Source organism: Lathyrus oleraceus, chromosome 5 (assembly GCF_024323335.1).
Source record: "Lathyrus oleraceus cultivar Zhongwan6 chromosome 5, CAAS_Psat_ZW6_1.0, whole genome shotgun sequence".
Taxonomy (NCBI): domain Eukaryota; kingdom Viridiplantae; phylum Streptophyta; class Magnoliopsida; order Fabales; family Fabaceae; genus Lathyrus; species Lathyrus oleraceus.
This window is the reverse complement of record NC_066583.1, coordinates 275,624,900-275,696,988: the sequence shown is the minus strand read 5'-3', so window position 1 is coordinate 275,696,988 and position 72,089 is coordinate 275,624,900. Positions and strand designations below refer to the sequence as shown.

The 72,089-nt window shown below is 39.0% G+C and overlaps 1 protein-coding gene across 1 annotated transcript; it reads right to left on the bottom strand.

The window, feature by feature from the left end:
* Positions 1-17,226: 17,226 nt before the first annotated feature.
* On the bottom strand, positions 17,227-69,408 carry LOC127080187 (uncharacterized). The gene is made up of 2 exons (XM_051020517.1): positions 67,081-69,408; positions 17,227-17,415 (listed from the first exon to the last, which is right to left on the bottom strand). Exons 1-2 carry the CDS (start codon positions 69,406-69,408, stop codon positions 17,227-17,229), a joined length of 2,517 nt encoding a protein of 838 aa, XP_050876474.1.
* Positions 69,409-72,089: the final 2,681 nt, after the last annotated feature.

Genomic DNA, 72,089 nt, shown 5'->3' with positions numbered 1-72,089 from the left:
ATCTATCAAGAAGAGATTTTAATTATAACCTATGGAAGACTTTGGCGAGGCCGAGTACAAAATGTTTGTAAGAGAGAGTTGGAAGATGTCCAACTTTGGTGTAGTTGTGTAAATATTGTTCATAGATAAAGTTTAGAGTTATCCAATCATCGCTTAGCTAAGGGAAATCGATCAAGCAAGAAATCAGAGGGATCAAGTGGATTGCCACATACAAATACTTAGAGCAGATTATTATGGATAGGAAGTTTATTGGATCAAGGTATTTAGTGATCTTGTTTTTGTTAGTAGTTTCATTGTCTGCATCAATAGAGTGATTTATCATGTGATATTTTGTTGTAATCAAAAGGCTTGTACCAAACTTATCAAAATAGTGGAAGATCATGATTATTTATCGATGGTTAATTAACACTATTGAAGAATGGAGTCTGCCAAGCGAGGATGATCGCCGAACCACTATATATATCTGTATCTTTTCTCTCTTCCGTGACCTCATTAATTTTCTAGCATTTATTAATATTGATATTGCATTAATGCATTATTGCATCATTTATATCTCCTTTAGGTTAAACCGTGCTTATAGAGATTTAATGTGTATGCTTAGGTATGCGATGCATCAACCTTATTGGATCATGATAAATCCAATTATGTTTTAAATGAGTATCTACATAAATTGTTTTTAAATCGCTTTGTTTAAAACGACTTTGGTTATCTTGTAATTGTCTTGCATTATAAGTAAACAAGTTCTTAGTGATATCTTGTAATAATTTAGTTGGTTTAATTTATTTAGATACTTCCTGTTTATGCTAGAGTTTCGTATACATCAACTAGTCTCTTAATTAAAGGTTACATGTAAGATCGCCTAGTGAATCCTAGGTCATAGTTAGAATGAAAGCATAGAGATGTAATCTCGACAAAGATAAAGCAAATTGTTGTAGTAAAAAGTAAAAAGAAAGTTCTAAATGATGTATGGATGAATAACTGGACAAGACAAGTAAACTAATTTAAAGACTTTTGCATTAAAGTAAAAATTGGTGTTTCGTGGTTCATACATTTTCTCAATGAAGACTCTTTTCTCTATGCACTGGTACTTTGAGTGTAAGTGGGATTTTGTAATGAAATGAACACCCCGAATTCTACAAATGAGATTCTTATATATACTTATAAGAAATAACTACTTTCAACATTCACATCTTCAGCTTTCACCATGTAAAAGCTTGCATGTCTTTGTCCTTGCATTTTCTCAAAATGTCCTTCAGAATGTAACTTCAAAGTAGTTATCCATATTTGAACGTGCTATCTGCGCGCCCAAATAACCGTTTCTTCGATAGACTTGATGTGTCGCAACCTGAAAAATGGAATGCGAAAAAAAAACAACCGGCGAAGAAGGACAGGAGAGTCGCCACCGTGCGTTATTTATCCCAAAGGAGGGAAAGGAAACGCTCGAAGTAAACTTGGAAAAAAGAAAGGACAAGACAGGGTCTCGCAACCAAATCTTGGGTTCGGGAGTCGATTATGCGAAGGGAAGGTATTAGCACCCCTACGCATCCGTAGTACTCTACGGGATCCACTTTTGTAGTTCTTGTCTAAAGGGTGTGGGTTTATCTAATGTGTTATTTACTATAAAAAAAGGGGTCAAAAGAAAATGACTCACACGGATGTCGCATCCACTGCATACGTATCTCATATGAATATGAGAATCAGAGTCTTCGTAGCTCGGCTACCTAGGGGTTAAGGGTAATTGTGCTCGCTAAGACATCGCGTCTTATGCCTACGTATCTCATCTGGAATGAGAATCAGAGCAAGCCGTAGTTCGGCTAACTACGGGGTTATGGATTGGGTTTTGGACGAACGACGTTACTACGCAATCTACCGGATGCTCGACCTTTGGAGACTTACTCGCCTGTAGTAGAAGGAGTTAACGTGTTGCTTTGGGTTTTAGGGTTTGGGGGATGCTCAAGGGCAAAAGGGCAGTCCTCGACGAAGGAACCGCGCTACCTGTGGGGATACGAACACATACAAAACAAACATGCATAAAGTAAATGAGCCAACAAGGCAATCAGAATAAATCTCCCAAATGGTATCCCACGAGCAAAGTGGAATATCCAGCGAGCTATCCCTACAAAAGTCATGTGAGCCTTCACAAAAACTCAACAAAAGGGTTAGTGAAACACGATAAGGATTAAGCATTTAAGGCATTATTTATACATTCATATACATTTAAAACCCGTGGGCAAAAACCTAATGAAATTCATCCATCATACCTCATACATTCAGATGATCCAAATTAAGAGCATAAAGGTAATGGGAATAAGGGCAAACATGATTGGAGAACTTGATTGAAATTGAGTTGCACCCGTGAGGTTTACAAAACAATCTTTAGGGTTTATGTGAGGCAAAGGTGATTCTGTGCATTTGAGTTCCCTTCAGGGTTTGGAGGCTGCTCTGAGTTCTCTGTCAGGTTTCTCTCCCTAGGTTTTGTCCAGGGTTTTGTTCCAAGGAAACCTTCAGAGTATTTTGCTTCTCTTCCTTTTTTGGTCTGTTTTGTTTCAATGAAACTCTAGTATTTATAGCCTAATATTGATAGCTTAATGGGCTTTTGAGAGAGGTCCAAGTCTGAGATTTTTTCCTTTTAGTTTATTTTATTTATTTAATTATTTATTTAATAAAATTTTTTTTTTCGTTTTTTTTCTTATTATTTTTTTATATATATATTTTTTTAATTTTTTTTTATTATTCGTTCTTTTTTTTTTCTTTTCGTTTTTCGGTTTTTTTTTTAACATAAAGTTTCTTGGGTCTGATTCTGATTGACATGATGAAATGCAATATGAAATGTTAAATGACCTAAAAATGAATGCATGAATGAGGAGGGCAAATTACAGCTGCCCCTATTCAGTCATCAGCTAACCCGAGCAGGATGAAAGCGAACAGCTTATCAGACAAACAGGGTGAGCTGTGATTGAATACCAAAGACAAACCGAAAAATTGCGCTCCGAGAACACCACAAAAATGCTGAAATACACATCGCTGTTTATTTCTCTTCCGATCCTCTGGCTGAATCTGAATCAGTCTTCTGACTTAATCTGGAGTTTCGATCCTCTGGCTGAATCTATACTCAATTTAGTCCTCTGGTTGGATGTTAATTTTGATCCTCGGGCTGGATACGGTTTCAATCTTCTGGCTAGATCTTCTTCGATCTTCAGGCTAGATCTTCTGGCTAGATCTCCTTTGTTTCGATTCTCTGGCTGAATCTATTTTCTTTGATTCTCTGGATGAATCTACTTCGATCTTCTGGCTAGATCTGAATTGTTTCAATTCTCTAGCTGAATCTATTTCCGGTCTTCGGGCTAGACCTGACTTCGATCTTCTGGCTAGATCTCCTTTGTTTCGATTCTCTGGCTGAATCTATTTTCTTTGATTCTCTGGCTGAATCTACTTCGATCTTCTGGCTAGATTTGAATTGTTTCGATTCTCTGGCTGAATCTATTTCCGGTCTTCGGGCTAGACATGACTTCGATCTTCTGGCTAGATCTTCTTCGATCTTCTGGCTAGATCTGAATTGTTTCGATTCTCTGGCTGAATCTATTTCGATCTTCTGGATAGATCTGAATTGTTTCGATTCTCTGGCTGAATCTATTTTCTTTGATTCTCTGGCTGAATCTATCTATTTTTTGGTCTTCGGGCTAGACCTGACTTTGATCTTCTGGCTATATCTGGATTGTTTTGATGATAAATTCCCATCATCAGGATCTCGCATCTGGGGCATGCGCTGGTTGACCCTCTTTAGAAATCTACAGTCTTCATGTTAGATATGCAGCTTCGAGAATATCCCACTTTTGGGCTTCGTACATATTCTTCAGGTTAGAACATGTTATAACGACTCTTCGATTAGACTTTATTTTTTTAATGCGATCCGCGGGCTGGATCCTCTTGTAGGTTGATTTTCTGTTGAGCTGTCAATCTATTCCTCCAGCTGGCTTGCTAGGGAAATAACGCTCGTAGTCGACTCTCTGGCTGAATCTTCGAAATGACCCTCAGGCTGGATCTCTGGAAAACGATTCTCAGGCTGAATCTTCGAAATGACCCTCATGCTAGGTCACACACACACTTGATCCTCTGGTCGAATCTCATGACTTTGGTTGTAAAGTAATTTTTCAGTTTGCTTTGAAGAACCTATTTATCAGCTTATGTGTATGCTTGATATGATATGCATGCAAATGCAAATGTTATGCATGGTGCAAAAGAAAAAAGAAATCTGCTTGGGGAAGCAACTCTGGCAGGGAGCGGATCGCTGTATCAATCCTTGAATGCTCTGTGGGGAACGATCCGTCTGCGGGGACCGGGGAGCCACCAAAAATAAATCGGCATTTTTTTGAAAAGTTGACCTTGCTGGGGAAGTATCAACTATGGAAACTTTGCTTGGCGAGGCTCTGCAAGGAGAGTCTGTGAGGAAAGTACTTCCTAGGGAAATGTCGTAGGAATCGACCTTTGCTGGGGATACAAACTTGCTAATCGTCCTCAGGCTGGGGATTAAAACAAATCTGTTAAAAAAAAATCTGCTGGGGACGAGATGAACACTGGGAACACCACCCTCTTGTCTGTTGGGTATGCGACTACTCCGCTGTCGCTAGGAAGATACAGTCTGACACTGTCGACTCCGCTGGGGATATACAGTCTGGATACTGTCAACTCTACTGGGGATAGGCTCTGCTGAGGATAGACTTTGTCAACCGCTTGGGGATGGGGATTCACGGTTTGGCATCCGGTTCCTGTGACCTGTAACCAAAAAATACACGTATGCCCCGGGGAATTACTCGGTTTGAATTCACCGTCCAGGATTAAGCACATTCAAAGCAATTTTGATTGTTTTCCCACGCAAGTCATTTGCAAAAGCCACCATTACATTCAGATGCAATATGTTTCCTCAAGAATTCAGACATCTTTTGCAAACAAACTGATAAATGAAAAGTAAAGAGGCTTTTTAACTGAATTATTCGACTTTTGTTGGTTGAAAAATTTGTGCCAGGAATATGCGAGTACATCAGGAAGCTGATCCCTGGAAAGAGGCGATCGCTATAAATTGAACAAGAGAAACTATCCTAATGGCAATGTGGAAACGGGGTCCCACCGAGTTTCGACTCTGCTATGGCTCGTATGTCCTCAAGACGCTCTGTTCATCTTGCTTTCTGAAGTGGATGATTAGTCGATCTTTTACCTTCGAAGATTGCTGGATTGAATGAAACGGTGATATAACACGGATGAACTCAGATCGCAGTTATTCGCTTATTCCCTAACTTTTGCGTGGACCGCCCTTTTGGGTTTTCAATCCACCGGGATACCCTTTTTTTCCTGAGCCGCCCTTTCGGGTTTTCGACTCACCGGGTGTACATTTTTTTTGATTTTTATATCCCTAATTTTTGCCCGAACCTCTTCATTCTTTTTTTTTGGTTCGTCGGGATGCCCATTTTTTGTCTGGACTATTCTTTTTACTGTCCAGCGGGTCTATTTTATGCGAAGTATTTTTTAACTGCATCTGAGTTGACAGGGGACAGGAAGTCTTCGCCATCCATGGTTGTTAGCATCAGAGCTCCGCCAGAGAAAACTCTTTTAACCACGTATGGACCCTCGTTGTTCGGTGTCCATTTGCCCCTGTGATCTGTGTTGGGAGGAAGAATTCTTTTGAGTACCAAATCACCGACTCGATACTCCCGAGGGCACACTTTCTGATCAAACGCTCTCTTCGTCCGTCTCTGATATATCTGGCCATGGCATATAGCTGCTAGTCTCTTTTCCTCAACTAGGCTTAACTGATTGTATCGAGAACGGACCCATTCTGCTTCGTCCGGCTTCATTGTTGGTGCAGGGAAAAGTTATTCTGGCACAAAATGGCATATGAACCCCCTCCGGTATGATCAACACTGCACCAACTCTACAACCATTGACGTTGACCGCCCCATCAAACATCATAATCCATTTGGATTCAGGGTCAGGCCCCTCCTCCGGGAGTGGTTCCTCGCAATCTTTCGATTTGAGAAACATGATGTCCTCATCAGGAAAGTCGAACCTCATAGGTTGGTAATCATCAATCGGTTGCGCGGCAAGATAGTCTGGCAAGACATTTCCTTTGATGGCTTTTTGTGAAGTGTATTGGATGTCATACTCTGTCAGTATCATTTGCCACCTAGAAACCTTTCCGGTAAGCGCTGGCTTTTCAAAAATATACTTGACTTGATCCATCTTTGATATCAATAGAGTCGTGTGAGTCAACATATTCTGTCTTAGTCGGCGAGCAGCCCATGCCAAAGCGCGGAAAGTTTTCTCGAGCAGTGAGTATCTTTGTTCATAGTCGGTAAACTTTTTGCTAAGGTAGTATATTGCATGCTCTTTTCGACCTGACTCGTCATGCTGACCGAGCACACAACCCATTGACCTTTCTGACATAGTCAAGTACATGATCAACGGTCTTTTCCTCTCGGCCTGTAGACTGGCCCCGATCTTGATCTCTTTCTTGTCGTCTTCGGTACCAATGTTGATGGTATCAACCACCTCCTGATAAGGTGTGATAGCTCGGTCCTCCTGTTTCAACAACCTGGCTAACTCCTCAGGCAATTCACAATCTTCCTCAACCCCTTCTTCGGCTTGATAGATAGGATTGTCGAAGTCATACTTGGCCATAGCAGTGAGATCCGGGTGATCAGTTTTACGAGGTGTTTTTTGGAAAGAAAAACGAAAAAGAAACATGAAAAAGAAACATTGCCGTTTTTGTAAAAGTAAAAATAATTGAAAGAAAGAGAACACAAAATTGTTTGCAAAAGCTGTCCTTTATTGATGATGAAAATAATTGCGAAATGTAACTAAATGGATGGCCCTACAGATGAGTCATTACACCTTGGTAAAAGTGTAAGACTTTGTTATGCATGTGATAAAAGGAAAACAATAAAAATTACTCCTTCAGTAGAGTAAACCAGACGACTTTTTCAGACGACCAATTGTCGAGCTTTTCTCCTGGGACACACGGGCGAATCCAGCTATCTAAGTCACAGTCGCTGTCAGCCTTGTCTTCATTTGCAGCATTGACGGTGTGGGGAGAAACCAAACCCCCGCTGGAGAAAGTACCGGCTTCATTCTTCTGAGACCCCGGAGTATAACCACTTCAACATCTTGCTTGTATAAAGAGATAGAAGTCCCGACCTTCTCAGACTCAGGTGAAAAGACAGCTTCGGGCACGACCTCACTGATGTTTATGGCTTCGAAGCCCTGACACAGCATCTCATGCATCTCGCCATCCATCTCCACATACTTAAATGTAGACAGGTGGCTAACAAAAATATCCTCTTCACCACAGACGGTGACGATCTGACCTTCTAGTCCATATTTGAGCTTCTGGTGGAGAGTTGAAGTAACAACACCGGCAACATCAATCCAGGGTCGACCTAGTAGACAACTATAAGCAGGTTGGATATCCATCACATAAAAGGTACTCTTGAATACCTGCGGTCCAATCTTAACTGGCAACTCAACTTCACCACAAACAGCTCGCTTAGAGCCATCAAAAGCCCTTACAACTAAATTACTCGGCCTCAGGGTGGCGTCATTGCAATCCAACTTCGTTAAGGCTTTCTTTGGGAGAACATTCGGAGAAGAACCTGTATCAACCAAAACATGGGAAAGCACCGTCCCTTTGGATTCCATTGTGATATGCAAGGCTTTGTTGTGATTCCTGCCCTCAGATGTTAGGTCATAATCGGTGAAACCTAGCGCATGGCTAGTGTGTACATTCGAAACTACCGACTCCAGCTGGTCAACAGTTATCTCTGGGGGAACATAAGCCATATTCAGTACTTTCAACAAGGCTGCTCTGTGTGCCTCAGAGCACATCAATAGTGAGAGAATGGAGATCTTTGAGGGTGTCTGATTTAGCTGGTCGACTACCTTGTAGTCACTTTTCTTGATAATCCTCATAAACTCATCCACTTCCTTCTCGAATGCGGTCTTAGGAGGAGCTTCCTCGGTAGTAACCTCTTCGGTGGATACCTGTTTTCCTTTAGCCTTGGCAGCTGCCTCAGCTTCAGCATTCGTGCACAATGTTGATGGTGTAAATAGGCATCCACTGCGAGTGAAGCCACCAATTCCTCCAACATTGTCTACAGCGGAGCTACCAATGTCAATGTCTTCTTCGTTAACTTTCTGCCCCTGGCATTAGATATCAGCCCCATAGTGCCACGGGATAGCACTGTCTTTCTCATACGGAACAAGTCCTGGTACTGTGATGGTGACCGGACCAATCAAAGTCGGTTGAGGGTTGTCAGAGTAAATTGGTGCTGGACTTTCTGGGAAATATATTGTCATCGGAGCGGGTCTCTCGGGAACATATATTTCTTCAGGAGTGAAATAAAATATTATTGTCGACACATCATTCTTCACTGGACGGGTCTGGTCGAACTAAAGACAACCTTCATCTATCAGTTGCCGAATACCCTTTCTCAAACTGTCACATCCGTTCTCGGCAGCTTGACAATTTTCGCACTCTTCCCCACAGCCCGGGAAAATCCGTCCTTTCAAGAGTCGGTCTTTGACCATCGATAGCGAAGTCTTCACTTTAGTCACATCAGAAACCAAATTCAAAGTTTCCCCACTATCAACAGCATTAATCCTCTGCCCGCCGTGAGCTGGCATCGGGTTTTGGATAACATTAGGCACCAGAGAAAAATTGATGGCCTGGGAATCTCTCAAATCTTGTACCTTTAGCTGGAGAGCCTTGCAATTATCTATAGTATGGCCAGGTGCGTTGGAGTGAAAAACACATCTGGCGTTGACATCATAACCTCTAGGCAGATTGTTGGGATCGACCGGTGGGGCCAGAGTTCTCAACGTAACCAGATTCATGTCAATCAGCTTGGGAAGTAATACAGAATAAGGCATTGGGATTGGCTCAATGACCCGGCCCGCCTGCCTTGGACGTTGTTGATAGGGTCTCCGCTGACCCGGATTACCTCCTCGTTGTTGATTGTTGTACCTGGGTTGCTGTTGCGGATGATACTGCAGTTGAGGAACAGGTGTTGGAATAGTGACTGCGGCCACTTGATCTTGATAATAATTAGGGCGTCCTCTGCCCTTGCCTCTGCCGGAATATGCAACGCTTGTCTCACCTTCTCTTCTTCGCTGACCGTTACCAACAAACGGTTTCTTGGGAACTGATGAGTTGGAAGCACTGTTGTCTTGAATTCGGCCCATCTTCAACAGACTCTCGATCCTTTCTCCAGCAATCACTATCTCTGCAAAGCTGATTGACGGGCAAGCAGCCTATCTCTCGATATAATTGCCTTGAAGAGTGTTCACGAAGATGTCCGCCATCTCCCTTTCAGACATAGGGGGTTGGACGGACGCAACAATTTGTCTCCAACGCTGAGCATATTCTCTAAAGGTCTCCTTGGCATTCTGAGACATTCCTTGCAACAAGGTCCGATTTGGAGCCATGTCCAAGTTGTATTGATATTGCTTGATAAAAGCCTATGCCAAGTCTTTCCAGCTCTTGATGGTAGTGCGAGACAAATGAGAATACCATTCACGAGAAGCTCCAGTTAGACTGTCTTCAAAATAGTACATCCACAGCTTTTCATCTTCCGTGTGAGCTCCCAACCTTCCCAAATAAGATTGTGAGGGATCCTTACTCCCTGAACCAGACCAAGATTGGTGACATCAAAACCTAAGGAATTTTGAGACTCAAAAGATTTAAGCTTCTCAACAAGCTCATCCATACGGCGAGTGGTCTCGAGGGCCTCGTCGTGCAAAGAAAATTGATCATACTGACAATCTTCAGTAACGGGGAGCCCGTTAACCCGAATCCCTTGATTCACATTGTACCTTCCGCCAATACCATTCCCAACATTTCCCGTGTTGCCAACATTACCCGGGTTTCCATCAACATTTGCGTTACCCGCGTTTCCAGTGTTCACAGGGTTATCAGCATTCCTAGGGTTACCAGGGTTCCCAGGGTTACTAGGGTTCCCCTCAGCACTTGGTATTTCCACCTCTGGATCGGGCCTCGGTTGCTCAACCAATTCCTTCAGCTTCGCCTGGCCTTCTGCCATACTAGTCATCAATGTCATGAACTGATCCATCCTTTCACGCATATAAGCCAGTTCTTTCTGTATCTGGTCCATTGCTAGTCGTGGACGGTTTTCCTTTGTCGGGTACCTGTGAACTCGCTTAGGACCAATAACTGCCTGCAACAGGGAACAAACATTAATCACTGCGGTGACACCTGCAAAACAAACAAGGGTTAGTATGTATGGTATGCGATGCACTGCTTATTCGATTTTAAGGCCCCCCTTAAAAAGGGAATACCCTGCAAATGAATAAGCATGAGATGTTGGATGCAAATATGCAGATGATGTTATGCAATGCAAAGGCATGTCAATCAGGATTGCTAGATCCGCTTGAACATCTGTCAGGTTGCACTGCCTGGAGAGAAATTAAGAGGATCAAGTAAAGCACACCAAACAAAGGTCATGGGATGGATCATGTTATCCTTAATATCAACCATCCATTTTTGGTGGATTATGGTTTACACCTTATCAACACCCAAGTTTCATTGATATTAAGGATACCTGAACGGATCGACCATGAATCAAGGGTTTGTTGTAAGTCACGAGCATGGAGTTTAGGTTAAGAACCACCCAAAGGGAGTGTACTAAGGTTTAAACCTGCCAAACATGTTCTACAAAAGGTTCCCATAGTCATAATCCCATCTTTCGGATATTATCGGAGGAACGACTACTCGTATTCCAAAAATATTCTTAAGAGAGACTCTTATGAGTGTAGTATCGCGTAACAATCGTATCAAATCTTACACTTGAACGACTTTCGCACTACATTCTACAAATAGGCCAAGATGGGTTTGGTAAACTAAGGTCCTTGGCTTCTAAGGTCTATATTGGAAAAAGTAATGTCTAACCACAACTTACTTGTGTGACATTATTGATCTCAACATGACCTCCACCAAGTGAATGGGCTTGCAAGTCAACTTGCTAAGGAATAACTCCACACTGAGTCAACAAGACTATGCCATTCTCCTATCTTAATTGCACTCGAGTCCGGGTATAGAACTCATCTCACAAACAGAACCAACAGATACGGCAGTCATATGTACACAATGCAATAAAGCAGGTAAATGCTGAAAGATAAATAACTGTACAAAAGAATAAACACCCAATAAACAAACAACCTACAAAAGCTAGGAGGGACACGCTTAGGGAAACCAGGTCCCCAGCAGAGTCCCCAGCTGTCGCAACCTGAAAAATGGAATGCGAAAAAAAAACAACCGGCAAAGAAAGACAGGAGAGTTGCCATCATGCGTTATTTATCCCAACGGAGGGAAAGGAAACGCTCGAAGTAAACCTGGAAAAAAGAAAGGACAAGACAGGGTCTCGCAACCAAATCTTGGGTTCGGAAGTCGATTATGCGAAGGGAAGGTATTAGCACCCCTACGCATCCGTAGTACTCTACGGGATCCACTTTTGTAGTTCTTTTCTAAAGGGTGTGGGTGTATCTAATGTGTTATTTACTAAAAAAAAAGGGGTCAAAAGAAAATGACTCGCACGGATATTGCATCCACTGCATACGTATCTCATATGAATATGAGAATCAGAGTCTTCGTAGCTCGGCTACCTAGGGGTTAAGGGTAATTGTGCTCGCTAAGACATCGCGTCTTATTCCTACGTATCTCATCTGGAATGAGAATCAGAGCAAGCCGTAGTTCGGCTAACTACGGGGTTATGGATTGGGTTTTGGACGAACGACGTTACTACACAATCTACCAGATGCTCGACCTTTGGAGACTTACTCGCCTGTAGTTGAAGGAGTTAACATGTTGCTTTGGGTTTTAGGGTTTGGGGGATGCTCAAGGGCAAAAGGGCAGTCCTCGACGAAGGAACCGCGCTACCTGTGGGGATACGAACACATACAAAACAAACATGCATAAAGTAAATGAGCCAACAAGGAAATCAGAATAAATCTCCCAAATGGTATCCCACGAGCAAAGTGGAATATCCAGCGAGCTATCCCTGCAAAAGTCACGTGAGCCTTCACAAAAACTCAACAAAAGGGTTAGTGAAACACGATAAGGATTAAGCATTCAAGGCATTATTTATACATTCATATACATTTAAAACCCGTGGGCAAAAACCTAATGAAATTCATCCATCATACCTCATACATTCAGATGATCCAAATTAAGAGCATAAAGGTAATGGGAATAAGGGCAAACCTGATTGGAGAGCTTGATTGAAATTGAGTTGCACCCGTGAGGTTTACAAAACAATCTTTAGGGTTTATGTGAGGCAGAGGTGATTCTGTGCAGTTGAGTTCCCTTTAGGGTTTGGAGGCTGCTCTGAGTTCTCTGTCAGGTTTCTCTCCCTAGGTTTTGTCCAGGATTTTGTTCCAAGGAAACCTCAGAGTATTTTGCTTCTCTTCCTTTTTCGGTCTGTTTTGTTTCAATGAAACTCTAGTATTTATAGCCTAATATTGGTAGCTTAGTGGGCTTTTGAGAGAGGTCCAAGTTTGAGATTTTTTCCTTTTATTTTATTTAATTAATTAATTTATTTAATTATTTAATTATTTATTTAATTAATTTATTTATTTATTCTTTTTTTTAAAAATAAAGTTTCTTGGATCTGATTCTGATTGACATGATGAAATGCAATATGAAATGTTAAATGACCTAAAAATGAATGCCTGAATGAGGAGGGCAAAATTTGGGGTGTTACATGATGGTGTCGAGAACTTCGCTGTCAAAATGTTTCCACAACATTCCCAAAAAAATACTAAGCCCCACCTTCTCTTCTACCGAGACTCTAAACTGCATAGACATCATCAAAAGTCGACATGCCTCTATCTCTGACCTATTTGCTCAGGGATTTTCCCTTGTCGGAAATCCCAGCTTACAAATTTCCCCTGAAAAAGGCCTCTTTTAACGGACTAGGAGATATGAGTTTTTAAACCTTTTTTTACACTGTTCATCTAGTGAGTTGACGTCATAATCATCATGACCTTTCGATCAACCGTCACCTAGAAAAGATGCATTTTCCACTATCCCATGACTTTCATCATCACGGCTCCGAGTTCGTATGGTGGCATGGCTACATGCTCCAAATCATTTAGATCCTTCCTCTGAGGAAGTGACATGTGCCACTTACTTCGTGCCATTTGTCAAGTGTAAATACTGAATAATCTTTTCTTTCTTCCCTATAAGTATCACTTCCTTTACTTTTCCTTCTCCTTTCCTTTATTGTCTTAAGAACTTCCACTTCAAAGCTTCTTCTTCCCAAAAAACATTCCAAAAATCTCAAGCTCACAACAATGGCATCTAAGTCCAATAACACTAATGCTACCAAGGATTCTCTCCCAATGGCCAACATGCCCCCTGTGCTATTGTAATTGGGAACCAAGAATATGTTCATGGACCTCCCAAGTAATAGGAAAAATTGCGCATTTATAAATCTCAGGTGATAGTTCTATACTCTATTTCTAAGAAAACTCATGAACTTATGGGTCCTATGTACGACCTTTATGCAGATCTTACCAATATCAAGGATTTCTTCCCTTCTTACCATAGGATGAAACCCTTAGTTAGCATTGTAGGATCTCTTAACTCAGAATATGTGACAACTTCTTTATGTCCTTTTCATTCAGCCCCCCCCCCCCCCCTAAGAAAAATGAGGATTAAATTCTCTGGATGAACAAGCTCGAGGGAAAAAAGAGTGAATTCTGGAAGGAAAAAGGTATTTTCGACCTTATCCAATTGTCGAAGATTGGTCCCGCTTACTACGAAAATATGTTGGCTTCTTCCCTGTACTTTTGGGAAAGCATAACTAATACCTTTTAACTCCCAAGTGGGATGCTGACACCCACTCTTTTTGACGAGGCGACCATCACTAGCCTTCGACCAACTGGTGAAACCTTCGACCCAAAAGAGAGTGAAGAAGATACCATAAACTTTGGTAGTAGTCGCGCCAGTTTTAGTTGATACATTGAGGCTTACCATGTCGCTGACGAAGAAGAAGTTTTAGACGAATAACACATCGCTTTTCTTGCATATTGGCTATCAAGGTGTATTTTCTGCTGTATCTCACTGAAGGTAGCAAAAATATACATTACCTTAGCCAACCAAATACATGAAGATAAATACGTTTGCCTTAGTTAATTGATCCTAGGATCCGTTTATGAATCTGTAAGGTTAGTAACTGAAGCCTTGAGGAATATCCAGCCAAAAGATAGTTGTTATTTGAGTCTTCTTAAAATAGTTCTTTGATTTATCTTTAGATATAGTGTCTTCGGAGTCTACAGATGTAAATTCTTCATAGTCTTTGGATTTTACAGTCTTCATAGTTTTCAAATCATGTGTGTGATTCTCTTGGACATTCTTGTGTTCAGCGTCAGATATGATTCACTCATTTCTTGATCAGTTGTTATGGACTTTGTTTGATGTCAAATATTGTTTTATTAAATTTAGTTTACCTTAGAGTCTTGCACACTTAGAAAATTTATTAGGGTACCAAATTATTTCATTCTTTGTCATCATCAACACTTAGAGATAAATTGCAGAACCAAAATATTGTTCTAACAATCTCCCCCTTTTTAATGATGACAAAAACTTCAGACTATTGATGAAACAATGATACTTCACAAGATGGAGAGGAAAATGAATTAGAGTTAGATACAATATGACTCCCCCTGATATTGGAAAGCTCCCCTTAAATCTAATACTTAGAGAGTTTAGAGTTACTTACGAGAGCCTCTTATGTTGCTTAACTTGTTTCTCAGATATTAATTTAGGTACATCCTGTAAGAAAACTTAGACTGTGCAATTTATTTAAAGAATTAGAATGTAAGCAGTGCGTTATGAGAGTTAGATATTTATTTCATCAGAAGGATGTTTATTTATTCCCCCCCCCCCTTTTTGTCAGACTCAAAAAGAACATAGTAAGAGAAAAGCATGTAGAGCGAAACAAAGTTTCATTATATAAATTGAGAGAAATACAAAGAAGAAAGCCTTAGAGGCAAAAACACTTAGAGCACACAAAAAAACAAAATAGAAAGCCTAGGGTGCCTAAGGGTTTGGAGGAGGAGGCATCCTTGGAAGTAGCTGGGTAAGAAGGTTCTGGATGCTGTAGTTAACTGAGTCTTAATTGTTGAGTCTGGCTCTCACAAGTTGTTGTTCCTTCTGAAGTTCTTCCAGAGTCTGGAGCACTAATGGAGCAATATCGGATGTCGATGACTCACCTCGAGTCAAAGAAACTTCAGTAGACTTTGCAGCTTCCTCTGTAGCTATGCGTGTTGCTTCTTCAGCATCAACTTTAGCTTTAACTTCAGCTTCTGCAGCAGCAGCTTCAGCGGCAGCTTTTTCCTCAACTTCCTTTCCGACCTTCTCTTCAGCTTCCTGTCTAGCCTTTTCCTCAACTTCCTTCCTGGCTTTCTCTTTAGCTTCCTGGACCATACATTCCTCTAGTATTTTCTCGGCTCCTCTAATGTAGTCATTTCTGACTTGTTTAGAGAGTCCTTTCATCTTAAAGACCTCAGATGTTATCCACTTGAGAAATCCATTCCAGTGAGTTCTTACTTCAGAAGGATTGTCACTTAGTCTGGATTCTTTAGATAGCTGTCTGAGCCTCACAACTGAGCTTTCTGAGAAAATAGTAAATACCTCTTCCAGGTTTGGAAAGGTTGGTTCAGGTTTAGAGTTTGGATTAATGGGTTCAGAGGGAATTTGAGTGGTTTTAGAGGGTTCAATGGGAGGTTCAGAAGATGGTATAGTTAGCGAGGGTGCTGAAGGAGGTGCAGAAAGAGATGGTGTAGGTTCAAAGGTTTCTAGGACAAATAAAGTCTGTTCAGAGTTTGTTGTGTCTTGGAGTTGTGCCAATGTGGGAGAGGAAGGGTCAAGGATTTCTGGCTGATCAGAGTCAGAGGAAAGGTCATAGTATGGAGGAGATGAGGGAGTGGATGAGGGAGGTGAAATGGGTTCATTGAAAAGTAGGGCCTCAGATACGGGAAATGTTGTGGTTGTGAGGTCGAATATTTATAGAGTGGGTGAGGATGTGTTAGTTTTAGAGTTGTGGAGTTCTGAGAGAGTTGTAAAGGAGATAGTTGGTTCATAGGGAGAATATGTAAGAGGTGGTTGAGGTAGGGAAGAAGATATTTTCGTAGACCCAGAAGGTAAATGAGCTTCAGAAAGAGACGACTTACTTGGAGCAGAGAAACCCAGAGGCGCAGGTAGCTTTTGATATGATGAAGATGCTCTAATCTTCAGAGTCTTCTTCTTTGACTTCCTCTCAAAGGGATCTCTCATCCGTCTCATGAAGTTTGGTGGATGTTCTGGTAGCCAGTCCACAGAGAACTCTAAAATGTCAATACTTTGAGACGCCAGATCTTTAAGGTGATGAGAAATAACCTCTGGGGGATCTATCTGAGAGAAAAGATACATCGCATAAGGTATCTTCCTCTGATCATTCAGAGCTTCCCAGGAGGTATTCAATGTTGTTTTGACTAAGACTCTGTCAATGACCCCCATGCTCTTCAGATTTCTGGCATTCAGAGGCTTGCCAATATCCACAGTTACATCTTCCATCACGTTGATGGAGATAAGGTGGTCCACCATCCCAATTTCTATCAGAACGTCAGAGATCAGCCTCCTCAGAGGGATGTAGTTTTTGGACTTTATGTTATTTCTTGTATCTCTGACTGAGTCCATCAGATATTTGAAGAGTAAGGAGGGCAAATTCAGCTTCAATCCTTTGTGAGGCAGTACAAGATGCACTTCTGATATGTATTTATGTAGTCAGGTGAGTTTGATGATGGCCAACGATGGATAGTTCCCAGAATAATCTTCAACCAGACCCTCAGATTCTGGTGAAGTTCCTTGTTCTTGGAGGTTTTCCCTTCTAGGTTCTGATTGAATATTGTGGGGATTATTTCCTGGGACATGTATTTTTCCCTAGGGTTGATGTTGTAGATCCTTCTGCCCCTTGTCTTTTCCATGTCCAGAAGCTTGGCTATGGACTTCTCGGTGATGACCATTTTTACCCCCAGGGCGTAGGAGACAATGCAGTGGTCGGCGCAGTCTGTAAGTATCCAGAATTCCTTTACAATTAAGGTGTAAACCAGACCATATAGTCTCTTGGAGTAATTTCCCCAGCCTTGTTTCTCTAATTCTTCAGTGAGATCAACGCTATTTCACTTTAAGTTGTCGAAATCCACTAGCAATTCACATAAAACTTCCATCTTCTCAAATGGTGTGGCAAGATTTATGTGAGGGGGGCGATCAAGGACGTGAGGTTCTTTGTAGGCACTTATTGAAGTCGTAGCAGTTTGAGTAGCAGCTTGCTGTGGAGCTTTAGCATGTTGTTCAGTAGCATCCGTTTGCTGAGAATATTCATAAACCTGTTGTTGTTGAGAATCCATTTGGAGTTGGAGAAGATGAAGATTGTTGATGAGTGTAGCGGTGTATTCATCACTTTTTAGATTTATTGACTAAATCAAAAGCAAAGCATACAAAGATAGAGTCGCCACCACACTTCTATTTATCCAAAGGAATGGCTAGAAAGCGAACAAAAACCTAAGAAGTTTTACACAGAGAAAACTAATAAAAGGTCAGAGATCTGGGTAAGGGGGTAATTATGTTGTGGGAAGGTGTTAGGCACCCACAACATCCTAGGTACTCCTAGGGAACCTCTTTTCACAACTTGTTGTATCAGATGATTGTTTATGAAATATTTTTGTGCAAACATTGATTGAAGGGATGAGAAAAGAATATACAATTTTTATTATTTTTGTGTTTGAATGGATGAAACCCATTGCCTACGTACCTTTCATGAAAGATAAGGATCAAAACGCCGTAGTTCGGCTAAAAGATTTCCAAAAAGTAAGTAGATTGATTTTAAACAAGAGCCTTAAGGTCTTTCATTATCCACGGGAGAAAACTCAACCTATACAACCACAAGTCCACCACGTGAGAACAGCTTCAACTTGCTAGTGAGGGATTATGCCCTATAATAAGCAAGGAAGTCTTACAATTCAATCACTAAGGACAAAAGGTGAGAATCACATCAACCACTAGGATAATTGAGATCTATGGCTAATGTATGAAAACTTATCAAGAAGTGGACAAGGGCCACAAAAAGCAATTGAGTGAGTGAAATTAACCAATTAGAGTATTCACAAAAATGGTCAAAGTTGACATTAGATTCAATTCAGAAGAAGTATTGTGAAAATGATGTTTGAAAATCAGAGGCTTAAGGCCTAGGTTTCTAGTTTGAAAACAGATGAAAGTGTTTGCACAAAGTTTTCTGGTTTTGGGTTAAGGATGAAAACAAGGTCCAAAGTTAAGCACAAAAGGGGTGAGGGTTAAGGTTAAGGGACAAAGTCAAGGATAGGAGTTGCTTTCTCAAGATCATAGAAACGATCCAAGGAAGTTCCTTTGGAATTTAGGCAACACAAAGCAGATAACAGATAAACAATGTATCAGAAATAACCAAAATAAATGGAAACCAGATGCCAATCAATGGACTTATACCAGACTCACAAAACAAAAATGGATACCAGATGCCAATCTATGGACTTACACTAGCCTCACAAAACAAAGATGGATACCAGATGCCAATCTATGGATTTACACTAGCCTCACAAAACAAAGATGGATACCAGATGCCAATCTATGGACTTACACTAGCCTCACAAAGCAAAGAAAACATGGAAACCAAATGCCAATCAATGGACTTACACTAGCCTCCAAGGAAATGGAATGCCAATTAATGGTCTTAGTTCCAACTCCTACCAGATCACAGGAAACAAATGCCAATAGCTGGACTTACAATTGACTCCTCAATGGACAAAACAAAATGTCACAAAGTATGAATAATGATCATGAAATGATATACAATTAATGCTCAAAGATGAAAACAATGCTCAGAGGCACGCACAAACAATTATGCACAGATGGACAAATAAGCACACACTATACACAAGCAATGGGCTCAAGCAAGGTTGGGCTTTAGTCAAGGGGTCATATCGACCTTGACAAACAAGCCATATACTGGAATGGGTAGTCAGGCTCTTAACCTCTAACATTGAGAGTTAGGGTGAGCAGATGAAATGGAGATGAGGGTTATGCCTCATAGCTCTCAACCCGGGTCGGGGTGAGCTTGAATCAATAGAAGGTGTGGGAGTCCAGAATGAGGAACTCTACTCCACAATGATTGACTATACAAGATCTTGGGATGTTTATTCAAATGCATCAACACGTAGTGCGAGCAATATGAAAGACTCAACTGAATAGCAGGGGATGGATTACACATCCCTTTTATCTGCCAATTTCCTCTTAAGAGGACTTAACCTGCTTGGCACAAATATAACAATCAAATACATGGCCTCTTAAGGAGGGCTGCAGACAGGTGCCTGCCAAAGATAGCAGGTCTTCCAGACTACATGGAGAATAGAGAGTTTACCTAAGTGGTATGCCAACCACAAGCAAAGCAAAGCAACTCAAATAATGAGTTAAAGCGGCTAAAGTACCTGTAAGAAAAGCTAAACCAGTCAATATTTACATTCAGACAAATCAAACAATCAACAACAGTCAGACAACCAATCATCAGACAACAATGGTGCAAGGCATAAGATGCAAGCAAACTAAATTGATTCACCATCCAAAAGACCTACAAAATAGCAAGGTTAGTCAACCAAAATAACTTGTATCTCAAGTGATGAGATCATACCAACCAATGTGGCTAATTGCTTGAAACCTGAAATTCAAAGCCCAAAATGTGAGTCCAAACCCCTAAGGCAAAGCCTAGGGTCAAAAGTGGCGAAAAAAGTCAAAACAGAAGCTAAAACCCAACATGAATCACATTTAAACAATCATGAACATGTCCTAAAAAGGACCAAATCAAAATCATCAAGCAAAGTCATGTAATAAGTAAGAGAAGTCAAAGGCAAATTCAAAGCATACATTTGGACATTAAGAATCAAAATTCCATATCAAAACAGAAATGAGTCAAACAATTCTGGAAATTTTTATGAGCATATAACGTGTCCAATACAATCATCATACCAAAATTTAGAATCAACAGAGGTCATTTGATATGGAAATAAAATTGGACAAGCAAGACATCCAATTGTGTGACACACATTGTCACACCATACAAACATGTGCATAAAACAGAAATGAAACATGGTAAAAATGCACAATCAAGCCTCAAAGGTCAAGCAACATGTTAGGAGATAGCACATAAAATTTCAAGTCAATTGGATCATTATTAAGCATTTCACAATAGAAAGAATGGAGCAATGTCACAAATGCACACATGTTCAATCAAACAGCCACAATTCAAATTCCAGCAATGGTAAAATCATAAAATCAACACCATAAAATTCTAGACATTTCAAGGATCATGTAGCAAAAAATCTGGAATTAATTGGATGATTTTTCAATTTGATATGAATTTTTGAAGTTGGTAAAAATAATTGAAATGAAAATGATCATGTACATGAAATTATGGAGGGAAAAGTAAAATGTTGGAATTAATTTGAAAAAGTGCTGTAAGGCAGAATCGAACCACGTAGCCATCAAAATGCGCTTAAAATGAAAATAAAACTACAGAATGCAATAGCCAGGAATCGATGCGTGTCCAAGGCAAAACGCAGGCGTATCACTTATGTGCTGGCGCGTCCAGTCAGCGAGTCAAGCATACGCGTGGACAAGTCAACGAAGCCTGGGCTAATCAATTGGCCAACAGGCACGCACACATGGCAAAAACCCTAGACACCTCAGCCAGAACCAGACGGCGGCGCTATGGAGGAAACAACCGTCTTCCTCGCGAAGACGGCGGCGTGAACAGTGAACTCAACACGAAATTTTTCCAGAAACATGAAAAAATTACATCAAATCAAAGCTTATGCAACGTACACTACAGATCGAGCAATATCTAAGCCAAACAAGCCATGGATTAAGAGAATCGATGTAAAACATTTTGACATGTCAAACTTTAATTCACTATATCTCAGCCATTCCTCATCCATTTCACACGAATTTTATATCAGATTGATCAGCAAGAGAAGATCTACTTAAACATGTCAATGGATTGAAGAATTATGAGGTTCGAAAACTTAACCTCTTGAAGAGCAGTTCCTGAAAATGCACGATTCAAGGCTTCAAATGATCCAATTCAACTTCTGAGATGATAACTTGAAGCTTTGTGCAATAATTGAGGCTTGGCACGCCCTAGATCCAACTCAATTCATCACTTCCATCTTCATGTTCTTGAGATTCAAGTGCTTGATTATGGCTCAAATTCTTCAAACAAAAGCTGGATCCACACTCAATCAAGCTCACTGATCATGATTCTTCAATAAAATCAAGGTGCTATGTGGAAGAAATTGAAATTTCAATTGAGAGAAAAATTTGGTATGAAGTTGATTTTAGATCTAGAAAATGGTGAATCCCCCCAATTCTGTTAGGATTTAGTTTATATACCATGTGCTAATCATCTCCTAATCAAAATTAAACATGGTTTAGTTGAGATTAAGCAAGATAAGGTGTATGGCAAAAAATTGAAAATTGGAGGTGCATGGCAAATGCATGCGTGAACAGTACCCAATGTAAGCTCAAATGCACTTAAAATCATTTTATCAACACAATGGCAATGGAAATTAGTTCATGTAATGCACCATTTTTAAATTTTCAAATTTCCCTCCAAAATGGGCATGAAATAGCAAATGATCATGTGATAACATTTTATGCAATGTGATGAATGATTTGGAAAGTTCATGTCATGAGAAGAATTATGCAAAAAGGAGCACTCATTTTGGAGTTATGAATCAAAAGTTATGGCCTTTTGAAGTTCCATGCACACTTGGCAATGATTGGATCATATCTCCTCAACCATTCATCAGATGCTCATGATCTTGGACTTTTTGGAAATGGGAGAGAGAGATCTTCAACTTTCATGTTGGACAAAAATTCGTTTGAAGCTTCTTTGATGTTGGAAAGTTGAGTTGAAGTTGGTCCAAAACTTTCCATTTTTGGAAACTTGAAATTATAGGTCACTTTCCATTTTGGGAAACTTTTGACTTAACCTCAAATTCTTCAATGTTGATGTTTGACATGATGAATAAGTATTGTTGGAACATGAATGGGATGAAGAAACTCAATTTCCCAATTCAAAAATTACAGTTGACTTTTCAGTTGACTGGCATAGGCCTTTAGATGACCTGAAAATGTTCTGATGAACTTGGGCCTCAACCACTTGGGGAATTGGTTCCAAAATGAACCTATAGCTCACATAAGCTCAAAATAATGATCACATGATCCATATCTCAAGGAAAACCTCATCTCTTGCACAAAGGATTCACTTGAATGCCTTGACCTGTTGACTGCTTAAGTTGCAAGTAACAAAGGTTAATGACATATTTTTGTACATTTTTGGTTAGTGATTAAGAGAAAAGCAATGATATACAAATGCAAGCAATGCTTGGTGATCAAGAACCACTCTCAAGAAAGATCCCACCCACAGGGAAAGAAGCAAGGTGTCCAATGATCCTTGAGGCAATGCAATGTTATGATATGATGCCATGAGGGATCTTAGGGACAAAATTGGGGTCTTACAATGAGGATGAAGGTTGAAGAAGTTGCAGAGAACAAAGAGCGCAAGAGAGTTTGTGTAGGTTATGAGTGAACAGTGTGAAAGTGTGAAATGTGGAAAATATATATACACAACCAATTAACATGCAAAACGACAACGTATTGATATTTAGGGGACAACAATGATAATCATTTCAGAAATATGAGTTGACAAGCGTGGGGAGTGTTAAATGCAGCTAATGATGGTTGTCTAATCACAAGATTATGCACACTGCTAGAAGGGATTCAACACTTTGGCTCTTGAGTTCTGAGCTAGACAACTGTCTAGAAGATCCAAGATCACACGTTTGAGATACCACTAGTTGTTGTATCTGAAATCAGGAATTCTAAGATATTTTGGACTCAGAGGGATTCTATCCCAGACAACATCTAACTTGTAGAAGTATCAGAACCAGAACCAGATGACCAACAAATGATTAAGTCAGAGCCTATTTTAACAAATCAGAAGAGAAGCATGAGTTCAGATTCATTCTGGGCAATGTTTAAATGTTTTAGAATGAAGGAAAATATATCTTCAGCTAAGGGTTTTGTGAAGATATCATCCCATTGATGGTCTGTATCTATGAATTTTAAACTTATTACCCCTTTCTAAACATAGTTTCTGATAAAATGATGTTTAATTTCTATGTGCTTCGCTCTGAAATGCAAAATACGATTCTTACTTAAACATATGGCAATAATATTGTCATAAAAGATAGGGATGTTACTATCATATATTTGAAAATCCTCAAGATGGTTCTTCATCTAAAGCATCTGAGTGCTGCATAGTGAAGCTGAAATGTATTCTGCTTCTGCAGTTGAGAGTGCAATGGTCGATTGCCTTTCGCTAGCCCATGAAATGAGGTTTCCTCCTAGAAACTGATAGTTCCCAGATGTGCTTTTGCGTCAAATCTATCTCCAGCGTAATTTGCATCACAATACCCAGACAACCTATACTCTGATGTTTTCTTGTACATCAGGCCCAGGTTAGGTGTTCCTTTCAGATACCTTAGGACTTTCTTAACAACAGTTAAGTGGATTCCCTTGGATATGACTGAAATTTGGCACAGAGACACTCGCTAAATAATATATCTGGACGCCTGGCAGTCAGATAGAGAAGAGAACCTATCATACCACGATAGAGTTTCTGACAAACCTTTTAACTTACCTCTTCTTTCTCTAGAATGCAAGTGGGGTGCATGGGAGTCTTTGCTGGTTTTCTTTCTAGCATTTCAAACTTCTTCAGAATGTCTTTAATGTATTTGTTTTGATATACATAAGTAGCGTATGATGTTTGATTGATTTGAATCCCCAGAAAGAACTTTAGTTCTTGCATCAGACTCATTTCGAATTCAGCCTGCATTAGCTCAGAAAACTCTTGACAAACATAGGGGTTAGCAGAACCAAATATCATGTCATCAACGTATATCTGACAAATCGTAAGGCCGCTTCTGATGTTTTTGCAGAAGAGAGTGGAATCCACTTTGCCTCTAATAAAGTTATTTTTTAGAAGAAAAGAACTTAATCTTTCATACCAAGCTATGAGAGCTTGTTTCAGACCATAAAGAGATTTTTTCAGTTTAAAAACATGTTATGGACATTTTGAGTTTTTAAAACCAGGAGGATGATGAACATATACCTCTTCAGATACACATTTTTGACGTCCATCTGATATAGTTTGATGGAGTAATTTACAGCAAAATATACAAGTAGACGAATGGATTTTAACTTGGAGACTGGAGAAAAGGTTTCATTGTAGTCAATACCTTCTTGTTGACTGTAACCTCGTGCCACCAGTCGTGCTTTGTTTCTGACCACTTCACCATTTTCATTGAGTTTGTTTATGTAAACCCATTTGGTTCCAATCACGTGTGTTTCCTTGGGTCTCAGTACAAGATCCCATACATCGTTCTTTGCAAATTGATCAAGTTCTTCTTTCATTCCCAGAGTCCATTCTTTGTCTTGGAGATCTTCTTCACAGGATGTTGTCTCTATTAAAGATACTAGTCCTAGAAGTGTTTCTTTCAGAAACTTTGAATGTTGATCTTGTTTTGACAGGTTCGTTTTTGTTTCCCAAACTCAATTCTTCAGAAACATTTTGTCTATTTCTTGATCTTTTCTGATTGATTGTGACTTCAGGTGCTTTTGACGTTTCCGTTTCTACTTCTTCAAATTCTTTAGTCTTTTCGTCAGAACCTGCAAGTGTTATCTCCAAATCTGCAAGGTTTTCAACTAGCTTTGACTTTTCAGAGTCAAGCTTATCGTCAAATATGACATATATTGATTATTCCACAATTTGTGTTTCTGTATTGTATACTCTATGGACTTTAGAGCGTTATGAGTATCCTAACATGATACACTTTTGTGCTTTAGAGTCAAACTTGTTCAGATTGTCTTTAGTATTTAGAATAAAACAAGAACATCCCAACGGATGAAAATAAGAAATGTTGATTTTTCTTCCCTTACACAGTTCATAAGGAGTCTTCTCCAGAATAGGTCTGATAGAGATTCTATTCTGAATGTAACATGTTGTATTCACAGCTTCAGCCCAGAAGTTCTTAGCTACATTTGTTTCATTGGTCATGGTTCTGGCCATTTCTTGGAGAGTCTTATTCTTCCTTTCTACAACTCAATTTTGTTGTAGAGTTCTAGGACAAGAGAAATCATGGTATATTCCTTTAAAGTCAAAAATCTCTTCAAAAAGTTTATTTTCAAATTCGCCACCATGATCACTTCTGAGTCTGATGATTTTAGAGTCAAATTCATTTTGCACTTTTGAGCAGAAACTAGTGAACATAGAATGTGACTCATTCCTGTGTCTTAAGAATTTTACCTATGTCCAATGACTATAATCATCAATAATGACAAGTCCATACTTCTTACCATTGACTGACGTTGTCTTAACAGGTCCAAACAAGTAAATGTGTAGAAGTTCCAGAGGCTTAGAGGTAGAAACAACATTTTTATTTTTGAAAGTTGTTTTAGAAAATTTTCCTTTCTGACATGTCTCACAAAGAGCATCTGAAGAAAACTTCAACTTAGGTAGGCCTCTAACTAACACAAGTTTGTTTAGATGAGAAATCCTCCTCAGGCTAATATGGCATAAGTGTCTATGCCACACCCATTGCTCTTCATTTACAGACATTAAACATTTTACATTTTGATCTTTTAGATCTGAAAGATTAATTTTGTAAATGTTGTTCTTCCTCTTACTAGTGAAAAGAATGGTCCTATTGTTATGATTAATGGCTTTGCACGTTTTTTGATTGAAGATTATAGCATAACTGTTGTCACTTAATTGACTTATGGATAACAAGTTATGTATTAATCCTTCTACATAGAGAACATCAGAAATAGAGGGAAGAGATCCATTACCAACTGTTTCAAATCCTCTGATTCTTCCTTTTTGATTTCCTCCAAAGCCTACGAAGTCAATGTCTTTAAGTTCCAGGCTTTGGAACATAAGCTTTCTTCCCATCATGTATCGCGAGCATCCAGAGTCCAAGTACCATGATTGGTGTTTTAACTCTGCTGCATAAGATATCTGCAACATATACTATTTTATCTTTTGGTACCCAGAATCTTTTGGGTCCTTTATGATTAGTTCTCCCAGAGTTTCTTGAAACTTTAGGTTTTCTAGCATTATTAAATTTTTGTGTTTGTACATGTGTGTAATGATAAGAAAAAGGAGATTTAGGTTTGTTTTCTGCATAAGGGGTTAGATCATCTTCATCAGAATTATGTCCAATTCCTCTTTTCTTATTGTGACTAACACCATAAATCATAGAGGCCATTTTTCTTCTTTCAAGCCCATTGTTAAAAAATTTCAGAAAAGCTTTTTCATATTTATATATGATGGTGTTAGAAGTTGGTGAAACTTTGGAAAGAGTTTCTTCAAGTTTTAACATTTTTTGGTTGAAAATTCATTTTATTTTTCAAGGATAAAATTGTTTTCTTTAAGTTCAGAAACTTCTTTCTCAAGCTTATCACACTCTTCAATTGTATCTTCATGAACCTTTTTCAGGTTCTTAAATTTCATTCGAAGCTTCTGATACAAGCTCGGAGATTCTGATAAACAGGCTTCCAGATCAGAGCGAGAAAAGTAAGAGAATACCTCTTCAAAGTCAGAGTCCTTTTAGGATGAACTTCCAGATATGGTAGCCATGAGTCGTCAGATTTAGAGTCGTCTTATGTTGCCATGAGTCCCTTCTTCTTAGCTTTGAAGGAGTTTTTCTTGAATCCTTCTTTTCTATAACGATCTTTCTTGAGCTTTGGACATTCATTTATGTAGTGTTTAGGTTCTTTGCATTCATAGAAGGTTACCTTTTTGTTGGGTATGCCTCTGGAGGTTGACTCTGGATGATCTCCCTTCTGTCCGGGTCTTCTAAAGTTGTTATTTCTTTTTCTCCAGAGTTGTTTGATTCTTATGGATAGGAGAGATAACTCTTCTTCATCATCAGAATCTTCCTTCTCAGAGTCATCGCCGTCTTCTTCCTCAGCTTGAAAGGATTTGTTCCTTTCTGGCTTTCTTCTTTCTGATCTAGATTTCAGAGCCACTGGTTTGCTTTTCTTTTGGGTTCATCTTCCTCTATCTCTATTTCATGACTCTTGAGGGAGCTGATGAGTTCTTCAAGGATTATGTTGTTCAGATCCTTGGATAACTTTAACGCAGTAACCATAGGTCTCCACTTCATTGGAAGACTTCTGATTATCTTTTTGACATGATCTATGGTTGTGTATCCTTTGTCCAGAACCTCGAGTCCTGTAACTAAAGTTTGGAATATAGAAAACATTACCTCAACAGCTTCATCATCTTCCATTCCGAAGGCTTCATATTTTTGGATTAAGGCCAGAGCCTTAGTCTCTTTGACTTGATTATATCCTTCGTGATTCATTTTTAAGGAGTCAAATATTTCTTTAGTTGTTTCCCTGTTTGTAATCTTTGCGTACTCATCATAGGATATTGCATTCAACAGAATAGTTCTGGCTTTGTGGTGATTCTTAAAATCACGCTTCTGATCATCATTCATTTTGCTTCTTGTAATGACGATACCAAGAGCAGATATGGGTGATTCATAGCAATTTGTAACAATGTCCCATAGGTCAGCGTCGTAGCCTAGGAAGAAGCTTTCAATTCTTTCCTTCAAATAATCAAATTTCTCTCCATCAAACACTGGAGGTTTAACGTTGTAGCTATCTCTTTAATTTTTGTTAGCCATGATGTTTTTCTCACGCCGGATCTCTCAACACTGTTAAGTGTTTTATTTAAAAATCAATAATAGAGATGAAGCTCTAATACCAATTGAAGGTAGAGAAAAACAAGAAAGGGGGTTTGAACTGATTTTCACTGAAAATAAAAACTTTTATCATCGCCACACACATAAAGGTAATAACAAACAACACAAAAGTTTATCCTAGTTCGCTTGAAAATCAAAGCTACTCCAATTCACCCGACCAAGGTGTTTTCGCTGTCAATAAGGACTTAATCCAATAATCCAGAAAGATTACAGCAAACGTCTAAGAGTTCGACAATCTCTTAGTCCTCTCAAGTCTACAGACTTTACAAGTCACTTGAGGAATTACAACAACTATTAAAAATTACAAGAGTGTGTTTGATGCTTCTTAGATAAGCAAGATAAACATAATTACAAATAGACGATCAATGATCACACAAAGAGAAACAACTCGTGTGTGATAACTGAGTTATACGATGACAAGAATTTAGTAGATGATTCAAGGTGTATATGCCGAATTCTTGTGTGATAGCTTCGTGTATTGGTATGATAATAGTGAGGCCTTTTTTATAGTGCTTGGAGATGATACAATTGGAGAGAATATTGATGGTGATATCTTGACAATAATGGGACTTCATGACATTAATTTTCTTGTCCTTTCCATAACAGTCTTGGAGTGTATTCAATATTATCCATATAGAGATTCATACCTTACTTAGAATACTTCTTTGTTAAGTTTCTAGTTTTGATTGGTCAAATAATATGTTGGGCGTGAATCAGAGTGAGCGGAAATCAGAGTCTTTTTACATATCTTGTATTCTTCAGATAGTTGTTATTTGAGTCTTCTTTTGTTATTTATTTGATTGATATTCAGATAGAGTGTCTTATGAGTCTACAGATGTACATTCTTCAGAGTCTTTGGATTTTACAGTCTTCAGATCCTGTATGTGATTCTCTTGGACATGCTTGTGTTCAACGTCATATATGATTCATCCATTTCTTAATAATCTATTCTAGACTTTGTTTGATGTCAGATATTGTTTTATCAGATTCAGTTTACCTTAGAGTCCTGCACACTTAGAAAACTTATTAGGGTACCGAATTGTTTCATTATTTGTTATCATCAAAACTTAGAGATAAATTGCAGAAACAAAATCTTGTTCTAACATGTGTGTGGGTGTACGTGTGAGTATGGGTGTATGCATGTGTGTGTGTGTGAGAGTGTGTGCGCGCGTGTTTGCATGAGTGAGTGAGTGAATGAGTGTGAGCAGGCGGGAAGGTGAGAGGGTGCGGGCGGGTGAGCGTATGAGTATGCATGCGTATGTGGGCATGTGTATGGGTGTGCGTGCGTGTGTGTGTCTGTATGTGTGCCTGCTTTCCTGCGCATGCATGTGTATGGGAGTGCGTGCATGCATCATTGTTCATCAACTTTAACCTTAGTCCTTATCAATTGTTATAGATCTTTATCTTTAAAGATTGAGTATTTGAGGGAGACTAGTGGTACATTAAGGTATCTAATGTTTTCATGTGAAGTTTGTTGTTTGTAACAGGTGCACGTTTCATTTCTTGAATGTTGTTTGATTTTTATTGCTATTTATCAAGAAGAGAGTTTCATTATAATCTATGGAATACTTTGGCGAGGTCGAGTACAAACTGTTTGTAAGAGGGAGTTGGAAGATTTCCATCTTTGCTGAAGTTGTGTAAATACTGTTCATCGATAAAGTTTGGAGTTATCCAATCATCACTTAGCTAATGGAAATCGATCAAACAAGAAATCAGAGAGATCAAGTGGATTTCCACACAAAAATACTTAGAGCATATTATTGTGGATGGGAAGTTTATTGGATCAAGGTATTTAGGGATCTTGTTTTTGTTAGTAGTTTGATTGTCTGCATCAATAGAGTGATTTATCGTGTGATATTTTGTTGTAATCAAAAGGCTTGTACCAAACTTATCAAAACAGTGGAAGATCGTGATTATTTCTCGATGGTTAATTGACAGTATTGAAGAGTGGAGTCTTCCAGCAAGGATGATCGCCGAACCACTATATATCTCTGTATCTTTTCTCTCTTCACTTACCTCTTTAATTTTCTAACATTTATTAATATTGTTATTGCATTAATGCATTATTGCATCATTTGTATGTCCTTTAGGTTAAACCGTTCTTATAGAGATTTAATGTGTATGCTTAGGTCTCCAATGCGTCAACCTTATTGGATCATCATAAATCCAATTATGTTTTAAATGAGTATCTACATAATTTGTTTTTAATTCTCTTTGTTTAGAACGACTTTGGTTATCTTGTAATTGTCTTGCATTAGAAGTAATCAAGTTCTTAGTGATATCTTGTAATAATTTAGTTGGTTTAATTTATTTAGATGCTTCATGTTTATGCTAGAGTTTCGTATACAACCACTAGTCTCTTAATTAAAGGTTACATGTAGGATCACCTAGTGAATCTTAGGTCATAGTTAGAATGAAAGCGTAGAGATGTAATTTCGATAGAGATAAAGCAAATTTTTGCAGTAAAAAGTAAAAAGAAAGTTCTAAATGATGTATGGATGAAAGTAACTGGACAAGACAAGTATACTAATTTAAATAGTTTTGCATTAAAGTAAAAATTGGTGTTTCATGGTTCATACATTTTCTCAATGAAGACTCTTTTCTCTCTGCAATAGTACTTCGAGTGTGAGTGAGATTTTGTAATGAAATGAACACCCCAAATTCTACAAATGAGATTCCTATATATACTAATAAGAAATAACTACTTTCAACGTTCACATCTTCAGCTTTCGCCATGTAAAATCTTGCATACCTTTGTCCTTGCATTTTCTCCAGGTGTCCTTCAGAATGTAACTTCAAAGTAGTTATCCATATTTGAACGTGCTATCTGCGCGCCCAAATAATCGATTCTTTGACACACTTGGTGCTGTCAAGAACTTTGCTGTCAAAATGTTTCCACAACATTCCCAAAAAAATACAAAGTCCCACCTTCTCTTCTCCTGAGACTCTGAAGTATGAACTGCATACACATCATCAAAATTCAACATGTCTCTATCTCTGACCTATTTGCTGAGGTATTTTCCCTTGTCGGAAATCCCAGCTAACAAACTTCCCCCGAAAAAGGTCTCTTTCAACGGACTAGGAGATATGGTCTTTTTAAACCTTTTTTTGACATTGTTCATCTAGTGAGTTGACGTCATAGTCATCATGACCTTTCCATCAACCGTCATCTAGAAAACATGCATTTTCCACCATCCCATGAGTTTCATCATCATGGCTCCGATTTCGTAGGGTGGTATGGCTACGTGCTCGAAATTGTTTCGATCCTTCCTCTAAGGAAGTGACATGTGCCACTTACTTCGTGCCATTTCTCAAGTGTAAATACTGAATAGTCTTTTCCTTTTTCCCTATAAGTATCACTTCCTTTGCTTTTCCTTCACTTTTCCTTCTCCTTTCCTTCACTGTCTTCAGAACTTCCACTTTAAAGCTTCTTCTTCCCAAAAAACTTTCCCAAAATCTCAAGCTCACAACAATGGCATATAAATCCAAGAACACTAAAACTACCAAGGATTCTCTCCGAATGGGCAACATGCTCCGCTGTGTTACTGTGATTGGGAACCAACAATATGTTCCTAGACCTCCCAACTAATAGGAAAAATTGCGCATTTACAAATCTCAGGTAATAATTCTATACTCTATTTCTGAGAAAACTCATGAACTTATGGGTCTTATGTACGACCCTTATGCAGATCTTACCAATATCAAGGATTTCTTCCCTTCTTACCATAGGATGAAACCCTTAGTTAGCATTGTAGGATCTCTTAACTTAGAATATATGACAACTTCTTTATGTGTTTTTCATTCAGTCCCCCCACCCCCACCCACACACACTAAGAAAAATGAGGATTACATTCTATGGCTGAACAAGATCGAGGGAAAAAAGAGTGAATTCTGGAAGGAAAGAGGTATTTTCGACCTTATCCAATTGTCGAGGACTGGTCCCGCTTACTACGAAAATATATTGGCCGCTTCCCTGTACTTTTGGGAAAGCACAACTAATACCTTTAAATTCCCATGTGGGATGCTGACACCCACTCTTTTTGACGAGGCGACCATTACTGGCCTTCGCCCAACTGGTGAAACCTTCGACCCAAACGAGAGTAATGAAGGTACCATAAACTTCGATAGTAGTCACGCCAGTTTTAGTTGATACATTGAGGATTGCCATGTCGCTGACGAAGAAGAAGTTTAAGACGAAGAGCACATCGCTTTTCTTGCGTATTGGCTATCAAGGTGTATTTTCCTCTGTAGCTTGTAAGACCCCAAATTTGACCCTAAGATCCCTCATGTAATTTCATCATAAGCATTAACATTGGGATCATACCTTGGCATCCTCCTTACCCCTTTTTCATTGGGTTTGTTTTGGGAGAGATCACCAAGCACTTTATGATTATATCATACTTGTATTTTATCATTTCACTAACCAAAAAACCAAAAATATGTCTTTGCATTTGTCTAACTCTTTTGTAGGAAGGGCATGATTCCATTAATTCATCAAGTTCACATCTAGGGTTTGAGACCCTCATGAACAAAGAGCACAACCAAGAATTGATCCAATAATGGTTATGATCATCATATATGAGTCCCAATGTTCTCTACATGTTATATTGATCAAGTTTTCTTCAAGAGTTTGAGGGTGATTTGCCTTGGAAACCCTAGTTTGACTGGGTATCTTGAGTAACTTCTCCAATAAGCTATCTCACCATTTGAAAAAATTTCTCAAGGGGCACTTCAAAATTCATAATATTATGCATATATGATCTACCATGAGCCAAGAAAGTCAAGAGAATTGGAAGTTAGCAAGTTGGTTGATGGTGGTTGGCCAGATGAATTCATTTGATCAAAACTGGTCTCCCTCGACCCTATCTCCTACAATTTTCACCATATGAAAATGATTCCAAGAAAAAACTTACTCTAAATGGAATTACAAACAACTTTCATGTTGAGACCTAGATATAGTTTTTCTTGGAAAATCATTTTCTATGTTGAAACATTATAGGTAATTTTGTATAAACCCTAATTTGAAACTCAACTTCCCAAGGCCATAACTTGCTCAATTTTTATGAGATGAAAGATTTCCATGTTGCATAATCAAATTCAATATGTCTACTTCAACTTTGATGTTTTTAGTGAGAGTTGATTCAACTTTTATGAGCATGTGATATGAGGTTACATGATAGGTCACTTTTGACCTATACCATTGACCAAGTGATTTTTTCAAACTTCGAAAATGCATAACTCTATCATTTCAAGTCTAAATAACATGAAATTGGTGACCATTTTGAAGGTATTTGAAATAGCTACAACTTTGATGAAGACACTTTTATTACTTGAAACTCAAATAAAAAGTTAAGCAAGGTGGAATATTGAGACACATGGCTTATCACTTAGAAAAAATTTGATATGTCAAAAATTTCCAAACTTCCACCTCAAATTTATCCAAGTTCCCAGCTCCAAATGGAAAAGTGTTGAACAAGAAAGTTATTCCTCTCAATCTCACCTTTACAAAGAGCTTAAATTCATTCATTTTGGACAAGTAATGCATAGGCTGCACATGGCATGAACATGGTGACATCACTTGGCAAAGATCAAACTTCAAATCCAAATGCACATATGCCTTGCAATCCAAGCTGAATTCAGACTATCTAACATTCATTTGTGGACTTATGGCAATGATTTTATGGGCCTATGCACGCCCATGCACCCATGCATCATCAATGACCAAATTTGGAAAGTGATTTCAAGTGTGCAAATATCAATGGTTTTAGCTATAAATAGAGCCTCATATGCTCAGCAATGAAGACACATTCGTGCCAGCTTTGATCCCCCATCTCTAACCCTCACTTTGAAAAGGATAAACCTGAGTAATTCATTTGAATTTGAGGTTGAATTTCCACTGTTTTGAAATTCAAATCTCCAGGAATCCACAACCTTGTAAGCATCCAATCCTTCTTCTGCAAGCAAGTGGAGTGAGATCAAGCACAAGCAAGATCAAGATCAGTTGAATCCAGACCTCCATTGAAGGTATTTTCCAGAAATTTCGATCTCTTTGATTCTCTCAAATTCTTGCTCAATTCTATTGATTCTTTGGTTGTCTGAAGTCCTACCAATGTAGGCAAGAAGATTGAGTTGTTTTGAGGCCAAATCGAAGCAACTCAGTTCATGTACCTCAAATTTCAACTCCATGTATCTCTCAATATACTTGGAGTTAGAGTGAATTGAATCTAGATTCGAGCTCAGTGCCATTTTTACTTTGAGATCATGTCCTTGTTTTTAATTTTGGTGATGGATGATGGTGGACCAGTCCGGTGAGGTCCAGCGGAGAAGAAGACCGGAGCTACAGCTCCGGCCATGCACTGGCATGTCTCACAACCATATGATCCATCTCATTTGTTTTAATCACGACCATCCCTTTTAAATACCAATGTTATGGCGCGCTGACTCATGTCTATCGTGGATAACGTGTTTCTGGCCACTTGATCTGCCACCTCAATTAATGAGGGAGTTTCGCAACCTAAAAAATAGAAATGCGAAAAAACAACCGGCGAAAAAGAAAGACAGAAGAGTCGCCATCGTGCGTTATTTATCCCAAAGGGGGGGAAAGGAAACGCTCGAAGTAAACCTGGAAAAAGGAAAGGAAAAGACAGTCTCGCAACCAAATCTTGGGTTCGGGAGTCGATTATGCGAAGGGAAGGTATTAGCACCCCTACGCATCCGTAGTACTCTACGGGATCCACTCTTGTTGTTCTTGTCTAAAGGGGGTGGGTTATCTAATGTACTATTTACTAAAAGAGGGGTCACAAGAAAATGACTCGCACGGATGTCGCATCCACTGCATACATATCTCATCTGAATATGAGAATCAGAGTCTTCGTAGCTCGGCTGACCTATGGGCTAAGGGGAAGTGTGCTCGGTAAGACATCACATCTTATGCCTACGTATCTCATCTGGAATGAGAATCAGAGCAAGCCGTAGTTCGGCTGACTATGGGGTAAGGGTTGAACGATGTTACTACGCAGTCTACCAGATGCTCGACCTTTGGAGACTTACTCGCCTGTAGTAGAAGGAGTAAACGTGTTCTTAGGAGAAGAAAAATTAATGAGTTGCTGGGTTTTAGGAATGCTCATGCAAAAAGGAATTCCTAGACGAAGGAACAGTGCTACCTTAATTGACATGCAAACGAGAGACTATACGAAGCCTAGCAATCCTATGGGGAGACGACCACACCACACAAAACATGTATCATAAAGCAAACCTGCCAACAAGGGGCTCAAACACACAAAAAAACATTGCCTCCTATTGAGGTCTTCCAGCTAAGAAAGCGGTAAAATGCGGGAAAGGGGTAAAAGTACTACACGAATAAAGATCCGAAGCAACAACAACTAAAGAAATCAGAAACCCAGAGATCTCCCAAGCTAGCACCATCAAAGAAAGTGAATCAGTACAGGTAATCGGAATAAACCTCCAGGTGGTATCCCACAAATAAAGTGGAATACCATGCCATCTCTGCAAGAGTTAGGTGAGCCCTCACAAAAACTCAACAAATAAGTTAGGAAGCAATGCATGGATGCAATAGAAAAACATGTCACTACAGAACACAAAACAGATTAGAGCAAACAGAAGAACAACTACTGTCGCGATCGCTGCTGCATCGCCTAGCGAAGCTTCGCTGCAGGCTCGCCTAGCGAAGGTGCTAGCGAACGCCTGCGGGTTTTGGGTTCTTCATTGATAACAGTCCGATCTCGGCAACGCCAAACCCTATGGTACACATTTCAAAAATTAAACGATTAACATTCAAGGCATTGATTTACATATTCATATACGTCTAAACCCGTGGGCAAAACCTCACGATAATACATCACACATTCAAAGTATTCAAATTAAGCATAAAGTAACGAGAATAAGGCAAACCTGATTGGAGAGATTGAATGAAATTGGATTGCACCGGGGTTTGCAGAACAATCTCAGGGTTTGTATGAGGTAAAGCTGGTTCTTTGCCGATGAGTTCCCTTCAGTGTCCGAAGGTTGCTCTGAACTCTATTAGCTTCCTCTCTGGCTTTATTAGGTTAGGTTTCAGATCAGGTTAGCTCAGGTCTTTTCAGGTCAGGTCTTTTTGGGAGATGGGAGTCTAGTAAATATAGCATAATTTCGTGGCTTTGTGGGCTAAAATGAGAGCAACTCAAACCCAATACTTTCTGTTATTTTTCTCAAACTCGTGAGCTTCGCCTAGCGAAGGATCTGCTCGCTTAGCGAGCATGACAGTTCAGTTCGCTTAGCGAACCATGTTGCTCGCCTAGCGAGCATGACAACTCATGCTCTGCTCTTCCAAACTTGGTAACCTGTGTCCTGGACCTTTGTTCCTTTAAGATTAATGCTTTGAATGATGAATAGACCTCATTTGAACATGTTGGAAGTATTCCAAGTCATTCCCTTGTGTTGACTGATCATCCAGATAGGATCCACAAAGTGTCTTGGATGATATTCAGGCTTCTTGGAGCTAATTCTGATTGACATGATGAAATGCAATATGAAAATGCAAAATGACCTAAAAATGAATGCATGAATGAGGAGGGCAAATTTTGAGGTGCTACAGGGAGATCAAGTGGTCCACGTTTTTTCTGATATTTTAATTCTCATTTTAATTGCATTATTTTCAATAATTCATATTAAATTCAATATTGATCCAAAAAATATGGGACTTTCACCAAAAAATTTCAAATATTTTTCTCTTTCATATTCTGAATTAGAATTAGTTTTTGGATCATTATTAATATTTTTCATGAATTAATTGGTTTTGCATTTTTTTTAATTGTTTAAAAATATTTTTAAATGTCCAAAAATTATGAAATTTTTCTCCAAGGTCCTTTAACCTTGTTTGACCTATGATAAATCTCATGGTCATTTCTTTGGTGTTTTGATGAGATTTTAGGAATTGGACAAACCATATTTAATTTAAATGCACTATTTTAGTATTTTAATTTGAATAAAATGCCAAATAAATTTGTTGACCAATTGTGATGATTTGTTTATGTTTAACTCTTGTTGTTGGGCCTTGGTCAAGGTTGATTTGACTTTGTCAAATTAATATCATTGGATTTAGGGGATTGATGGAATGCACATTCCATCTCCCAAAATGAATGGATGATATTAATTTGGTAAAAGTCCTCCTTTGACCAATTTGTGTTTTGATCCATTCCCCTCCCTCTTCATCTCATTCCTCTTCTTTATTCATTCGTTCCATTTGGCCTATGACATCTCAAAGTCTTAATGCTAGTTGATTGAAAAATTGACATGAGTATGGATGAGATTAGGCCACACCTTTTGCATATTCTTTTTGTGTGTGGTATGTTTCATGAGAATAGTCCATTATACTATGTCTCTAACATGCATTAACACCAAAATTCTATTGTCCGATCTCAAATAGTTGTGACTTCTACATAAGTCCAATTACGATTGTTTAACATAGTGCTAAATTTGTGACATAAAAGGCATAAGCATTCTAGTTAGTGAGATTGTAAGTCTCCCCTCTTTCATGGTATTATGTGGAAACTTGGCCTTCTTTCCTTCCTTTGGAAGATGTTTTGGTTCAAGGATTCATGCTTGTGATAAGTGGGTTAAGTGTTCTCCAAAGAATGTCTTGAAATGAAAAGCAAAAGCAAAACAATACTAACTTCAAACCAATTAACTACTAACTTTTAATTTCAAGCTTTTACTTTAATGCAATTTACTTTTAGCACTCTATTTCATTTGCCAGTGTTCATATCATTCTAATTATTTATGTTAATGCAATTTTCACTTTGTCCATTTGGACCATATTGTGTGATATATTTTGCTTGTGTATACTTTGTTTGTTTGTGTGGTCTTTGACCATTAATATACATAATAATAAAAACAAACTCTAAAAAACTTTTGAGTGGACTGTTGGCTTGATCTTGGATAAATGGACTTAGAATCTAGGCAACCTTCCTAAGCTAAAGGACTTGGCCAATGCCAACTTGCTGAGAAATCAAGTGCTTGCAATTTGAACTTCATCTGATACATCTTTGAAGACCTCTCTAAGTTCATCTGCAACATGATCATTGTGAAGTTGTTATTTTGAACCTGTGACTTGTGGAATTTATCTGTTACATGGGCTATTTTGGACAAGATCATGGAATGGATAAGCTTGGATGTGGCCATATTTATTTGATGCCTTGCTCTTCAAGATAATATAATTGTGCATTTGTATGTTTCTTGATTCTAAAAGTCTAAGGGAATTCTGGGTTTCTATTGACATTCTTGTCTATTGGATTGCTACCCATTTGGTAAGATGTTTTCAACTCTAAACTTTTAATTTTGTGCATAGGATAGTCTCTTCATCTTCTCCCCATTTCTTTAATTTCAAAATCTCTCCCTCCATTTTTTTCAAAATCTTCTTTGTGTGAACTACTTTTGTTCTAAACTTTGACCACTTTTACAAAAAATGATAGAAACTTCGGCCTTATGCCATTGCATTTTCAAACTTCCTTTCTTAAATCAAACTTGTAAATAGACTTAACTATACTTGACTTAAACTTTTTAAAAAAAAACCAAAAAAGAACTAACTCATTCAAACCATTTTTAGGCCTTTGTGCCTTTCAAACTTAATTTTTTGTTAAAAATAATGCATCCACTTTGAAATTTGTATCACGAACTACGAGGTTTTGATCCCTCATTTTTATGTTGGTACGTAGGCACAAGACCGAAGGTCTTATCAAACACAAAATATAATTAATGAATTCTTTTCTCATCCCCCTATTCTATTTGTTTGTAAACATCACTTTATACCAAGTACATATGCACACAAAAAGGGCTCCCTAGGAGTACCTAGGACACTTTGGGTGCTAACACCTTCCCTCTGTGTAAACAACCCCCTTACATGTGATCTCTGACTTTTTATTAGTTTTGATTTGAAAACTTCTTACTTTTGGGTTTTGTTCGTACTTTTTCCCTTTTCCCTTGGAAATAATAAAAGCGTGGTGGCGACTCTTGTTATTTGATATCTAGCTTGTCAATAGCTTGATGATCATGAATTTCCCGCTATAGAGCTCACTGAAGGTAGAAAAAATGTACATTACCTTAGCCAACCAAATACATGAAGATAAAAATGTTTTCCTTAGTTAATTGATCCTAGGATCTGTTTATGACTTTGTAGGGTTAGCAATTAAAGCCTTAAGGAATATCCAGCCAAAAGATGGCTTAATATTATCTGGACCTTTCTAGCTCTTCAACTCTGGCTAAACGCCACCTTTAAGCTTTCTTCAGATGTTAAACTTCCTAATGAAGCCGAAAAATCCATTAAGGAACGTCGTATCGAAGGAACTCGTTTGAATTTGCGACTCCAACTGGAAAGAATAAATCAGATCGAGAAACCTCCGTGTCTTATTTCTTGATGTTCACCAATCATTACCACTTCAATGCGACGATGGCTCCCTTTTCTAAAAGGACACGTGGAACTGAATGGTTCACCCGTGAGTTCCCAGCCACCGGCAAACATGAAGTTGAATTGAAGAAAATATGAGTGGCTTTCCTGACTCCTAGACTTCTTTCTACCTAACTTGGGTCTTTAAAGGAAGTTGTGAAGATTCTCTGTTACCAACCCAACCTGGTGTCGCGCCAGTTTGGGACCAGTCAAACCAAACCCAAATCCCTTTTTAGTCGAAAAAGTGACTCATGCCTCTGTACGATCGACTACTCCGAAGGTGACTACCTTCTTCGGATAACTCGACATACCAGTGATCGCCCCAAGCTTACTCTATTTTCCTTCCTATCATCCTTCTACTGCTAGAATTTGACACTTGGTGGAAAGCATATCATGCCAAAGAGTTCATGATTGCTGCGACATTAAGCTAACATCTAACTGATGCTTATTCTTATCTATAGCAAAAGTTCAACAAAGGTAGGGCTCGACATATCAAAGAGATCCAGACTTTCCAGAAATATTTTGAAAATGTGTATGATCCTGATGACCTAAGTCGGAAAATCCGTGAAATCGTTGTCACTCTAAAATAAAAAGTGTATGTGAAGCTTCCCAGATTACACATTCCTGATTACGTAAAGGACAAGTGTTCACTCGCTCTAAACATTCATCCTCCTAAATTTCCCCCTTTGCCCACCAGCAAAATGGCTTTGGCTTTCGCCCCTCCTTTTCCATGGTGGTTCATTTGTGGGGAATTTCTGAAGGTGCTTAAGAATGAATGCCTGAAACCTGCTCAGCGAGTGACTCCTACTAAGTATGACATATACAGTTTCAATGGCCACCTTCATGTTGACATAAAGCATGTCAGGGTCGAAACCCCCATACATGAAGATGAGGAAAGAAAACGATCTCGCTTCCATCCTTTTAAATATTGACATACTTTTTCTTTGTATGCACGAATAACTTATTTGTTTACATATGTCGAGCACAAGAAGAGGACGAGGGATGTTGCTAGTGATAAAGCAACACATAAGAAATCAAACGATGAAGGAACTTATTCCAAACATGTTCAGGTATATTTCACTTCATAATGCTATGCTTTTAAAATACTTAACATTTCGAACTTAGATAATTTTCATCACTTGAACTTTCTATTGTTTGCAGGATCATGATGTTGTAGCGGTAAATTCATGATCATCAAGCTATTGATAAGCTAGACATCAAATAACAAGAGCCGCCACCGCGCTTTTATTGTTTCCAAGGGAAAAGGGAAAAATACGAACAAAACCCATAAATAAGAAGTTTTCAAATCAAAACTAATAAAATGCCAGAGATTATAGGCAAGGGGGTTGGTTACAATGAGGGAAGGTGTTAACACCCAAAATGTCCTAGGTATTCCTAGGGAGCCCTTTCTTGTGTGCATATGTATTTTGTACAAAATGATATTTATAAACAAATAGAATGGGGGGATGAGAAAATAATTCATTAATTATACTTTTGTGTTTGACAAGACCTTTAGACTTGTGCCTACGTACCAACATAAAAATGAGGGATCAAAACCTCGTAGTTCGTGATACAAATTTCAAAGTGGATGCATTGCTTTTAATAAAAAGTAAAGTTTGAAAGGCACAAGGGCCTAGAAAATGGTTTGAATGAGTTATCTCTTTTTGGCTTTTGAAAATTTTAAGTCAAGTATAGTTAAGTTTATTTACAAGTTTGATTTAAGAAAAGAAGTTTGAAAATGCAATGGCATAAGGCCAAAGTTTCTAATTTGCAAAGGGTCTAAAATAAATAAAGACAAGGACAAGTAAAGAAGTTTTTAAAAGGAGGGAGAGATTTTAAAATTAAAGAGATGGGGAGGAGATGAAGAGACTAATCCTCAGCACAAATTTAAAAGTTAAGAGTTGAAAAAATCTGACCAATGGGCTGCAATCCAATAGACAAGAATGTCATATAGAAACCCCAAATTCCCTTGGATATTAGAATCAAGCAACAAACAATGCATACAATATTAACTTTAAGAGCAACGCATCAAATAAAGATAACCACATCCAAGCTTTAGCCACTTCGTGATCTCCTTCAAATTTGCCCATGTAACAGATGAATTCCACAGGTCACAGGTTCAAAATAACAGCTTCACAATGATCATGTGGCAGATGAACTCAAATGGATCTTCAATGATGTATCATATGAAGTTTCAAGTTGTAAGCACTTGGTTACATGAAAATTGGCATTGGCCAAGTCCTTTTACATAGGGATGTTGCCTAGATTATAAGTCCAATTGCCCAAGATCAAACCAACAATCCACACAATAGTGTTTTAGGGTTTTTTATTTCTTATTATGTACATTAATGGTCAAAGACCACACAAACAAACAAAATATACACAAACAAGATATGTCACACAATATGGTCCAAGTGGACAAAGTGAAAAGGCATTAATATAAACAATTAGAATGGTATGAATAATGGAAAATGAATAGAGCTTAAAAATAAAAGTGCATTAAAAGTAAATGACTTGAAATTAAATGTTAGTTGTTAATGAATTAGAAGTTAGTATTGCTTTTGCTTTTTATTTTTTAAGTCATTCTTTGGAGAACACTCAACCCACTTATCACAAGCATGGATCCTTGAACCAAGACATCTTCCAAAGGAGGGAAAAAAGACCAAGTTTCCATACAATACCATGAAAGAGGGGAGACTTACAATCTCACTAACTAGAATGCTATGCCTTTTTTGTGTCAAATATTTAATGCTATGTTAAGCAATCGTAATTGGACTTATGTAGAAGTCACAACTATTTGAGGTCGGGCAATAGAATTTTGGTGTTAATGCATGTTAGAGACATAGTATAATGGACGATGCTCATGAAACATACCACAAACAAAAGAATATGAAAAAGAGGTGGCCTAATCTCATCCATACTCATGTTGATTTTTCAATCAACTAGCCTTAGGACCTTGAGATATCATAGGACAAATGAAATGGATTCATAAAGAAGGGGAATTAGATGAAGAGGGAGGGGAATATATCAAAACTTAAATTGGTCAAAGGAAGACTTTTACCAAATTAAGATCATTAATTCATTTTGGGAGATGGAATGTACATTCCATCAATCCTCTAAATCCAATGCTCTTAACCTAGCAAAGTCAAATCAACTTTGACCAAAGCCAAACAACACAAGTCAAACTTATACAAATCATCAAGATAGCTCAACACAATTATTTGACATTTATTCAATTTAAAAATACTAAAAATAATGCATTAAATTAAATATGGTTTGTCAAATTCCTAAAATCTCATCAAAACACCAAAGAAATGGCCATGAGATTTATCATAGGTCAAACAAGGTCAAAGGACCTTGTAGGAAAATTTTCAGAATTTTTGGAGACTTAAAAGTATTTTTAAACAATTAAAAATATTCAAAAAATCAATTAAATCATGAAAGAAGAATTTATTTAAATTTTTTTGGTGAAACTCTCATATTTTTTGGATCAATATTAAAATCAATATGAATTAATGAAAATTAAATGAAATAAAATGAAAATCAGAAAATAAAAAAAACGTGGACCACTTGATCTCCCTCATTAATTGAGGTGGTAAATCAAGTGGACATGAGCACGCATTCCACCATACACCTGGTCAACTGTTCCACATGCGTGGTAATTACTTTGGACACTGAGGATTAAAACATTTCAAATGAGATCAATGGCTCAAAACCTATCCAGCACACCACCAGTGTTGGACCTCCGATCATCTTTTCATGCGAGGTCCACCAGACTGGTTCACTCATCACCATCATAAAAATGAAAAAAGAGGACATGATCTTATAGAAAAATGGCATAGAACACGAATCTGACCTCAATTTCAACTAACTCCAAATATATAGAAAGATATGAGGAGTTGAATTTTGAGGTGTGTCAACTGAGTTGCTTCGATTTAACCTCAAAGCAACTCAATCTTCTTGCCTATATTGGTAGGACTTCAGACAACCAAAGATCCAAGAGAATTAATGAGAATTGAGTGAGAATCGAAGAGAAGAAGATTTCTGAAAATTACCTTCAGTGCTGTGCAAAAATGGATCTTGCTTGCTTCAAACTTGACTTGATCACACTCGAGGAGCTTGCAGAAGTGGTTTGGCAATGGTACAAAGCTTTAGATCCTGGAGTTTTTGAATCTCCAAACAGTGAGATTCAAACTCAATTTTCAAGTTGAAAATTCTCAGGTTTTCCTTTGAATTGTGAGAGTTTCAATTGGGGGGAAAAGTTGGCGCATAAGGTGTGTTTGAAATGAGAGAGAGGCCTTGTATTTATAGCATTTGGGATTGATAATTGCACACTTAAAAAATTGCTAAAAATGACAAGGGTGATGTACAAGCTTGCATGGGCGTGTATAGGCCCACGAAGCAATCCATTATGATCCAATTGCAACGGTACTGAAGTTCAAATCATGCTTGAATGGCAAGGCAAAGTGAAGTGGAGTTTTGGACATTTGATTTTCTCCAATGATGCAGACCTGTTAAGACCATGTGCAGCCTTAGCAAACCTCATCTAAAATGCATGAAATAGGATTCTTTTGAAATCTTAGATCAAGGGGAACAACTTTGATGTTGGACACTTTTCCAATTGGAACTTGGATCATGGTGAATTTTGAGGTGGAAGTTTGGAAATTTCAACATGTTGAAAATTTTTCTAAGTGTTAAGTCATATATCTCAATATTCCATCTTGCTTAACGTTTTATGTGAGCTCCAAATGAGAAACGTGTCTTCATAAAAGTTGTAGATCTTTTAAAAACCGTCAAAATGGTCACCAATTTCATGTCATTTGGATTTATAATGATAGAGTTATTCATTTTTGAAGTTGAGGAAAATCACTTGTTCAATGGTATAGGTAAAAAATGACCTATAATGTATCCTCACATCACATGCTCATAAAAGTTGATTTAGATTTTACTCAAAATATAAAAGTTGAAGTAGTCACCTTTAATTTGATTGTGCAACTTGTAAATCTTTAATCTCATAAAAATTGAGCAAGTTATGGCCTTGGGAAGTTGACATTCAAATTAGGGTTTAAACAAAATGACCTATACTGTTTCAACATAGAAAATGATTTTCCAAGAAAAACTAGATCTAGGTATCAACATGAAAGTTGTTTGTAATGTTATTTAGAATAACTTTTCTCTTTAAATCATTTTCATATGGTGAAAATTGTAGGAGATAGGGTCTAGGGAGACCCAGTTTTGATCAGATGAATTCATCAAGCCAACCACCATCAACCAACTTGCTAACCTTTAATATTCTTGACTTTCTAGGCTCATGGTAGATCATATATGCATAAGATGATGAATTTTGAAGTGTCCCTTGAGAAATTTGATCAATTGGTGAGATAGCTTATTGAAGAAGTTACTCAAGATACCCAGTCAAACTAGGGTTTCCAAGGCAAACCACCTCCAAACTCTTGAAGAATACTTGATCAAAGTAACATGTAAAGATCAATGGGACTCATATATGATGCTTAGAGACATCATGGATCAATCCTTTATTTTTCTCTTAGCTACGAGGGTCTTAAACCCTAGATATGAACTTGATAGATCAATGATGATCATGCCCTACCTACAAAGAGTAGGCAAATGCAAAGACATATTTTTGGTATTTTGGTTAGTAAAATGATAATATACAAGTATGATAAAATCACATAGTGCTTGACGATATCTCCTAAAACAAACCCAATTAAAGAGGGTAAGGAGGATGCCAAGGTATGATCCCAATGCTAATGTATATGATGAAGTTGCATGAGGGATCTTAGGGTCAAAATTGGGGTCTTACAGCTGCCCCTATTTAAGGACATTCTAACTGAGGAGGTGAAGGTTAAAATCTTCATATCAACTCAGTAGATTGGGCTTAAATAACAACATAGAAACAAATTTTGGTCCCTAAGAGACCTCATGATGCATATGATATGAATGTAAAAGCGAATTCTCTATGGGGGATATATTGCCACAAAGGAAAAGAAATAAGAGAGATCGAATATCCGCAAGAGCATAATGCATTCCATAAGGAAAAACTCACTGGGGAGACAGAGACTCTGGGGGGGGGGGGGGAAGGATTATGCGTAGGCCAGGCTACGACTTAAATTTTTTGGGGGACTAGAGAGATTCCATAAAAAATGGAAAGACTCAACCAGGGAAACAAAACATCTGCAGGGGTTACGAGTAACTCAGGGTAAAGCTGAAGTACTTGAATCACTGCAGGAAAAACGATTTCACTAAGGAAATGCGCACTCAACTCAACTGGGGAAGAAATAAACTTCAACACAGGAGGAGAAGAAATCTATTATCTACTATCTGTTACTAGGTAAGGAGATAATAGAGATCTGACATAGAGGACATCCGTCATCGGTTAGGATGAACATATCAAGGATGACTTGCTGAGAACCACCGGGAGGGAGTATTCATTACCGGTTACTGGGTAAGAATAGCCTTGCCGGGGAGAATTGCAAAAATAGGATTTACAACTACCAGTTACTGGGCAAAAGACCAAAGATGAGAATACCTGTCACCAGTTAAGGTGAACATATCAAGGATAGACTCAGAAGGGAAGAAAATCCGTCATCGGTTAAGATGAACATATCAAGGAGAGACTTGCCTGGGATGTCAATGAGGATATCCGTCATCGATTAAGCTGAACATATCAAGGATAAACCAACTGAGCAAAAAGTAGGAATTACATCTATCGAATGCTGGATAGAATACCTTCAAAGAGAAAATCTGTCACCGGTTAGGATGAACATATCAAGGATAGACTATGTTGAGGAGCAAAATAGGAATTACATCTATCAGTTACTGGATAGAATACCATAAAGAGAAAATCCGTCACCGGTTAGGATGAACATATCAAGGATTGACTCTACAAAGGGGAAAGAAAAGCAGGATTTACAACTACCGGTTACTGGGTAGAAGACCGCAAAAAGAAGGAAACCCGTCATCAATTAGTATGAACATATCAAGGATTAGCTCTCTAGGGAACAAAATAGGGATTACAACTACTTTTTACTAGGTAGAATACCAAGGATGAGAGTATCCGTTATCGGTTAGGATGAACATATCAAGGATAAACTCAGACAGGGGAAGAAAATATCCGTCATCAGTTAGGATGAACATATCAAGGATATTCTTCCGGGAAAAGAATGAATCCACTGAGGACTCTACTGATGGGGAAGAAGTAACAAACTGCAAACTAAGAAGAATATTACCAGTTATTGGGTAATAAACTCTTAGGGGATCCAAAGCATCTATCTAGGTAAGAACTAAAAAGAAATAGTCAATCAAGACTCAACCCAATGAGGATATAACTCAAGGGGAGTGATTCCATCCAGGTTATTCACTACGGAGGAAACTAAAACAAAAATCTTCCACGATGAAATAACTCAGTGGATAAAGGAGAAAGGTTAAAGTCTTTCTGCTTAAGGGTTCGAAACTCTACAATTGAAGGAGAACCGATGCCAGATTTGTATGGGGATAAAGTACCGCCATGAAAGAGAATAAGAGTCTCAAGCAATGAATCAATCAATATGATGATATAATTATGCAATTATGAAATTATATGAGTGTATACGTATATGTATATGTATATATGATGATTATGCTGACAAAATGATCGCAAAGGATACATAGGTGTCACAAAAAATTGAATCATCGATACAATCCTCGGTCAATCCACAAAAGAGGAGAACAACTACCGGAGCAAAGAGATCAATATCCCAAAGGCTCAACCCTAGCTAGGGAAGGAGGAAATATGTTGAGGAAAGGAAAAATTATCGAATCTGTGGGAAATTCTAGGTCAACACCATATCAAATGGGGTACAACTGTACAGAGGATAAACGCAAATAGCTGCTCAGAAACCAGGAGGAAACTCTGACTATGGGTCGGGCTAGATGGCAACTGGTGGAGAAACCAACGCAATCTACTGAGGAAACCAACCTTACTCTATTGGAGATTAAAACCAAGATCAACCTTGCTGAGTGTAGCACCTCAAATTTGCACCTCCCATTTGTATATGCATTTCATGTTTAGGTCATTAACATTGCATTATCCTTTGCATAGTCCATCATGTCATCAGGCAAGACTGGTCAGGAGATTCAACTGTGCAAGGCAACAAGTGCATTTTTCCATGAGATCAAAGCCTTAGGGTGGTTCCCATGAGTTCATATGGTTCAAGGATCATTTTGAAGTGGTTTGGCCAAGTATTGGAGGCTCAGAGATCATCAGTCCATGTGCAACTCATCTGAGACCTTGAAAAGTCAACAAAAGTCAACTGTCAATTCAACTATGAATTTGGAGGTGGGAGATGGTTAGAGATGCCTCATTCATGTGCTAACAAGTCTCATTTGACATTTCAAACATCAACATTGAAGGATTTGAAGTCAGATCAAAACTTTCCAAAAATAGCAAGTGACCTGTAATTTGAACTTTCCAAAAATGGAAAGGTTTTGGTCCAACTTCAACTCAAAATTATATCATCAAGAAAGCTTCAAATGAAATTTTGTCCAACATGAAAGTTGAAGATCTTTCTCTCCCATTTCCAAAAAGTCCAAGATCATGAATTTCTCATGTGTGGTTGATGAGATATGGTTCAAACATGGCAAAGTGTGGTTTAGACTTCAAATGAGCATAACTTTCAAACCAAAAGGCCAATTTGGGTGGCTCTTTTTGCATATTGATCCTTGTAACATGTATTTTCCAAGCATGGCATCACTTGACATAAAATCTCATTTTCATGGCATTGGTTCAATCATGAAGATTTTTGTGAAAAATTGCATAAACTCATTTTGGTGTAACATGAGCATACCAAATCATTTCCAAAGTGTGCATGGGAAGTTTTTAAGTGGATTATGGGCCAGAACATGCACTGTTCACGTGCATGGAGCAAGAAACCTCATTTTTGCATTCACACCACAAAGTCCTTAATCACACTTGCATTTTGCTTAAACCATCCCTAAACATGATTAGCATGGACTATAAAGCCTTAAACCATAACTGTTTTTCAGGATTACCAATTCTAGATCTAGATTTTCATAAATTCATCAAACTTTTCTCTCAAAATCTTCTCTCAATTTCTTCAAACAAATCACATTCCGTTGCTCGATTCATCATCTGGAAGCATCCTTGAGCAAGTTTGGAAGTGAATTCACATGAAATCGTGCCTGTTTGAAGCATATGCAAGCTTGAACTCATCCATGGTGAATCCAAATTCTGGTGGAATCAAGTGCAATTGAACTTCAAGCTTTCATCCAATCAACTCTACAAGCTGCATAGAAGAAGTTTGGAGCATCACAAGGCCTGAATCACACGAATTCCAGATCTGCTCTTCAAGAGGTTACAAAATCGATCCTCTTATTTCTCAAATTCATCATGCTATTGTTGTAGATCTTGTTGTAGTGGTCATGTTGAGCTTTAAATCGTGTAAAATGATGCCTTGTACATGAAGATATGCTCGATTGAATTTTTGATGTTGATTTTTGTTTGCTTCGATTCATGCGTATCTTGATGTTTCTTGATGAAATATTTGTGGATTCTTGCTCTATGATGAAAGGCCTACACGATGCCATGCTTATTTTTAAGTTCTGGAGAATTCGTTCTTGGTGTTCTTGAATGCATAGCACTGTTCATGAACGTGTGATGAAGAAGATGAATTTGGCTTTAGGCAACAGTTTCGACCCTTTAGGCCACGCTTTCTGCATGCTGCATGTGTTTTCCTAGGGCTCAATTCTGATTGGACCACGCCACTTAAGTGAAACGCATCGTTTCACTTGGCGCGCCTTGCATTTTCAAAATTGTCCCCTGTTCGATCCTCCGTGCCACACTTTATTCAAATATTTCTCTTGTTTTCTCATTTCCCTCCTATTTCATATGCTTGCTTCACATGTTGACTTTTATTTTTTCTCATCTTCCAAAAATCATAACAAATGCAAATTTCATCCAAATTCATCCCAATTTTTTGCATCCTGATCCTTATCTTGTCTAGTTTTTTATGATTATTAAAATGAAAATTGTGCTTGGCTGGATATTTTTTGGGGCTAGAGTGATTGAATACATGTTCATACTTGACATTGCCTTGCTATATCATTTGTGAAATGCTTGATTCTTACCCAATGCTTATGAAATTTTGCATGCTATAACTAGACTCATTGCTTGACATTTTGGTGTTGATTTGGTATTTTTATCAATTACCATTTCTGTTTTATGAATGTGTTAAGTTGGTGTGACAATTTGAGTCACACCTTGTGATGTTCAATTTGATTGATGTGTTTGCCATGCCAAATATTATCCTATGCCCTTGATTTTTTGTGTGATGCATGCTAAAGATGTTGTGATTGCTCATGATTTTTTCTGGAATTATTTGGATCATTTCTGATTTAATTGAGATTTTTCATTCTGGATGGTCACATTTGAGTTTTAAAATTGCCTTGAACTTCATTTGATCATGAAATGCTTGTTCCTTATCCAATGAATGTGAAATTTTGCATACTATTTCTAGACATGTTGAATGTTGTTTTGGCTTTGGTTTGAGGTTTTTAATAATTACCATTTCTGTCTTATGTCTATGCTAACTTGGTGTGACAATTTGTGTCACACATGTGCTTGTTGTGCTTGTCTTGACTTATGCTATGTGATTGCCATGCCTATTGATGTCCAATGCCTCTAATTTTTTGTGTGATGATCATGTTGTATGTCCTGTTTACTCATGAATTTTGCCAAGATTATTTGAGTCATTTTTGATTTAATGTGCATTTGTTTCTTCTGATGTCACAATATGGTCACAATTTGCATACCTTGCCATGTTTGGTTCATGAAATGCTTTTGGTTAATGATATTGATATGAGACCTTTTGGAATGTGTTCTTGATTGAATGAAGTTGATTCATGTTAAGTTTCATGTTCTGTTTTGAATGTTTGACCCTCTTGTGACCCTAGGCTTAGACCTAGTGGTTTGGACTTACTGTTTGGATTGTGGATTTCAGGTTAAGAAGTACATTACCATGGTTGAAGTGGTTCACTCATTTGGATTGATTAGTTGATTGATGTTGGCTAACCTTATGTTGTTTTGTAGGTTGATGCCAAGCCATTTGTGTTGTGCCTATTGGCTTGTGGCTTGCACATTGTTGCTTGATGCTTTATCTGTCTGATTTTGTGATTGATTATTGTCTGTCTGTTTGATTGAATTATAAACTGATTGGTTTAGATTTTTTCAGGTACCTAAGTTGCTTTGAGTTCTTTTGAACTTGCTTTTGCTTTGCTTGGTTGCTTAACCATTGAGGTATAACTCTCTGACTTCATGTAGTCTGGAAGACCTGTCCTGTTATGTGGGCAGGCACCTGTCTGAAGTCCTCCTTAAGAGGCAGTGCTTGTGTTTGTTTATCTTTTGTGCCAAGCAGGTAAAGACCTCTTTAGAGGCAATTGGCAGATAAAAGAGATGTGTAATCCATCTCCTGCTATTCAGTTGTGTCCTTCACTTTGCTCACACACCATGTGTTGATGCATTGTGGATAATAGCCCAAAATCTTTGTTGTGTCAGTCATATGGGGAGAAGAGTTCCTACTTTCTGAACTCCCGCACTTTCATTTGTCTGAAGCTCTCCCAGGCCAGGGATAAGAGCTGTGAGGTCTTACCCTCACTTCCCATTTCATCTGCTTCACCCTAACTCTCAATGTTAGGGTTAAGAGCTAATCACACCCCATTCCAGTTGGCTTGTGTTTCACAGCCTAACCTTGTATGAGCCCAATTGTTTGCATATAGTGTGTGTGCTTGCTTTGTGCTTGCTTGTATGACTTTGCCTGTGCTGTTTAGGATAGCTTGCTCCCTGTGCAAGTTAGATAGAAACCTTAACATAGGGATGGTATGCATGATAACTTCTAGGCTCGAGTCGTAGTCTCCCTAGTAGTTTGTGTCTCCCTTTGTATCTGGTTAGGCTAGTCCTTTTTCCCTGTTAAGGGGAACTACGTCGCCCTGATCCTCATACCAGATGAGGTACGTAGGCAGGAGATGAGCTGATCTCTCCGGGCAACCTTTTGTTTTGTTTGTGTGAGTTGTTTCTCCCTTTCTGGTAGGAGTCTGACGTAAGTCCAGCGATTGGCAGTTGGTTTCCTGTGTCTTGTTTGCTTGTTGGAGTCTGACATAAGTCCAGCGATTGACAGTCGGTTTCCTGTGTGTGTTTGTTGGTTCGGAGTCTGATGTAAGTCCAGCGATTGGAATTCGGTTTCCATGTTTGCCTGTTTGTGTGGAGTCTGACGTAAGTCCAGCAATTGGCAGTCGGTTTCCAGTGTTGTGTTTTGTTTAGCGTGCGTTAGCCGAACTACGAGTGCTCTGATTCTTCTCCGGTCAGAGAAGATACGTATGCATAGGATGCGACATCCTAGCGAGCACGTTTCCCCTGTCCCGAACTACGTCGACTCTGATGTCTGTGTATGATAGGCTACGTAGGCCCAGGATGCGATATCCTGCCGAGTCCTGTTTCTCTTGTCTTTCTGTGTTTCCTTCCAGCCTTGTGTGCAGTTTGTGATCAATTTTTGGCAACCTTATCCTTTCTTTTGTGCGTGGATCCCGTCGAGTACGACGGATGCGTAGGGGAGCTAATACCTTCCCTTCGCATAACCGACTCCCGATCCCATCTTTCTCTGGTCGCGAGACCATGTCTTTTCCAAGTTTACTTCGAGCATTTCCTTTCCCTCCTTTGGGATAAATAACGCACGGTGGCGGCTCTGTTGTTTCGTTTTCCCGCCGGTTTTTCGCGTAATGCGACAGCTGGCGACTCTGCTGGGGACAATAGAGAAGTTGACCTCTTGCTGGTCCATCTTCCCTAAGCGAGTCTCTCCTAGTGCTCTTTAGGATAGGGTTTGGTTGCTTTTGCTGTTTCATTTATTGCATTTATTTGTTTATGATTGCATTTATGTTTGCATTTATGTTTGCATTCATCATATATTCATCTGTGCTGGTTGTGCTGTGTTTGTCTCTCTGTTGGGGTGGGAGTTACAAGAGGTAAAAGGCCCAATACCCAGGCTATGAGTGAACTCTAGGACACCTAGGAATAGAGTGATTCTTGGGAAGCGGGTGGTATTGCGCCACTTAGCGGAACTTGACATCACGAGCAGTTCAGACTCTGATGGGGTATTATCGTTACATACTTCGGGTGTGTATATGATGATATTCTATGAAAGGGTTATTTATGCCGCGTTTCTCTTATCTTTACCCTGGCCTAGATGACACCCGTGAGTGGGGAGGGAATGATCATTATTACAGGTACCGTTGGTGACTTGTTGGTGACTCTTGGTTCCTGTTGGTGACTTGGTTCCGTAGATTGGGTCTTAGATGACTTTGGGTTTCAGATGATTTGTGGTTCCAAGTTCAAGCCGAAGTTGTGATCCTGTGCTCCGAGATACACAGCCAGCCAGTCTTGTCTGCATCATTTGCATCATAGCATGTTTATTTTCAAAAAAATAAAATTAAATAATGCAATAAAAAAATGAAAAAAAATGAAAAAAGAAAAAGAAAGAAAAACTAATCTCTTCATGCATATCATTTCTCAAGTTCATTCAGGAGTCTATTCACTATGAGAGATGGCATCCGTTCCCGAGTTGAAGCGGAAGACTTGCTCCTACAGTTTTCATCGTGAGCCATTGACATCTCTGATAGAGTTGAACAACCTTGTGACCGGTGGTAACCAGAAGGTGTTTGTGGACCAGTATGGGGATTTGTTGACACTGTTGAAGATGGTGGTAGATCCAGTGCCGTTGCAGACTCTTCTACAGTTTTACGACCCCGAGCTCCGATGCTTCACCTTCCAGGATTATCAGTTAGCGCCTACTCTGGAGGAGTACTCTATTTTTCTGAATGTCCCGATCCGGTATCAGGTTCCTTTCTTGGATGTTCTAAAGGAGGTTGATTTCAGAGTTGTTGCCAGAGCTCTTCATTTGGGTGTCAAAGAAGTGAGTGATAATTGGAAGTCCAGTGGGGATGTTGTGGGTTTGCCTTTGAAGTTCTTGTTGAGGGTAGCAAGAGAAGAAGCAAAGAAGGGGAATTGGGAGGCTTTTCATGCTCAGTTGGCCATCATGATTTATGGGATTGTGTTATTCCCGAGTATGCCCAATTTTGTAGACTTTGCTGCTGTCACTATTTTCATTGGAGGAAACCCAGTTCCTACTTTGTTAGCTGACACTTACTATGCTATTCACAGTAGGCATGGTAAGGGTGGAGCTATCAGATGTTGTCTCCCATTGTTGCTCAGATGGTTCTTGTCTCTCCTGCCAGTTAGTGGACCTTTTGTGGATGCTCAGAGCACTCATAAGTGGACTCAGAGGATTATGTCTCTTACCTCTTATGATATCAGATGGCAGTCTTACCAGATGGATGTGCGTAATGTCATCATGAGTTGTGGAGAATTTCGTAATGTGCCACTTGTGGGGACTAAGGGTTGCATCAATTACAATCCGGTTCTTTCTCTTCGCCAGTTGGGGTTTGTGATGAATGGAAGACCACTTGATGCTGAGATAGCTGAGAGTGTGTATTTTGAGAAGCGAAGTGACCCTGCTAGATTGGAGCAGATAGGAAGAGCTTGGAAGACCATTGGTGTCAAGGATGGAGCTGTCCTGGGGAAAACGTTTGCCATTGCTATGCCTGACTACATTGAGTGGGTCAAGAAGAGAGTTGAGACTTTGTTGTTGCCCTATGATAGGATGGAGTCTTTGCAAGTGCAACCACCTTTGATCCTTGCTGAGAGTGTACCTGCTGAGCAGTACAAGCAAGCCTTGATGGAGAATCGTCGGTTGAAGGAGAAGGAACAAGATACCCAGATGGAGCTTTACAAAGCCAAAGCTGATAAATTGAACTTGGCTCATCAACTCAAAGGCATGCAGGGTGAAGATGCTAGTAGATTGAAAAGCAAGAAGAGATCCTATGAGGAGATGGAGACCTTGTTGAATGCAGAACACCGGGAATGCTTGAGGTTGCAGAGAGCTGAAGCCAGTTATCAGAAGAAGATAAGAGACTTGGAGAAGCAACTTAGAGACAAAGACATCCAGTTGAAGAAGGAAGTAGATTTGAGACATGCATCAGAGAGCCAGCTTGGAGGAGAAGTTGTGGAACTCAGAAGACAATTGAAGGAGAAGCTCACTCCCTTGCCAGAATGTTCAGAATGTGACCTGTTGATAGACCAGTGCCACTACCTGAAGACGCTCATTCCTGGAAGTCATTTGTCTTAGCTTGTATCTTTGTTGTTTATGTTGAGAATCACCTCCAGGCTTGTTGGATGGGATTCATTGTTGCACTCCGATTATTTGGATCCTTGTTGACGTTGTTGTATGATCCTTGTTGCTCATATCTATAGATGAGATTGTTGATGTTTCACCCTGTGCTCACTATCTGGTGTATGTTGCCTCTTTGTTTATGCTGCAGGTTGCCATTTCTTGAAAGACGAATGGGCTCTTGAATGCCTGAGAAATGAACATATCATGTGCATCATACGCATCATTAGCATCATACGCATATCATTTTGCATTACAGGTGTTCTAGATCGAGACTTCTCACTCTGGTTCCTGTGTCAGGCAGGATAGCTGATCAACGACCGCACCGCTACTCAACCAGACTAAATCATCAGAGGAATATGGACCAGGTTCAAGAAGAATTGGCTGAGATGAGGGCTAACATGGCCCAATTCATGACAATGATGCAGGGTGTCGTTTAAGGGCAAGAGGAGTTGTGTGCCTTAGCCCAGAGACAGGAAGCTGTGCTCCCACCTCCGAGTCGTGCTTCACCAGTGGGTGTCCCGGTTAATGATAATGCTGCTGTTGTTGCTCCCGCCAATGACTACGCTGTAGGGGATGAATTAAGGGGTATCAGAATCAATGGACAACCTCTTGCTACAGAGACTATTAATGCCAGAGCTACCCGGGCTCCGATTCGCCATCCTGCTCCGTTGGTTGACAGGCAGGAGGACATGTTCACACTGCTCAGTGAAGACGATGATGTTGGAAGAGTTGAAGAGAGGGATCGGAAGGTGGATGCCCTTGCTGAAAAGATCCGGGCCATGGAGTGTCAGAACTCTCTGGGTTTCGATGTTACAAACATGGGCTTGGTGGAAGGTTTGAGAATTCCCTACAAATTCAAAGCACCCTCGTTCGATAAATACAACGGTACTTCTTGTCCTCGCACCCACGTGCAGGCCTATTACAGGAAGATCTCTGCTTACACAGATGACGAGAAAATGTGGATGTATTTTTTCCAGGATAGCTTATCTGGGGCTTCTTTGGATTGGTACATGGAGCTAAAGAGAGAATCCATTCGTAATTGGAGGGATTTGGGTGAAGCCTTCTTGAGGCAGTACAAACATAATATGGACATGGCGCCGAGCCGGACTCAGTTGCAGAGTCTATGTCAGAAATCTGGTGAAAGCTTCAAGGAGTACGCCCAGAGGTGGCGTGAGTTGGCCGCAAGAGTACAACCCTCTATGCTGGAAAGGGAACTGACTGACATGTTCATCGGTACTTTACAAGGTGTATTCATGGACCGGATAGGGAGTTGCTCATTCGGTAGTTTCTCAGACGTTGTAATTTGTGGAGAAAGGACTGAAAGTTTGATTAAAGCTGGGAAGATTCAGGATGCTGGTTCCTCATCTTCAAAGAAACCATTTGCTGGGGCACCTCGCGGGAGAGAGGGTGAAACCAATGCGGTGCAACACCGAAGAAGTGCAAACAGAAATCAATATCGCCAGGTTGCTGCTGTAACTATTCCGGCACCTCAACCTCGTCAGCAGCAACAGCAGAGAGTTCAACAACCGCCACAACAACAACATCAACAGCAACGTCCATATCAGCCTAGACAGAGGATGCCTGATCGACGTTTTGATCCGCTGCCGATGACCTATGCTGAGTTGCTACCTGAGTTGCTCAGATTGGGATTCGTGGAGTTGCGTACTATGGCACCGTTGACAAAAATACCACCTGGGTATGATGTCAACGTGCGTTGTGACTTCCATTCTGGTGCACCGGGGCACCACATTGAGAATTGTCGGGATTTTCATCATAAGGTCCAGGACCTAATTGACGCTAAAACTATCAATTTTGCTCCTGTGCCGAATGTTGTAAACAATCCTATGCCTCCACATGGTGCACACAGAGTGAACAATGTTGAAGGGGGAGAGATTGAAGACTTGGTGGTCAGTGTTGAGGAGATCCAGACTCCGTTGGTTGTTGTGAAGGATCGTTTGTTGAATGGAGGGGTATACCCGGGTTGTGATCGAGACTGTTCAGAATGTGCGGGTTCATAGGATGGTTGTGTACAGTTGAGGGCTGGTATTCAGAACTTGATTGACGAAGGCTGTTTACAGTTTAGTCGAGCTGTTAAAGATCGTGGGGTGGTGTCAACCGTCACCATTTATTTCAAACCGTCTGAGGGACGTGGCCAGAGAGTTGTTAGTGCGCCTGCCACTGGTGGTACTCCTGTTACCATTTTTGCTCCCGTAACAGTCAGCACTCCAACTACTATTGTTGCTTCGGATAGAAGGGCTGTTGATAGTAGGGCTGTGCCATGGAAATATGACAATGCTTACCGTAGTAACCGAAGGGCTGAGAATCCGGTCAGACTAGTGAATCAAGCTCCAGTGACTATTGGTGTGCCTAATAAGACTCCGGTGATTGCAGGTCCAGTTGTGGACAATGTTGGAGGACCTGGAGGGTTTACCAGAAGTGGTCGTTGTCGCGGCGGGATTTTTCACGAGATTAAGTATTGATTGAACTTAACCCGTTTGAAAAATATTTTAAATGCAAGAGTCGCCACCGTCTTTTATTTTATCCAAAAAAGAGGAAGGGAAAAATAACGATAAATCCCTTTAGAGTTACGGGTTCGGGGGTTGGTTATGCAAAGGGAAGGTATTAGCACCCTCTACATCTGTGGTACTCCACAGGAACCTTTTTGCTTATGTTTATGTAAATGCTTTGCTTTTTTCGCTTTGATCGTTTGATTGGGGAGATGAGAAAAGAACTTGATTTTATTGTTTTTGGACTCGATAAAGTCGTAGACTTCATGCCTACGTATCTCCAAGGCGCAATGGAGAAATCAGAATCCACGTAGTTCTCCCAAAAGAAAAGGGGAAAGTCTGTTTTGTTGATTTTAGATTGGCGTGTCTTGCCATCTCTTGCTCGACCTAGGCGGGAGGCTTCGAGACTGACACGTCCTTTTGAAAATGTTTTTAAACTGAAAAGCCAAAGCTGGCAAAAGTTTTGAATGAGCCTAAACCCTGAAACAATAAATAAATGGGCTCATTATAAGGAAGCCCAAGAGTAAGCTTGTGAGTGTGTGAAAAGGGTTTCTTAAACGGCGACCGTTGGAATCGCATCGGGTTTCTCTTTTTTGGATTTTTCGATTTTTTAACATAAAACGTGAACAATACGATTAAACACACAATACAGAACATAAAAAATGCGAGAAAGTAAATTATTACAACACAGTTAGCTATGAATAGTTAGTATTACGAATAGTTAGTGGAGTTAATCGAGCTGAAACTGAAACGAAACGGTTAGTAACAACATAAACAAATATAAAAAAACAATATAAACATTTACTTTAGACAAAATAAACATTTGATATAAATAAACATTTAATTAAAATAAACATTTAAACAAATAATTAATTTAACTAACATTTAAATAAAACATATATGCAAAATAATAATAAAAGATAAACAATATTTAGTAAACAAAAGTAATATATATATATATATATATATATATATATATATATATATATATATATATATATATATATATATATATATATATATATATATATATAGACAAATAATATATAATAGACAAAAATAATATATATATATATATATATATATATATATATATATATATATATATATATATATATATATATATATATAATATATATATATATATATATATATATATATATATATATATATATAGACAAATAATATATAATAGACAAAAATAATATATATATATATATATATATATATATATATATATATATATATATATATATATATATAGACAAATAATATATAATAGACAAAGATAATATATATATATATATAATATATATATATATATATATATATATATATATATTTATTTATTTAGATATATAATAGACAAAATAATATATATATATATATATATATATATATATATATATATATATATATATATATATATATATATATATAGATAAATAATATATTAAAACACATGTCGGCAAGCCAGAACTTTGCCGATTTCAGAGATAAGTGAAGAATATTACCTTGTGTGAAGAGGATGAACTTCTGATCGTCGAAATGATCGATTGAAAGCTGGAAACCGTCACCGACGCAGTGCTGGCTGCCTTCGTGAGTACCTGACTTCAACGTCGCTTTTGATCGGTGAAACGACGCCGGAATGAAATGAACCTTGGATATTTGTGACCTGGATTCAACGAACTTCAAAGATATGAAATCGGTTTTATGTTTCGGTGAATAATCGGGACGATTTTGGGTTACCGAAAATGAAGAACAAGTGAAATACAGTAATGCTTTTGGAAAAATATTTCTTTTCAATTCTCGGTTTCTCTCACCACACGTTTTTTCCTTACTGATCCACCTCCTTTTTCTTACTAACAACATCTATATATATATATATATATTTAGATTACTTAAACAATAGGAACTTAAAAAATATCTAACATAAATTAATAATATATATTTAGATTACTTAAACAATACGAAACCTAAAAAATATCTAACATAAATTAATAATATATATTTAGATTACTTAAACAATAGGAAACCTAAAAAAATATCTAACATAAATTAATAATATACTTTATATATTATATAATAATAATAATAATAAACTAATATAATATTAATCCTAATTAAATAAACTAATTAACAACTAAACACAATTAATATTAAGCACAAATAATATTAAACAACACACGATTAAAATACGATAAAATCGAGCGACACGAACGCGATAAAAATGATGACAATTTGCACAGCAAAATAGACAAATTGATAAAACCAATAAACCAGTAAACTGGTAAACCAGTAAAATCAACAACACGACTCAAACAGACTTGATTAAATCACATGGCACAACACGTAATTAAATAAACAACCCTAGGCAATAATAAAATCAACACGACATCACGAAAACGCTGACAAACACAATCACAAATAATCGGACAATACGAAAACTCTAATATATTCGAAATACAGTCAAAATACCGACAAACAAATAATTAAATAGATAAAAACGCACAAAATCTAATCGAAGCGATGCCACGCACAAAAGAGATAAGCGAGATAAATACGAGGCAACGATATCGGCCAGGTTTTGCTAAAACAATGAAATACAACACGGTAAGCAACGAAAACACACAAAACCTAATCAAACCACTTGTCACGCGAAGTTTAAGAAATTGAGATGAATACGAGACAACGAGATTAATCAAGATGTGGTCAACAAAGCCAAAGTCAAATTTTGGGGTGCGACAGATGCCCCTATTTAATTAACTTAGGCCAGATAGCCAGAGGCTATCGAATGGCGTAAGGTAATTAAATATGAAAAACGCCACAAAATTTGACCGCAAATGCATGTATGCATGATGCAAAAGACAGACAGACACAGAGACACAGGAGTGCAAACTCTACTGGGGAAGGACATACACCGACTCAATGCATGAAGGTAAGCACTGAGAACACTCAGCTGGGGAAGATTCACTACCTATTCATAGATGGAAAATAGGAGGAAAAGAGATATCGACTCAATGCTGACGATACATCACTATCTCATAGATGAAAGTGGGAAAAGATCAATATAACAAGAGTACTGATGTGACAGTACATTACCAACTCAAAGATGGAGGTAACAGAAAAGATGAATACCAACTCAAGGATGAAGGTATAACAAGGGCATAATAAGAATCGAACTGCGTTGACTCATGGTTGACAGCTCACTACCCACTCATTGATGAGGTAAACAGGACATGCCAACTCAAAGTTGAAGGAAAGCTTCAAAAGATTGATAATAACACTGCTAGGGAAATCAAATTCCAACTCATTGATGATGGTGTAGATGAAGAATCAGATCTAAGGATCATTGTGCAGACTTACAGTTGAATGCACACTACCAACTCATTGATGAGGTAGACAGAGAAATGCCGACTCAAAGTTGAAGGCAACCACCGATTCATTGACAAAGGTGTTTAAAAGAATTTAGAACATATTTTCCTGGAGATGTTTATCATTACCGACTCAAAGATGACGGTGGAAGGACAAAATGTACCTAACTCATAGATGAAGGTACTCCATCAACTCAAAGACGAAAATGGAATCAGAAGTTATCTGTGCAGACTCAAAGATGAAAGCACACTATCAGTTCAACAAGGATCAAACATACCCTACTCATAGATGAAGGTACTCCATCAACTCAAAGACGAAGATGGAATCACAGGAAAATGTGCGAACTCAAAGATGAATGCATATTACCAGCTCAAAGTTGCAGGTACTTCACCAACTCAAAGACGAAGGTGGAATCAAAAGGAATCTGTGCTAAACTCCAAGACGAAAGCACGCTACCAGCTCAAAGTTGCAGGTAGAACCATGGAACTTTCTGTGAGGATGTTATCAACTCATACATGGAGATAGTAATTAATTTATCCGAGGGATAACAAAGGTTACCACTCATGGATGTAGGTAACTCAAGTTTGTAACAGGTACCAACTCAAAGGTGAAGGCATAAAGGACTTGGACACAATATCTGTCATGTCTGTTTTACTGAATGAGAGTCACAAAGACTATATTGTTGCCTTCTTTTACTGGCGATTTCTGAGCTTTATCTGGAGACACGAGGTTCAAACTAGGATAGAACTAGAATGAAACGGTCAAACAAGACTTCAACTGAAGAGGAATGAACTCATCAGGATTTACAACTGAAACAACCATCTTCCACGAGGCATAGATCTCTGTGGGGAACATGACCAATAAAAGGTATTTTGCTGCTTATGAGGATACTCTATATGGAGAGATTGACTCAACCCACAATATAAACAAGGAAACAAGGTGCATATGAATGCAAGCATGATATGTCATAGATATGCATGAATATTTAGTAATGAATGCATGATGGACAGACAAAACTAGGAATAACTAAAAATGTTAACAGCTGCATAAGGACTTGCTGGAGATTTGTACTGAGACTCGCTAGGGAGTAGTACAAAGACTTGCTGGGGAATTGGTACAAGAGCACCATATCCAGGTTTCTTTAAAAGTCTGTCGCTGCTGAAGATTCCGTAGAAGAATGGAGATGCCTTCTACTGCAAAAATGCAGGAGATTCCCTGTGGTTCTTGAATTTGTGATGTATATGAGGATTGGACCTTTCTGAGGACTCCGCTGGGGATACAAGGTGTTATCCTATGGAAATAAGATGATATTGTAAGAGAAGTCCTGCAATTCTTGAATTTGCTGATAATGCAGAAGGGATTATTCTTCTAGAAGACTCTGCTGGGGATAAAGTCCGCTGGGGATAGGTGGTATCTTTCCAGGGAATAAGAATATAGGGGAAATCTATCCTTGATTTTTTTGCTTTAATTATCATGGAGACTTTCTGTATCTGAAGACTCTGCAGGGGATTATGGTGTCTGATATCTGGTTACGAGATCTTTCCTCTAGGAGACTCTGTCGGGGAACAGTGATGTCTGACCTTTGAATATAAATGAGAATTTAGGAGAAATCCTGCAATTCTTGAATTTGCTTAAAATGCATAACACACTCTTCTTTTACTACAAAACATTACTGAGGAGGAGACATATCCTTCTATTGAATGGACAGAGAACAACAGGAGATTCCCTGTAGTTTCTGAATATCAACTTTCTTCACTCGCTGAGGGATGGAGACCTCTGTATTACTCCTGCTCAGGGAAATCAAATCTTCCTTCTCATCCTCTGCTGGGGACATTGCTGATCCCGCTTTAATAAATTACTGGGGAAATACCTGTAGTAATCCCATAGGCCAAATCTGTAACTTAAAACCTGGATCAAAGTCTTCATGATCAATTAACTGGGGAGTCTTCATGCCCCAAGTGAAGGGAATAAACTTCTTGAAATATTTCTTGCATGATCTCTTGAGGAAAACTAGGAAGCATAGCTGGGGATATCCAGAATCACAACCTCTGCTGGAGAAATATTACTGCCAAGACACCTGTGGAGATTTTTTCATCATATACATATAAGGATAGTAATATGAACATGTCTAGTTGGAATCACAGGATTTCAGAATTACTGGGACCACATGTCTCAATCCTTTTATTGATGTCCACAAATCAAAATAAATAATCTTTATATTTTTCAAAAACTGTTTTTAATTCAAAACTTTTGTTTCAAAACATATCTGTCAAAGTAAAAGAACTTTCGTAAATTGAAATGAAAATTAAGAGTGCCAAGAAATATAGAAAGGCTCAAATTGATTTGATAGGATGGTAATCAGCCAACAGCGTGATTCCATAGATCTTTACAAATTGGAAAATGGTAATTTCGTGGAAAAAGGGTACGTTGAACTACAATGACATCATTCTCTCTTCCACTTTTGACCTGTATTGCAGCCTTGAGAAAGTTGGAGAACTGTTGAAAATATTCTGATACTTCAATGATCTTATCTCTGTTATGCAGTTACTTGCCTGAAATCCCTAACTTTTGCCTAGATTGCCCTTTCGGGTTTTCAATCTACCGGGATAATATTCTCTTTGTTTTTTTATGTCTCTAATTTCTGCTTGGACCGCCCTTTCAGGTTTTCAGTCCACCGAGAGGCTCATTTTTGCCTAAGCCGCCCTTTCGGGTTTTCAACTTAGCGAGTTGTTCTTTTCATTTTTTAGGCGAAGTATTTCTTGACTGCATCTGTATTCACGGGACGTGGAAGCTCTTCACCATCCATGTTTGTAAGAATTAAAGCACCGCCTGAGAAGGCTTTCTTGACAACATAGGGTCCTTCATAGTTAGGAGTCCACTTGCCCCTAGAATCATTGTGAAATAGTATCATCTTCTTGAGCACAAGGTCACCCTCTTTGAATTCTCTCGGCTTAACCTTCCTATCAAATGCCTGCTTCATTCTCTTTTGATATAACTGTCCATGGCACAAGGCAGTCATTCTTTTTTCTTCAATCAAATTCAACTGATCGTATCTGCTTTGACACCATTCAGCCTCTGACAACTGAGTTTCCATTAGTATCCTCATTGATGGAATTTCAACCTCTATCGATAACACAACTTCCATACCGTATACAAGTGAAAATGGGGTTGCCCTAGTTGAAGTACGGACTGATGTTCTATATCCGTGTAGTGCAAAAGGCAGCATTTCATGCCAATCTTTGTAGGTAACAACCATCTTTTGAATGATCTTCTTGATATTCTTATTTGTAGCTTCAACTGCCCCATTCATCTTGGGACGGTAAGGAGAAGAGTTGTGATGCTCGATCCTGAAACTTTCACATAATTCATCCATCATTTTGTTGTTCAGATTGGAGCCATTGTCAGTGATGATCTTGTTTGGAATGCCATATCGGCAAATGAGATTATTTTTGATGAATCTGACCACCACTTGCTTTGTCACCTTTGCATACGAAGCTGCTTCTACCCATTTGGTGAAGTAATCAATTTCCACGAGAATGAAACGGTGTCCGTTGGAAGCTTTGGGTCCAATCATACCGATCATGTCAATGCCCCACATTGAGAATGGCCGAGGAGAAGAAATCACATTCAAAAAGGTTGGTGGTACATGAACCTTATCAGCGTAGATCTGACATTTGTGACACTTCTTTACAAATTTGCAGCAATCTGATTCCATGGTCAACCAGTAGTAACCAGCTCTCAACATCTTTCTTGACATAGAGTGGCCGTTTGCATGAGTACCAAAGGACCCTTCGTGAACTTCTTTCATCAACATTTCTGCTTCCTTTTTGTCAACACATCTGAGTAAGACCATGTCATAATTCCTCTTATAGAGCACATTCTGATTAAGGAAGAAACTGCCTGACAATCTTCTCAAAGTCTTTTTATCTTTTTCTGTTGCTCCAAGAGGATACTCCTGAGTCTGAAGGAAATGCTTGATATCGTGGTACCATGGTTTATCATCAAAACTGGCCTCAGCTGTAAACACATGTGCTGGTCTATCAAGTCGCTTGATCACAATTCTGGGTACTTCATTTGGAAAACCCACTTGATACATTAAAGACAACGTAGCTAGAGCATCCGCCATATGATTCTCATCCCGAGGAATGTGATGCAATTCAACCTTGGTGAAGAAAGTCAACAATCTTCTTGCATAGTCTTTGTATGGGATCAAGCCAGGGTGGCGTGTTTCCCATTCTCCTTTGATCTGATTGATAACTAACGCTGAGTCACCATAAACAGTAAGATTTTTGATGCGGAGGTCAATGGCTTCTTCAAGACCCATGATACAGGCTTCATATTCAGCAATGTTGTTTGTACATTCAAAGCAAATTCTTACCGTGAAAGGAATATGAGAACCTTCTGGAGTGATAATGACTGCACCTACTCCATGTCCATAAACGTTGGAAGCTCCATCAAATACTAAACCCCATTGAGAATCTGGTTCAGGCCCTTCTTCAGGAAGTGGCTCTTTACAATCTCTGGATTTTAGGAACATGACATCTTCATCAGGAAACTCATCCTCATTATCACCGTGATCTTCAACGGGTTGGTGAGCAAGGTACTCAGCCAACACACTGCTTTTGATAGCTTTCTGGGTATGATACTCAATGTCGTATTCTGATAACAGCATCTGCCATCTTGCAATCTTACCAGTGAGTGCAGGCTTCTCAAAAATGTACTTGATTGGATCCATTTTGGATATCAACCAAGTGGTGTGACTTAACATATACTGCCTCAATCTCTTAGCAGCCCAAGCCAATGCACAACATGTCTTCTCGAGTAAGGAGTATCGTGATTCACAGTCAGTAAATTTCTTGCTTAAGTAGTAAATGTCATGCTCTTTCTTTCCAGTTTCGTCTTGTTGACCCAGAATACAGCCCATAGAATTCTCAAGCACTGTCAAATACATAACCAACGGTCTTCCAGCAACAGGTGGTAACAAGATAGGAGGCTCCATGAGGTACTCTTTGATACTGTCAAATGCTTTCTGACAATCCACTGTCCAAACACAATTCTGACTCTTTCTCAGCAATTTGAAGATAGGTTCACAAGTGGCAGTCATGTGAGAAATAAACCGGGATATGTAATTCAATCGTCCTAGAAAACCTCTCACTTGCCTTTCTGTTTTTGGTGCGGGCATCTCTTGGATAGCTTTTACTTTATCTGGATCAACTTCAATGCCTTTTTGGCTGACAATGAAGCCCAAGAGTTTACCTGACCTGATGCCAAATGTGCATTTGTTCGGATTGAGGCGAAGACGGAACTTCCTCAATCGTTGAAACAACTTCAATAGATCCACTAAGTGACCTTCTTCTGAACGAGACTTCGCGATCATGTCATCCACATAAACCTCAATCTCGTTGTGCATCATGTCGTGAAAGAGCGTTGTCATGGCTCGCTGGTAAGTAGCACCTGCGTTCTTCAACCCAAACGGCATCACTTGATAACAGAATGTTCCCCATGGTGTTATGAATGTAGTTTTTTCCATGTCTTCGGGAGCCATTTTGATCTGGTTATACCCGGAGAATCCGTCCATGAAGGAGAATATGTCAAACTTTGTTGTATTGTCTACCAACATGTCAATGTGAGGCAGGGGAAATCATCCTTTGGGCTTGCTCTATTTAAGTCACGATAGTCGACACACATTCGTACCTTCCCGTCCTTCTTAGGAACTGGCACAATATTTGCTATCCACTCTGGATACACTGAAGTGGCAAGAAAACCAGCATCTATTTGCTTCAGAACTTCTTCTTTAATTTTGACGGCCATATCTGGATGTGTTCTTCTTAATTTCTGTTTGACCGGTGGACATTCTGGCTTCAAAGGTAGCTTGTGCTCTACGATGTCAGTGTCGAGACCAGGCATATCTTGATAAGACCAAGCAAACACATCTACATACTCTTTCAACAGGCTGATCAATTGCTCCTTGACCTGTGGGGATAACAATGCTCCAATTTTGACTTCTTTCACATTTTCTTCCGAACCCAAGTTGACTGTTTCCAAAGGCTCCTTGTATGGCTGAATAGTGTCTTCTTCATTTTCAAGCTGGCGGGCGACCTCTTCTGGAATCTCATCCCACTCTTCCTCTTCAGCTTCGAATACAAAATGTTCAAAGTTGGGGGGGGCATGATGTCATTGTGTTCAACGGGTTTAAGTAACCTGTACAAACAATTGTTTTTAGAGGACTGACCATGACATGCAAAAATGTGTTCTTTTTAAGGTTTTTTTTTTGTGTTACCATTTTCCGAAAAAGCTGAAAAGATAAAAGGACACAAGTGTATAGGAACACAAAAGATCTTTTTCATGGATAGTACGTTTTTGACAAAAGTGCCCATTTTACAAAATTAATGCTTCGCGCTTTGGGCTAAAGTGGAAGATTTTTGAAAACTGAAAAGCTTAATTACTTTGATATGTGGACACAATGTGGGATGTCAACTGTGGTCCAGTTCTTCATAACTACTCCTGGTGTCACAAATCTGGGGCCTTCGTCTTCTGTCTTTTTCTCAAAAGTATCCTCTTCAACTGCTACCATGTTGATAAACCCACCGCTGTGAAAGATATCTTTGAAAGGTCGCACCACTGAAGTCTGCACTTGTTTTCCATCAACAAAGCCTAATCCTGCATGGTTAACGTTTTCTGGCAACTCTATCACCTTGCCCCATATTTCTGTAGGACCTATCTTGACAATCTGCTGGGCGTCTTTAAATGACGCGATTGGACCTTCACTTTTCTTGTAATCATCGATGGTCAGGGCCTGAAATGGAGTTTGAACAGCCGTCTCTTCTACTTCTATCACACTAAACGATGAAAGGTGGCTAATCAGCATAGCCTGCTCCCCATTAACCGTCACTATTTGCCCATTCTTGACAAACTTTAACTTTTGGTGTAACGTGGATGTAATGGCACCCGCCTCATGAATCCATGGGCGTCCGAGCAGACAGCTATAAGCTGGCACTATGTCCATAACCTGGAAAGTGATCTGGAATACGTGTGGTCCAATACCAATAGGCAAATCAACTTCTCCAATGACTGTTTTTCTTGATCCATCGAACGCTTTCACAATAATTCCACTGTGCCGCATTTGCCCCCCTTTATACTTTAGCTTCAATAAGGTAGACTTGGGCATGACATTCAGAGATGAACCGGTGTCAATTAGGATATTAGACAAAGAATCCCCTTGACAATTAGCTGAGATATGGAGAGCGAAGTTGTGATTCTTTCCTTCTTCTGGCAGTTCTTCATCACAAAAGCCTAAGCCATTGCACGAAGTGATGCTGCCTACAACATTGTTGAACTGCTCTGCTGTTATATCCTGTTCTACAAAGGCTTGATCAAGCACCTTCAGTAGTGCTTCTCTGTGGACAGACGAGTTCAATAATAAGGACAGGATCGAGATTTTTGACGGTGTCTGTAGCAACTGATCTACCACTTTGTAGTCACTGAGCTTGATAATTCTGAGTAGTTCATCTGTTTCTTTGTCAAGGGTTGAATTGCTTGTTTGCCCTTCTGCTTCTCTTGTCACTAGTACCACGACTACTGGATCTTTCTCAACATTTCTACTTGGGATAACCGGCGGAGCGAACACGCGGCCACTGCGCGTCATTCGGCTATTTGCTGCGATATTGGTAACTGAGGCTAAGGTTTTAATCTCGACCTCTTTACCGTTCTCAATAATAGTTGCTGCATAGCGGTAGGGGACCGCTTTATCTGAAGTGTAAGGCATTGGGCCCGGAGGGCAAATCACCACTGGCTCCCTCAGATGATAAGCTATCTCTACTTTCTCTGGAATGTTGAAGCAAGGAATGATGACATTCACCTCTTGTTCTTGTGATTCTGGAGAACTCACTTGTCTAGAAATCTGAATCAAACCCTGATCAATGACGCCTTGCAAATCATCTTGAATCTTTCTACAACCTCTTGAATTGACTGAACATGTACCACAGATCTGGTGGTCATGTTGGAATAGACCATGAGCACATAAAACAGAATGAATTTCAACCAAAGACTGCCGAATCTCCTCTATCTTCGTAACACGTTGTTCATTGAGACAAACTTCTATATTGTTCACTGATGAAGGACCATGACTTGGCATTGGATTGTCCTTCACATTGGGACCCATGTTCTTGAAGGTCAGGATACCTGCTCTTGTCAACTTCTGTACTTCCAACTTTAAAGCAAAACAGTTGTCTAAGTCATGACCTGGAGCATTCTGATGAAAGGGACAAGATACCTCTGGCTTGTACCACCAAGGTAGCACTTCTGGTACAGGAGGTCGTGGTCGTGGTTGCACAAGGTTTTTAGTGATCAAAGCTGGATACAATTCTGCATATGACATCGGAATTGGATCAAAATTGGTTCTTCTTTGTTGCTGTGGTGGACGTTGTTGTAACTGATGTTGATGTTGTTGAGGTTGATGTTGTTGCTGATACTGAGTATTCTGTTGGAAGCGGTTGGTACGCTGCTGAGGGTATTGGACTTGAACTGGAGCGGAAGTGATTACTGGAGTCACGGCTGCTATATGTTGGTGTTGGGAATGGTAAGGATAATTGATCCTTCTTGGATGATTATAGGACACAGCATTAGTTTCTTGTTCCTTCTTTTTCATAAAACCGCCGTACCTCTTTGCCCCGCTTGAAGATGAACTTCCTTCTCTAACTAGACGCCCTTCTCGAACTGCTTCCTCTATACGGACTCCCATGTTTACCATGTCAGTAAAGTCTGTAGGAGCGCTTGCAATCATCCTCTCGTAATAAAAAGCATCAAGAGTCTTTAAGAACACTTTCGTCATTGTCGCATCACGCGAAAAACCGGCGGGAAAACAAGAACAACAGAGCCGCCACCGTGCGTTATTTATCCCAAAAGAGGGAAAGGAAACGCTCAGAGTAAACCTGGAAAGAACATGGTCTCGCGACCAAAGAGAATGGGATCGGGAGTCGGTTATGCGAAGGGAAGGTATTAGCACCCCTACGCATCCGTCGTACTCGACGGGATCCACGCACAATAGGAAGGAAAATGGTTGCTAAAACACTGCTCAAACACACACACACTGGCTGAAAGAGACGCAAGAAACTGACTGAAACTGACTCGGCAGGACATCGTATCCTGGGCCTACTTAGTCTATCAGGCATAGACATCAGAGTCGAAGTAGTTCGGACTGGGGAAACGACACATGCTCGCTAGGATATCGCATCCTATGCATACGTATCTCCTTGGACGAAGGAGAATCAGAGCATTCGTAGCTCGGCTGACACGCGCACAAACAAACAAGACACACACAGGCAAACGTGGAGCCTGAATGCCAATCACTGGGCTTACATCAGCATCCGAACCAAAACACACACAAGAAGGCAAACATGGAGCCTGAATGCCAATCACTGGGCTTACATCAGCATCCGAACCAACAAACCCACACTGGAACCCAAATGCCACTCGATGGACTTACATCAGCTTCCAAGCACACAACAAGACAAAACAAAGACACAGGCGCCCGGAGAGATCAGCTCATCTCCTGCCTACGTACCTCATCTGGTATGAGGATCAGGGCGACGTAGTTCCCCTGCGGAGGGATACAGGACTAGCCTAACCAGATAACAGAGGGAGACACAACTAGGGAGACTACGACTCGAGCCTAGATGTTATCATGCAAATCGTCCCTAAGTTAAGGTTTCTAGCTAACTGGCACAGGGAGCCAGCCTATCCTAATCATGACTTGCACAGGAAGCAAGCCACACACACACTTAACTTGCACAGGAAGCAAGCCAAGCAAAACCTAACTTGCCCAGGAAGCAAGTCTAAACTAACCCTAACTTGCACAGGAAGCAAGTCAAACAAACATACAAGCATAGATAGCACACACTATACACAAGCAAGTGGCTCAAACAAGGCTAGGTTTTAGTTGAGGGGTCATATCAACCTCAACAAACAAACCTCTGGAACTGGGTGAATGTGCTCTTAACCTTGCCATTGAGGGGCTAAGGTGAAGCAGATGAAAGGTGAGTGAAGATAAGACCTCACAGCTCTTATCCCTGGCCTGGAAGAGCTTAAGACAAGAATGTGTGGGTTCAGAAAGTGGGAACCCTTCTACACATTTGATACTGACTCAACTGTACAATTGTACAAGATCTTGGGTTTGTATCTGCAATGCATCAACACAGTGGTGTGAGCAAAGCAGATGACACACAGAATAGCAGGGGATAGGTTGCTTATCCCTTGGGTTCTGCCAATTGCCTCTTCACTTAGGAGGTCTTTGACTCTATGCAAGGACAAAAGTAAACAGTCACAAACATTGCCTCTTAAGGAGGGCTTCAGACAGTTGCCTGGCCAAGTAACAGGCCAGGTCTTCCAGACTACATGAAGATGAGAAATATACCTCAATGCAAATTGCTTATACAAGCAAAGCAAAGCAAAAGTTCACAAGGAACTAAGCAACTAAAGTACCTGGAACCAGTCAAGCACAGTTAGTATACAAGTCAAAGTTAAATCAAAATGAAACAGATATCAACCAGTCAACACAAGCAAGTGAATGTGCAAGGCACAAGGCTCAAGGCATATGAGCCAAGCCACCTACAAAACAAATAAGTTAATCAATGATATTCAAGCAAGCTCAATCAAAAAGAAATGGTCTCATTGGTCATTTGTTGGTCAACCTGAAAACACAAGCTCAAAAGTGAGTAACAGGACCACTAGGGCAAGCCTAGGGTCAAAAGAGAATGAAAAAGTCAAAACAGCAAAGGGCAAGCATCCAAAATCATGTTCAAACAATTAAGAAACACAACCAATTGGGTTCACATTCATATCAATCACTATCATCATTTCATGAACAAATTAGGTCAAGGTATAGCAAACAGAAGCTCATAGAAGTCAACAGCAAGACTTAACTCAAAAGCAATCTCAAACATTTCCAAAAATCACCAAATAAATCATGATCAATCACAACCCACAGCATGGTAAGCATGTCAAATTTCATCTCATTTGTACAAGTGGAAGGTAGTCAATGAAAATCAGAAAGGCAAGGCAATTTTGAACATGCTCAAAGAAGTCAACCAAACATGCATCAACTTGAAAAATTCATAAATCAGAGATGGTGTATGATAAATGAATGGGACTAAAACCATGTCAAAGATTAGGATGTCTAGTTATCTCATGTAACATTTCATGTCCATCTAATAAAGTATGAGAATTTCACAAATGAAATGGGAACAAGTGTCACACAAGGTCAACATTTTGGTCAAACAGGGGAGAAAATCTCAAACAATTAGGAAATGCCACAAATGATTCCAAGAAAATTCACATGTAAACTAGACATACAAGAGTAGGTTCATGCAAAAAATCAATTCATTTGGAGGTCAAGAAGCATGGATCCAAAAATCATGAAGTTGGACATCAATGGTGTGACACAAATTGTCACACCCTAATTCAAAACATCATAACTCACAAACCAGCAATGATAAATTCACAAACTCTACACCA

Coding starts and splice junctions, on each gene's coding strand:
- LOC127080187 (XM_051020517.1), bottom strand. CDS start 69,408: ATGACGAAAGTGTTCTTAAAGACTCTTGATGCTTTTTATTACGAGAGG. Junction 17,416..67,080: donor CCAGATTTGTGACACCAGGA/GTAGTTATGAAG, acceptor GAATATTCTCAG/CAAACGGATGCTACTGAACA.